Genomic DNA, 63,583 nt, shown 5'->3' with positions numbered 1-63,583 from the left:
ACACTCTGATTAACTTTAAAAAAGCTACACAAATTACAAATATGTCTCAGTTATATTTCTTTTTGAGGAAATCTTAGGTTGAAAATAGTTGTGGAATTTGTTTAAAAAAAAAAATTAGCTGGATTGCTCCAAATTTCCCAGCGTGAATTTATGCCACTTCAGTAAAAGTTGTATTTAGTTTAAGGCTTTTTACGCATCTTTATCAAGGTACCAACAAATGTAGAGCACTGCACTATAACTACAAAGTGCATAACTGCAAATCATACAAGCACAAAGAACATTAGAGTCCCTTTCTATTATGAGTACAAAGATAATTTTAGTGGCAAATAGCTGTGATTTATGAATTACATAAAGCACAGCTATTCACCCCACCACCACCACACAGACACACACACACACACACACACACACACACACACACACACACACACACACACACACCTACTGCTGGCTCCAGATCAGGTTTAACACAATTTATCACATATTTATCTTCTGTCTGCTCCCGTACAAACTTGTAACGTGAGGACTTAGATGTCATTGTTGGCAATTTATTGTTTCCATTACTATTTCATAAATTTTGCATTGAAAGCAATTTGTTTCTTGAAATTACAAGAAACAAATTGCTGGAGAGACAAGATTACCGTTGCATTTTCCCTAATTACAAATATAAAATACATGACATTTTACTGCACACAATAATCACTGACAGGAAAGGTGATCCAAGCTTAGATTAAACACATAATGTTGCTTTTCATTCAAAATGCGCGTTTGAATGTGTACTGAACTCCGAACATGATCCTGCAGCTTTACTGCCTCTGCTTACTTTTGATGGAAACATCAGTGACGTAGGTTGGATTCATCAATCAGTGCGCAGGCCGACTTGACAGGCACATGTTGGGGCGGTACTTTTACCTTTTCTGTTCCTACCACATTACAAGCTGCATTGGACATCTTCCTGTGGGCGCACGATCCGATTACGCGGCTCAGACGCCGACAGACATCGGCCAGCGAATCTGCTGAGATGACTTAAAACACAAACTCACCAGACGTAGAATTGGAGAAAGGTTTCGACTCCCTTTCTGCAAAATGAAATCCATGAAGCTGGAGAAATAAAAAAGAAAAAAAGTCCGATCCGTGATGCGCGCAGAGCTGGATTTCTTGCCATCCAAGTGATTATATAAAGAAAAAATAATCTGATCCCTGCTCTACTCTTTATCTCCGTCTTTTCTTAACCACCCTCTCTAACTCCACGCCGCATTATTTGAAACCACATATTACAGCTCTTGTTGGGGGTTCTTTATAAACACTTTATGGTGTATAATAGTTAGGACGGAGAGAAGGCTATTAATGGAGTCTCCGGTGGCTTCAGAGCCCCTCCCCTTCACCAGAAGCCTCGCTAAAAAGGTGTAACGAATCGATCTGCAGCCTCCTTTGTCCCAGTAAAGAGGTCAATGAAAATGTACACAATGTTTTTTTTTTTTTTTGTTGTTGTATTTTTACTGTGAGGCAGAGCAGCTCTAAACAGCTCTTGAAAACTTTTGAAACTTGAGCGCAAAAGGAGAAAAGTTGTGGGATTTTTTTGGAAAAAAACTTGAAAAATGTTGCATGCTGGTAAAAGTAAGCTTTCAAGCATGCTTGTGTGTCGGGACTATGACGCCATTAATCATTTAGATCGTATTAGGTTACAAATAATCCTTGTTAACATTATACAATGGGTTAAAATGAGGTTTTACACTGTAAAAATGAATTTATGTTTTTAAAATTTAACCCATTAAAATTATTTAAATTCAAACAGTTTGACAATATGTAAATTCTGACAACATTTGCTAAATTATAACCTATACATTTTACTTAGGATTTAGTTTATAATTAGAATTTTATACAGTTTACAGCATAAAACGGTAAAGCTGATATGTTCATACTGGTTGTATTACGAATCAGTATATCAACTTAGTAAAAGTTATACTCTGTACTGAAACTTGTCGGTGGAAAGGCTGTTGTATTAGAGCAAGAATTTAAGTTTGTATCCAACTCTAACTAGTTTAGCGATAGCAATAATTTTAAAGTCAAACTTGCTAGCAAGCTGAGGTAGTCATTGCGAATTATTTGTATATCTTAGCTGTGGTTGTCAGGAACAAACATTAGTATCCCACCTTGCTAGAATAGGTTCAAAAAGTGTGTTACTATTTCAGTAACGTTTTATGCCTTAATCAGAAACTGGTTCTTATATATTTTTTTTTAACATGTAATTGTACTCCAAAACAGGCTTAACATAAAGTCAGAAATTAACTAATTTTGTTGAATATGTATCTTTTAGTTGTTAAGCTTAAGTTGTTTCTGCTCAGAAATGTTGATTAACATCTACCTGTCAGAATCAAGTTTAAACTGGGTTTTTGTGGCCCTTCCTATTATTTCTTCAGAATGCAGACTATAAAAAGGAATTTTAAAGTTAATAAATATTTACCATTAAAATGATGAGTATTATTCTTTGGAGTTGTTAGGTTTAAAAAACACATTTAAAAATTTTTTGAATTTAAACTGAATTATCTTTTTTATTTTATTTTAAAATCCTTCCAATATATGTTTATTAGAATTTACCTTTTAATGTTTATTCGGTCAACTGTCCTTCTTATTCTATGTGTGGCATCCAGAACTGTAAGGCTGATTTGTTTTATAGAGCTTCTATTATAAAGCAAAATATCAGTTGAGTAAAAGTTTATTTGTAATGTAGTATATTTTTTGTCTCTTAAAATAGGAGTACACACCAGATAAGCAAACATATCTAACTAAATACTTAGAATTTAACTAATTTGGTTTAGTAAATACACCAGTAAAATTTAATTCAGTTTTATAAGTGCATATTCACAACAGTTGTCATCTTAAGGGACTTTACAACCAGATCCAATTCATTTACAGTTTAATAGAATTCATTTCAGTCCAAATACAGTTAGGATCATTTTAGTTCATCACAACAGAACCAAATCACATAGTTATACTCATATCCAATACCACACTCTACAATATAGAGTCCTAGTTCCAACTGGTAATTGTTATAAAGAGGTATCTATCTAAGGAAGTCCAGCTGATTGAGTCCCTGACTTTGCCACAATTACTCATCCTGAGTAAACATGTGGTGACAGTGGAAAGGAACCACTTCCTGTGAACCATTGGGATCCTCTAGCAGAACCAGGCTTAGTACGAGCGGCCAACTGCTGTGTCCGACTAGATGATGACAAGACGAGAAGCAATACAGGAAAAATCACAGAGGTGCTGAACCAGGAGCTGTTTCTTTTTGTTAAAGACAAAGAGAATACACAACGTTAACTGCAGCAAAAGTGGCTTCATGAAGTAGATTTTAAAAACTGGTTGGAATTTACATATTTTTGAAGTGTTTTTTAGCTGTTAAATTTATGCATAATTTCCATTTAGAAACCAAGATTAAAATCTAAGCAAATGAAACTGCAGTATTATTGGATAAATTCTAAAAGTTTGTTTTTATTAGAGCAGAAATTTTATATGTGGTTATAGTTCAGATTAGAAGAATATCAGCTGATTTACTTTGAGGTGCACTTTGCTAAAGCAACACAAAGTGCTTAAATAGGATAAAAGCAGAAGACAATAAAACTGGGTTATAGAGGTGGGGTGGGGGTGTGGGGGAAGATAAAAAAATGTATTTAACATAAATGTTGGTTTGAAGGACCAAAGAAACAACTGTGTTACTGATGGCGAGGAGATACGATGGGCAGACATAATTCTGAGCATGGATTAAGAACCCTATATAAAGTAAAATTAACCATCAAAACAACTGGTGTTAAAGTAAACTAATTATCTGTAAAGCTAAAATAATAGAGTTAAATTGAAAGTGCTTTAACTACATATCTATAATTAACTTAAAAATAGGTTAAACTATGAATAAGTCATAACATTAATACCCTAATGAAGAGGAATGACCCCAAATCACTATAAAAAAACTTTTTGTTTTTTTTCTGGCACCTCTTATTCTTTTGTCTGAATGCGGGTTCCAAAGGTGCGCCCATGGTCTCTCTTATACGCGCACATCAGGGACGCACCTCTCCTCAACCCTGCTGAGGAAAAAGGAGAGCCATCCCTCCTTACAATAATTAGAGTTGCAGATTGACAGGTGGGCTCTGACTGTCAGGGTGACGCTTGTCGAAGGGGTGGAGTAAAAGAAGGAGAAGGGGCCCGGAAAGGCAGCTGGATGTGTCTTGTCTGTCAGTAGAGAGCCGTCTGAAGGCGATATGCGCACATTTTTCCCCTTTCTGCATGCGGGAGGGCGCTCCTTGTTGTTATTTTTTAGTCGAAGTGCGTTAGATGTAATAAAACAGCAGGAAGCAACAAGAAGAACAGGCCTGCTTCTTTCCCTATGAGTTTCTGAGAAATTCCAAGCGTCCGTGTTTTGACAATCGGACGGTGTTATGTGAGTATTTCATTCTCCAGGTGGGGGCGGGAGTGAGGAGAGGGGAGGAAAACAGGGGAGGGGGTGGCGGGGGGGGGGGGGAGGGGGGGGTATCGGCACTCTCAGCACTCGCGTTTGACTGACTGACATATACACCCCTGTCCGCTTTACCCGTGTCACTCTTTCCCCCCCTGATCTGCTTTTCCGATTTTCCTCTTCGCAGCGGAGCTTTGGAGAGCGTGGAGCTGCGGCTGAAACCTGGTCGGGACCGGAGAGAGACGCCACACCAGACCCGCAGTTCGGACGCCTATCCTCCGACAAGGCGGTGCGATGTGCTTCCTCATCGGAGCGGCGCGGTAGTCTGAGCCCGGAGCGCGTTTATTCGGATGGAAGCGCGGCTGATCTGAGATCTGCATAGAGCTCTTTCCACCGGGTTTCCCACCCCATCAGCCCTGCCTGGAGTTTTTCCTCATCGGACGAAGTTAACAATTTCTCCTCAAAATCGTCCGAATACACGAAAAAGGCGCACAGATTTAGAAACTCTTCACCCTACGAGGGGATCTACACTTTTAAATAAAATCACATTCGTTCGCTTCCAGCTCTGCCCGTTGTTTTGATCTCTGCATGAACAGTCAAGCGGAAAATCCTGCAGCAGCATGCCGAGGAGAAAGCAGCAAGCACCGCGGCGGTCAGCAGGTAAACCCTGGCTTTACAAACACATGCACACACCCAGAAATCTGCCCGGATAGTTTTCTTCACAGCACTTCATGCAGAACTTCTACGTTCTTCTAAGTTTCCTATAATAAACTTTATTTCTCAGAACTTCCAAATCCACGCAGTTAACTTTTCTAGTTCAAGTTCTGAAAAAAAAACAAAAAAAAAAAAAACAACCCTAATATGTTTCATGTGCCAGTAGGTACAGCGGGAGGGAAAAAAAAGGCAAAGAATGAAAAGTCGCGTATGTACTTCCAGCTTGTGTTCCGCTCTGGGATTGCCATCCTTGATTTGATGTTTGATTGATCGCCTGTCATGCTACTTTCCTTTGATCTATTCATTCCTGATAAACATCAGTAAATCATTCACCACGCAGAGACACGCATGCGGTTAGACTCTGTGGATTAAAAAAGCCGTTTTGTGTGCGAGGAGGGGATAACTTTTTAACCTCCCCACCAAGGAAGCAAAAAAAAAGACAAATTGAAAGAAAAGTTCTCATGCGGGATAGTTGGCGAATAAACATCTAAGAAGGGAGGTGGAGATGGGAGGGAGCTGGGAGGAGGGGGTTAGGGTACTGGGGCGTAGCGAGATCACAGGGAGATGATCCTCAGACGCTGCAGGGTCACTCCAATGTCTTCAGCTAAAATCGGGAAAAAAAGAAATGGCAAAAATGTTCAAAATAGCGCAGATTTCCTTTGCAGTTTAGTGCAGGAAACTTGAAAGGGTTGCAACAAACGGATAGATCAATTCCATACCAACAATATATGCAATTCTTTAAGTTTTAGTTGAAAATGTTCCGAATAAGGACAACTCATGCTGATTAGCTCTGTTATTTTTTCTAATCGCTTGACGTCATAAGAAGCTAATAGTTGCATAGTTACCAATGTGTGTTTTCAGCATGTCGCGAGACAGAATCCCCTGCCGCGACAGATGCGAGCGCGTGATTGACTGACATGCGTTTCCACAGCGACCAGAGAGAGAGCAGCGCCCTTTGAAGTTTCACGCCGTAATGACCAAAGCTGAATAAAACAGCTGCAGAATGTTAAGCAGCTATAGGCGGTGGAAATGTGAGGTTAAGCAGACTTAATCAAGGTTGTGTCGGAGCAGACTTTGAACTCTGTGTGGCTGTAGTTTCTAATTGACGCAAAGCTTCGGGGATGGATGGATGGATGGAGAGGAAGAAACGAGTTGCGTTTGTTTTCCTTTATGTTTTTTAGCCTCCGTCTGAGGTGGCCTCATTTTAAGTTTAACCTTTTTTATTATAATCTTAATGTTCTTTATCCCAACTTGGCATGCTTTGGATACACATTTTGGATGATATAAAAAAACATATGCAATCAGAATTAATGTTTTGCAGTGCATTAGCTCAGATTTGTCTCTAATACTAAATGTTGCATATGCACCTCAGTGAGGGAGAGAGCTTCTCAATAGGCCTTTGTATGCCATTTCAAATGGGCTCTGTTTCATCAGTCACAGTGATGATTTTTTTTTTAGACCCGTAATGGCGCCGTACCCTATCTACTTTATGGCCAGTGACAATACATCAGTGTTCCCTCGCTTGGAACCGCGTTACTGCATCTGTTAGTTTTGGCAGATGGATGCAGAGCCCTGCAATCTGAGCTGCAGAGACGTTTTTATTCCATTGCTGCAGTCATTTGTTGTCATTTCCAGGAGGTTTTGTCTCCTTTTTTTCATTGTTGATGTGTTCCAGGAGTAATTAGTGACATAAACGGTGCTGTAATGTGACAAAACTGGAGATTACAGTCTCAACATTAACATCAAACCTGTGACTCCGTTGCTATCATTTCAAGTCAACTTGTGCTAAAATGATTTTAAGATTTACATCACATTAACATTTCACCACCAGTTTGATAACTGAATACATTCCGATACATTCTCCCTCCTGCGGAATAGATCATGGTTCTAAATGCTTCTTTTGGTTATGATCTCACATGTTTTGCTATGTTCCGATGTTTAAAGTTGCATCAACAATTCACAGAACAATATACAGCAGATTTTAAAACTTTCCTTAAGCCTTGTTGAATAAAAACTGGATATTGCAGTTTTGTGTTTACATATGCATTACAGCAGGTTTGATCAGTAGTTACAGGAGTTTAATTAGCAGATGGGAGAACACACACATAAAAGCCATAACTCGGAACAGAGGTTGCTGTTAGAAAATGAAAACCACTGCATGTCTTGCTCGCGTCCTAGTATGCCAACTGCAGTATCTTAAATCAAAACCTGACACTCGGAGTAATGAATCTGTCAACTAATCATTCAACACGTCACTGTGATTATGGTATTGAGCCATGTTGAGTGTGTTCCATGAGATTTAAAAAGGGGTTTAGCATTAAAAAAGAAAAAAAAAAAAAAAAACTTCTGCTGAACGTTTAACAGTGCTGTCTGAGAAAAAGTCTGACCGCGGCAGGATGGTCTGGGCACTCAGACTTTCCGCTTTCTTCTGATAGATCAGCTGCACTTATAGGCATGGGCTGGAGTGAGATTCTCAGTCTGAGTAAAAATACAATTTTTACCAATACCAAACAAAACAAAAAATTATAAATGATCTGATTCCTTCCATTCACAACATGAAAGTAATACTTTGTTGCTACTGCCGCTGAAATAATTTTCAATGCAGTTAAAACAATGTAATCTGTATCATCTGCTTCTATTTTTCTTTTTTACATAACATATTTATTGCTCATGCACAAAGCAGATACATTTTTCTCTCAATTTTGTTGTACTGTTACAAACATTATGATTCTGGGTGGGGATCCTTTTGTTTCTAAGGTATGTGAAGGAAAAGTGTTGTAGCCTTCGTTCAGCAAGCTGACCAGCAGTATGCAGCAACAGGTGGGGTAACCCATTTCTGCACTGTTCTTTCATTTCCTAGAACGACTTTAAACCATATTAGGGGTGATGGAAAATGTTAGCAATTGTGTAACTGGTATATCTTGACACAGGTAATCCTAATAATACTCTTCTGTACTGAAGTTGTTACTGAGAGAACAAGCCTCAAAGGTTAGCTGTTTTCAGTATTAATGAGGTGTTAAAAGTGAAGTGTAAGCAGCAATTTAGAAAAAGCATTTTTCCTGGCATCTCATTAAAAGACTTTAAACTATAAGAATAGTATAAAAGGAAATTTGAGCAGGTTAGAGACTGTAACTGCTTGAAACTTTGATATAATTTGATGCTGGTAACCACCCTAAGCTTGTAGCTTATTAATTATGGTAGCTTATTAATGAGGACAAAGCTTCCCTTGTTCACTATCATGACACTGATGTTCAGTCACTGGTCTGGTTTGACTGAACATAATTTTACAAAGAACACTGATAACAATCATTCTGTGCTAGATTTAACACAATGATCAACAAAAATGTCCTCTGTAGCTGAAATCTACCGTGCAGTTTTTGTCTTAGTTATACTCAGCAGCTGCATCCTTCTCCTGGTGATCTGCCTCCAACGGCACATCGAAAAGGAGTCTCTTAATTACGACTCACGGGGTGGGGCCTCCCTTTATCCTGACGGCATCATTAGCCCAGGTCGCTAATTATCCAGGTAGCTGGCAGATCAGTGACGGGTCCACAGATTACTGCTGACAAATTCTGCTTGGTGTCAAGTCTGCAAGCTGCCTTGATGAAATCAACTCTGCTTCTCTAGTTTTTTTTTCTCTCCTGTGTAAACAGCAGAAGTTGCTCACCATGTCACTTGACATTTAGTATGTCTGCTTTAGCAGTCAGGCAGCAAAGGTAGGTCTTAATAGTTTGCAAAGGATGCAGCCTTAATTCTTTTTCTTTTGCTTTGTGTGACAGGAAAAGGAGCAAATTTCTTCATCCAACTGTATATATAAATTTTGTCGTGGTTATTTGCTATTGTGTTGGCTTGGCAGACGCTTAGCTCACAGCACCTGTCGGGTAGGAAGCGAGCGCGAAATGCGAAGTTGGTTTTATCGGCATTGGTTTTGATAAAGATTTTAATGACATTTGTCAGGATGAGAAGCAGCAGCTGTGAGGCAAGAAATATTATTTGAACTTAAAAGTCTGTGAACAACAGAGCATGTTTGTGTGAGTGTGTGTGTGTAATATTCAGATTCAGCGATACGGTAGAGTAAAAAGTGCCATTAACAGTTGACATTGACTGAAGGAGTCAGTGGATGTATTTGCTTTTCCATACACTCTGCTAGTTTTCATTTGCATGTGCCGTCTGAGGCAGGAGGCCTTGAGGAAATCAAAGACGTGCACTAATCTGCACACATACACACACACATGACTCCACTTTCTCTGTCCTCGCCGTCGTGGAGGTTAAGTCACAAATGAAGATCGATGACTGCTCTTATGGAAAAGAGAGGGTCGAGCTAAAAAAATATGTGGGAATTAGACGCGCCTGAAGAGTGAAGACATAGGGGCGTTCTGTGCTGCAGGCAAGAGGTAAAACTATCCCCAACCTTAATGAACTTCAGTGGAAGCAGGAAAAACCTGGACTTTCACTCGACTTCAAATAAAGGAGATTCGACTGAAAAAGACATGAAATCAAGGTTATTTTTAGAGAGCTAAAACTCACCAGCTTCCTCTGCCTTTAATCAAACTTTTTCAGCATCTTTGTAGTATATCTGATTATATCTGGAGCTGCATTTGATCTGCAATGATATCTGGAAGACATTTCCAATCTGCTGCACGGTAAAGAAAATGTATGGTTAAGACCTAGAATAATGGCAGAAACACAATATAACTCACATTACTATTGCATTGGAAGGTCAGACCACCTAGTGACCACACAGGGGCCTAAACACACACAATGAAAAGTCCTGTGTGAATGAAGCAATAAACAGTTGATTGAGAAGATAATGAATCTGATAAATCTAGTATTCAAGTTACATGATAAAACAGCCTTGACCAAAAGTAACATGGTTTCAAGGTATGGATACAACAGTTTAAAGCAAAAATGTACAATTCACATCAGTCATAGCTTACTAAATGTAGTCCCAAAACAGCATCACTCAAATAGGGGTGATGCTCTTTCAGTTTCTGTACCAGGACTGTCTGTCATCATTGCGATTGAAAATATTTCCAAACAGCTGAATCTTTCTTTTTTGTGAGGAAGAGAATTGAGTGGGTCAGTCAGCAAATCCACATCAACTCCAGTACCCATGTTGTCTCCAACTAGAACTGATTTTGACAAAATTTCACAATTTCACCTAATAAACTACAAAAACTTAGAAGAAATCGTACACCAACTAAGCTCTTCTTCTTGCTGTCTCGATGTTTTACCCACAGCTTTCCTTAAGAAAGCTTTGCCTGTCATAACATCTGATTTAACACAAATAATAAAAACATCCCTTTTGTCAGGTGTTTTCCCCCAGGCCCTGAAAACAGCAATTATCAAACCTCTATTGAAAAAGAGCAACTTGGACAAGCTGCTACTACAGAACTACAGGCCTATATCAAACCTCCCCTTCATCAGTAAGATTATTGAAAAAGCTGTGATTCAGCAGTTAAACAACTTCCTAACAACGACCAACCACTTCGATGTCTTCCAGTCAGGCTTCCTGCTCACCACAATACAGAGACTGCTCTTGTCATGGTGTTCAATGACATCCGTATAAATGCAGACTGTGGAAGAACCACAGTGCTGGTATTGGACCTTAGTGCAGCATTCGACACTGTTGATCACTCCATTTTATTAGAGCGCCTGGAAAACTGGGTCGGCCTTTCTGGTACAGCACTCAACTGGTTTAAATCCTACTTGAAGGACAGGGACTTTTTTGTGTCAGTAGGTAACTTTACATCAGAGACCACAAAAATCACATGTGGCGTTCCCCAAGGGTCCATCTTAGGGCCCCTTCTATTCAATATCTACATGCTCCACTAACTCAGATTTTAATAAACAACAACGTAAGTTATCACAACTATGCAGAGGACACACAGCTATACGTCACGATGTCACCAGGTGACCATGTACCCATTCAAGTGCTGGGTAAATGCTTAGAAGAAATCTCTTGTCTGCTATCAAATTCTTTAAAAACCATATATTGCTACATTTTTCTCCCATATTTCATTTAGGAGTTGAAAAGTTATTTTGCAAAGTTACTAAAATATCAGTAATCATTTTACTGACTTCAATAATATGGCAGTTGTTTGTCTTACTTGTGTTAGGAAAATTAGACTCTATGGCATTTCAGTCCTTTCCAACACCTCCAAAGGAATGTGACAAAGGCAGAGCTGCAAGTTTTAACTTTCAGAAACACACACAGCTGAATTTGGTTTTGAAGCATACATGGTCTGCACAATTTGTCAGATTAGTGTTTCTCCATGCACAGAAAGCACCAAAACATCATAATTGTAGTGAAGATATTGAAGTTTGTCAGTACGGCACAAGAAAAACATAAAAATAGAAATAAAAGTATGCACCCAGACAAGACCTTAAGTAATATCGAGATGAGGGTGAGAAAAACTTCTTTTTCATTACTCTCTGTATTGTGTTTGTCCTTGAACAACTGATGCTGTGAACCACATGAACAGTATCATTGTTTCCTACGATCACATTAGTCTAAAACCAACATTCTCTGTATATTTTCATGTTTTCTTTGTCTTGTCTCTTATTGGATTTGGTTGAATTTTTAGCAGTTTTTTCCTTAATTATGCTCAACATTGCTGAGTTCCTCTCAGTGTTCAGCCTGCTGGGCTAAAAGGATGCCCTCTGATCCACAGACAGATCAGTGAAAACAGCATTTTCCTGTGACTGAGTTGTGCGACGCCGCTTGGCCTTGAAGTTGTGTTGCTGCTGTTGAGCAGCCCTGAACATCTGGCATGCAGCAGGGTGGGTGAAAGCGGGTGTGGGTGAGGTGGAGAGCACAACAGAGGGGTTGTGAAGAAAAAGGTATTAAAAGTGACAGATGAACATGACTCTGGGAGACGTTTGCCTGCAGCAGCTGTGACTGCTGCCGTTCTTCTGACAGGTGTCAATTAAGAATTACTGCAAAAGCCCCATAGTCATTTTCCCCCCCTGCCCAGCTGTCTGTCTGTGTGCCTTTTTGGAGAAATAGCACTTTACCCTTGTCACTGCATTAGCACCTCGCCAACGTCACCCCAGAAAATAAGTGCATGGCGGGCATTCTAATCAATATCCGGCGTATTAGCAATTATTTTGCCCATTGATTTATGCCGGGCCAGCGACTCCAAACGTGTTCTTATTAGCTGCTGATTTTATGTGCCTGTGCTGCCGCTGCAAGACATGCAGCACACTCACTTGCTCTGCTGTTGCCAGGTAGTTTAACCTTATAGGTAAAGCCAAGTACACGAGTAGGGACACACAATGACAATTAAGACCTTGAAACTGTGTCAGAATTTCTCCAGATAATAGAGTGTAACAGTTGTGTTTGAATGCACCAATTGCTTGGCCAGGGACTGACTGATCTGGCACCTAAAAGTAGCAATATTTATTTTTCAGTCCTTGAACCCAACGTAGGAAGGTTGCTAGATCAAGCTAACATAAGTGCATCTTTGGTGTGGAAGTTTCTTCTGAGTAAAAAAGACTCTTTGTAACGTATTTTAGGTACTTTTAAAGTTATTTCAGTTGGCTGCTAAAATAAATCTTTCTATTAAGGTATGTGTTCTGGGGACTTTAATGAACAGGCATTACATTTTAATTTAACTTCTTATACAATATCTGTTGGTTCTACCATATGATGCAGTTTTATGTGGTGAAAATGTAGGAAAGAGCCAAGAAAGATACTCAATTGAGGTTTATTTGAATTTCTCTGTGTGTCATAATGTGGACCAAGAAATCTTTCTAATGTAGGGCTGTTTATAGGTTTTGTAGTTAAATTCAAAAGTCAACCAGAAATAAGCAACAAGCCTACATAAATTACAGTTTTTACATGAGGAATCTGTCAAACTGAAATCTGTAGGTGAACTGGAACCGGCCTAAGCTGCAATCAGTGCAAATTTTTCCAAAACAAAATTAAATTTATTATGTTGGTCGTCTTATTTGTTCTAAACATCAATACTGAACAGCTAGGGTATCCGAAAGCTCAGCTGGATAAGCTGGTACCCTGTGGGATTAAGTCCCAACCTGTAGCTCTGTGACCTCAAGATGTCATGTTTCTCTCAGGCCTTGACAAGTTTATCTACTGTAAAAATAAGGGCAAAGGCCCAAGTTTGAGAAGAGCTGGAGGGAAAAGAAGAATACAGGCACTGGAACCGAGATCATTTTCTTTAGAATAGTAAACCAAAAGGGTGGTAAAGTTATTTATTTGTTTCAAATTGATGAGTGTGTGTTTTTCAGCTTCATCTTGATGTTTGATGGACAATGTAGAGGGAAGGCCTTATACATATTTACTTGCATATCTCTTACACTTTATTTTCATTGAACAGCAATTATTTTCCTATGTTGTTTTTGAAATCATCTTGTACTGTCTCATATAATGGAAAATATATGAAAAATAAAAAGTAAATGCAAAACAGAGCCTTAGACTAAATCGAATATGTAATCCTAAAGGGCTTACTGACTAACAATGTCTAGTAGGAGCTCACAGTTTACACAAGTACTATTTTGGTACATGTTGGTACGGAAGCAAAGAAGAAGAAATGAAAAGTCAAATGCAAAAACGAAAATAACCCTGGCAAAAAAATAAACCAATCTTACTAGAAGGAGGACTTAATGTACCAGGCTGTGTACAGATGGACAGGTTTTTGTGTAATGTGATGTTTTCTTTAAAGTTAAAAGAATTTCAGAAGTTTTCACCTAGTTTGTACCAAACGGCGTCAAAAAGAACATACGAAACAGACAAGTCTGTTGTTTCTTATGAGAATAAAAATTTTTAAAGAACTTGTAATTTCCAGAAAATAAACGGCTATATAGAACTGAATAACTTCCATTGTTAAATTACAAAATAAATACCTCTATTTTCTATACCCTCTTAATCCTTGCAGGGTCACAGGGGGGACTGGCTAGTGGCTATCTCCAGTGGTCATTTGGGCAAGAGGTGGGTACAGCCTGACCAGGTCACCAGTTCTTCATAGGTCTGCACAGAGACACATGACAAACAGCCATGCAAATGTCCACAATCATACTTAAGGGCAATTTGTTAAAGTGACCAATTAACCTAAAATGTATGTCACTGGACTCTGACAAGGCCATGGAGAACTTATGCAGGGAAATGGAAACTCAATGCAGAAAGGCTCCAGAAGGGTTTAAAACCCAGGATGTTCTTTCTGCAAGGTAACAGTGACAACAACTGGGCCATGGAATACATTATTGACACTCGATGGCATATTTAAACACCCAGTGGCATTTATTAAGTGTCTGGTGGTCCCTGGTGCAATAGCATCTGAGTTCGAGGAAATACAGTAAATACACAAATAACTATAAAGTGTTCTATTATATGACCGCTTGGCCATTCCTGTATTAATTTGGTGCGGAGTGCTTTAGATAGTAACTTAATCCACTCATTTTGCAATTTTTTCTCTTTTGGCAATTAACAAAGAGCAACTATAACACAAGTGCGAGCCCTTTTCAAAATTAGAGTGTTGATCGATTGTTGAGTGACATCTATAGTTTGACATTTCTTTACTAAGACATGTACTCATTTGCACAGGAAATCACAATACAATGATGAGAAGAGCTGTGATGTAGAGCTTTATTTTCATGCACATCTAGTAATTAGTTTCCCCATGATTCCACAGATAACTCTGTTCTTGTTTTTATTGAATAGCAACTGATAAAACCTAGCCAAAGCACATCCATCAGTAAAAAGACTGTGGAATTTCCCTTTCCTGAAGCCAGTGTTTAACTGATAAAGTGGTCCAAGAAGTAATAAAAAGTTATTTTTTTAGACACTAGTTTACAACAGATAAGCCATCTGGGATTGGATACAGTTAACAGATAACACTCTGTCCTTGAGAGTGGATGACAAGGAAGGTTATGCAGGAGTCCGGTGTAGTGCCATCTCGCCACTTTTTACCTCTTTATCTCTGTCTCATCCTACTCCCACCGACTCTCTTCCTTGCTGCTCGTATTTTAGGGATTACTAACCTCCTCTCTTTCCCTCTCTCTCTCCCTACCCAGTAAGCCCTCTCTCATCTTCCTATCTGTCATCAATCTCTATCTTACTGACTCAATTCTGCTCCAGCCGGCTCATACTTTCTTTCATCTTCCTCCCCGTCTCTCAGCCTCATCTATCGTTCTCTCGCCGGATGCTCAAGAGGCAGTGAACTGGCTACGACAACATGAACTCAACATCTGAAAAGGAGACTGTAATACTCTCCTCTTTCAGGCCCGCCGGCCTTGTTCTCAGCTTCCAAGAAGCCTCTTTTTTTTCTTCCTCAAATAGTACGATTTCCAGCAGCCTCCTGTAGTCACACTTCTGAGTAGTGACAATCCAAAAGGTTACAAAGCAGTAAAGTCCTGTGCCATGTTCTTTGAAGTCCAAACACATGACTGTCACATATTTTTCCAGAGCTGTTTCCTGTCCCATTAAACAGACAGTTTATCCGTACGGCATGTTGCACGGAATACAAATCAAAGCACACTTTGTTAGCAGGGCTCTTTGCAGTTTTGCTTGGGGGTTAAGCATGGTGTCATCAGCCGCAGTTCACCTCTTGATGGGCAGCTGAAAGGGGGATATAATGTTTTGGAATCCCACTCAGTTCAACAACACCACATGTTGCCCCAGAAAATTCCTCTAAAATCTTTTGAGAGCCGCCGTGCTGTCTCAGATCCTGACAGTCGCGGGGGGTGTAAGCCCAGCTTCGTCTCTTTAAGTCGTCTGGCTCTGGAAGAGCAGCGGGGGGCCTCTGTAACACCCACCTCTCTCAGTGGGTCTTTCTTTGTCACTCTGTCCCTTACTGTCTCACTGGCTGGATGTCTGTTTCTGATCACCTGTCCTTGCTTGTGTGAGGACTCAAATGGTCGCCTGGTATCTATTTCTGGTCCTTCTGCCTCTCACCTCTTCCGTCACAAAGGTCCCTGATGGCAGAGCTGCCACAACGTCAAGCACTGAATGATGTCTGTTGCTGCATCACCACTAAAAGCTGATGGAAATGCAATCAAATAAATAATGTGATGTCCATTGAAGGTAGTGCTAGATAATTGCATAGCAAGTTTACAAGGTGCTGTCAGAACATACTTGCTTAACATGCAGTTTATGTTATACATTTTATGGGAAACCCTTTAAATGTTCACATCACTAAACATAACTTTGATCTTTCAGTAACCAAAAAGTCAGAAAGCCAGCGGTTGTTTTTTTGTACCGTTAAACTAATGAGAAGATATGTTGTGAGGAGCCCTCTGCTTGATTTCATGCACCTCAGTCTTATTAATTTATTGCATTCAGTAAAAACAAATTGCCACTGGTATGAACCAGCATGACATTCTCATGCTATGATAATAGCTAAATCAACTGATTTTAGCATTATTCCGATTGCAATCACATCTCTAGGTGGTGTTATTTCCGTCCTGAAGCATGTTGAATATTTGAAACATTAGAAAATTAATAGGTTATTTAGTCCTATTAATAAAAGTATCTTAATTCAATTTACTAATATGTTTTACAACTTCTGCTACAACTACATCTGGGAACAATGATCAAGTAATGAAAAAATTATTTTGTTGTTTCAAACTAATAACTAATAAACAAATATAAATAAACACAGCTAAACTGCAAATAATTTTAAGTGTGTGGTTATGTTGTACTGACAGGGCAGTGAAACATATTTGATCCCTTAAAGATATCTCTTGATTCTGATTTTTTGCCAACGGCTCATCAAACAAATACTGAGTAGGCCTACTGTTTAACCTGTAGTGTCAAGAAATAACTCTAAAAGAACCTGTAGGAGGTAGACTCAATGTTCTCAAACAAAGTAAACTTAGTCAGGACTGGCATACCCAAATTACTCCAAGAACACATCAGTGATTTTGAAACCCTAATTTTTTCAAACTTTGGTTTACCTTGAAAAAGCAACACTTTGCTGCCATGGAGAGTTAGAGCCTTCTTTGTTCAAACAGAACTGCTTTAAAATTCTCGAAGCCCAAAACAAGCAATGCAATGTAAGCTGGACTGAAAGACATTAGTTAGTAAACTTCTTTTAAGAAACCATCAAATGCACAACAACTGCACATGTCAATGCCCAGAGTGGAGAATGTTAATGTCTAAGTTTTATTTTTTACAATTTAGACAGGTTTTGACTAAAGATTATTGCAAAACAAAATTCTACTGTCAATAACCTTTTGGCAGAATTTAGAAGCAGCAAGTGTATTATAAGCCTGATACATTAAATATTTTAGCATTTTTTATTAAAAAAAAATATTAGCAGCATAAACATTAGAATTGTATTGCAAAATGTTCACCCTAAATGACAGAACAACAAGTCAACATCATTTTCAACACAGTTCTTTTCAAAAGAAGAGATACATTCTTGCAGCTTCTTGAGGTTTCCTAGACAAAGACCATGTTTTTCTTACATGTACTCACCAAGAAAGCAGATGTCGGGTGGATTTGTCTGTGCTGTGCTTTGTTTGTTAAATATATAATTTTATCAGCGTGAGAAACAGGAGCTGAGATTAGTTTCTCACCCAGTGCACTCTGACAAACCTGAAAGCTTTCCTTAAACAACTCAACTTGCTGTAAAATGTTATGTTAATGTTAATTAATATAAAATCTGACGTTGGTGGGGGGATGGTAGAGATGTGTTTTTTAACTGAGCTCTTTGTGTACATCGGGAATGTTTAATTAAACTTTGTCAAACTAAACAAGATCAATGGGCTGAATTGCTTGTGCTGATTAACATCACGTTCATCAAGTTCAGTCAATTAGCCCATCACCTCGTTAGATTTTCTGCTCCTCTCTCTGTTTAGACTTCGCCAGACAGCCAGAGATGAGCTGCAAGCAGCGAGGAATTCACCGAATTAAGGTCCCTCAGCTACCTGCTCTATTTGCTCTGTAGTTCAAAAACTGCGGCAGTACAAGTGTGTACAGTTATGAATATTTTATAGGCCGTGTTGTTAAAGTAGCATTGACTTTTGCTGACATTATAGTTTTAAAGAAAACAACTTTTTCACCTGGTGTTTTGAAGGCGTGATTCCCAAATGATGTGTGTGAGTGTATGTCCACATGGGCATGAAATATTTAATAGACATTTTCAGAAGAGAAAAAAATACTTGAAAGTAATTGAAAGTAATCGTTCTATAGAGTGCATTATGCACTTGAGGAATCTCCATTGCCTCAGACAGCCTCAACACTGAGGGAGCAATGCTGCAAAGATACATGCTCTGTGGACAGTAGTTTAAATGACTGGTCTACAGAGAAAGGATGGGGCCTAATGCTCCTTACCTCTTACTGAGGAGGAGGAGAGAAAAGGAGAGTCCAGGGAAACGTTTTGCATTTCTGACAGTTTTGTTTTTGTTCTGTGTTTTTTGTCATTTCCTTATGTGTCCGCAGGACTTATATGGACAACAGACCACAAGATCTCTCTTAAAGAACAATCAGGGGACAGAAAATGTTTCCAGAAACATTAAATGGACAGATAGTGTATGGATTAGCTAACAAATATACTTACTTATATACTTAAATCAGAAACATTCATTTTTCGGCATTTCAGCTAAATACAACAACGTTACACATATTGGGATGTGACTGTTGTGCATGAAAATAGATATCGTTTCATTTATAGCAATTTTCAAAACCAGGGTTACAAATGCACTACATACCGAGAAATATGAAGATTAAAAAACAACGATAAAATGTGAAAGGTAGATAGATAGAAAAACAATGAAAAAAGGGTACCAAGTAGCACTAGCCATTCTGACTCAGAGGAAGACTCTACCACAATATTGGAAATTCCCAATGCTTCACTCTAAAACAGGAGTGTCCAAAATACAGCCCAAGGGCCATTTGCAGCCCTCGGAATTTTGTGTGGTTTCATGTGACTTTGTGTGGCCCCTGATGGTACATTGGGTAGTTGATGCTGAAATCTTTAGGACAAGATTTATACTGACAAATTATATTTTTTTTTCCAGATGGAAACTGTTGTGTACAACAGAAACTATAAAACCTTTTATTACTTATGGTTTTTGCTTTCATTTTAGTAAGTAGTACAGTTAACATACAGAAGGTAAGTTTTCACAGAGGAAAGCAGCATCCCAGTAGTACAATAGTTTTGTAACTAAGAAGGATTTTTTATTAACACCTGAATTTAACGACAAGTCAGTTTAGAGACATAAAACATTGCATGTTATGAGAACAGGACCAATCATTAACAGTCAGGGCCTTGGCTGATATCGAAACAGAGAATGTCACAATAGTGAAGATGTGATTATATAAATTTCAATGTAAATTTATAAGTACTAACAAAGTACCAACAAAGGGTTTATTTTAGATTTTTTTTTTTTTTTTTATTCTTTAGAGAAAATGGCAAAAAAGAATTGAAGCATGCAGTTGTGAAATCATTGTTGTCCACTGGCAACATGTAAAGCCATTTTCTGACTTGAAAAGAGGAACACAGATTTTAAATGGCATATTATCCTTATTTATACCATTCTGAGGAGTGGCTAAGAAAAATTGGCCTATGTATAACAATATCTTTATACTCCTGGTAAACAAAAGGTCATGGATGACTGATTAAAAGTTTCTACACAATTTGATTGCCTTAAAAAGTGAATATCTATTTTCTGAGAGGGTTTAAGGGTGCAAAAAAAAAAAAAGCAAGAGTGGCCATGTGAACAACAACTCATGCTAAGGTTTTATATATACAGCTATATACAGTTCCCAAGTGCCACAGTAAATTTGTGGCGGCCTATCTCATGTAAATTATAGTGACTGAAATTATAAAAATAATTCTTAAAATACTGGACACTGTACAATAAATTATACAGTCTGGATATCTGGTCAGGTATCCAGTCTGCAGTCAGGTGCTCAACAGCCACTCATAGCTTCCACAGTTCTGATTTTTTTTTTTACCAAAAATATTTCCTGGCAACCAAATTTATCTGTCTTGCTAGCAAGGAAAAGTGTAGCAGGCAAGCTGATCTGCAGTGTTTAGCAATTGGTGGGGGGAGCACTGCCTTACTTCAGCTAGGAAAAAACTCAGACCCCTCTGACACTCTCTCTGGGATCTCATTAAAATAACTTTAAATTGTATGAGTGGTATAACTGAAAATTGTAAGGGATTCAACCCTGTAACTGTTTCAAACCTCAGTTTAAAACCCCACCTATGCCTTGTAAAATAGCTTTTTACAGTTTTTTTAATACACCTGTCCTGCTTCGTCCTGACAGTTTTGATGTTTTGAGGAGGTTTGAACTAGTCAAGGTTAGTCATGGAGTTCCCCAGGGTTCTATATTAAGACCAATATTGTTTGTTTTGTACATGCGTCTTTTTTATATTAAAAACAAATTGTGTACATTCCGTTGTTGACTTTGTTGATGTTTACTTCTAAGCACCGGGAGAAAACATAAAATGGCTGAGAAAAAAATAGTAAATGACTGTATATTAAAATGTTGATAATATCACCTATAAGAATAACGTTGTATTTTAGCATTTTTAAATTATCTTTGGTGTGGATAGACATAGGTGTTTTAAATGGAGTAAACCTAATTCTAGCCTGTGCCCTCACACAGTAGACTCACTCACAATTGTAAATAAAAATATGGATCCATTCACTGGTTATTTGGTGATTGATTATGTACGGAGAAACTGAGTGTCTACAAGACCGAGGCCAGAGAGCCAGTCAGGACCAAGCAAAGTACCATTGTGCCTGTGCAAGGAAAATAAACTGTAGAAGGATGGTGTATAAGAGGGTGGAAGAAAAGAGGAGAAAAGGAGACTGACAACAGACAAAAAAGAACCAAGGAGCCAAGGGGAGGGAGAAATGAGGGAGTGGAAAAAGAGGAAGCAAAGCAACAGAGGAGTGAAAGAGAAATGACTTGAGGGGTTGAGGGATGGAGAGAGAGGTGAATGAAGCGGGAGTGAAAAGTATCAGGGCAATGAGGAAGAGAAAACAGAGTGAAAGCAGTTGGAAAGCTGAGGAGAGAGAGAGCAAAGGAGGGGAGGATGTCACCCATGGCTGCCACTCATCACTCACAGCTTAATGACGCCATTTTTTTCTTCTCCCTTCTCTCGTTTCTTCTTCGTGGGAGAGGGGGGAGGAGAGGTGGGAGTTCGGCCCGCACCCAATCAAACGGGGTCGAATAGAGTTCACAACCTCCAGGTGGGACCGTCCTCTACCAGGAAAACGTTTGTGTATGTGTGCTGTATCTGGGTGGAAAAAAAAGGAAAATTCTCTGGGACAGGAGGTAAATTTTAAAAGAGATCTAAGGGCATATTAAAAATATGAGTATTGCAGTTAAGATGAAATAAAGGATCCGGATTAACATCTGAGCAAAATGCATTGTAATTATTTGAGTTAATAAATATCTCCATGGCTGACAATTCTTTAAGCTTTGTTTTTTTCTCAGATTTGTCAGTAGCAATGGGCCAGTTACTGGTATCAAAGTACACTAGGGTTTTAAACAGCAACACAACCACAAATGTTTTCCATGATATAATTTCTATGGCTTAAAGTACTTCTTGTATTTATTGAAACATATAGCTGTAAAGCATGACAAAGCTACAAACAGCAGAAACAATTCTCAAGATTGTTTTGATAGCATTTATTTGAGCCAACTAAAACGATGGTTGGTTTAATCTTTGAAGTAACTCTTGTTAAATGTATTTTGTTAAGAGGTCTGAACTAAGCAATGCTTAGTAACATTAGTCTTGGTTTTCCTCAAGGTTTTGAATAAGGAACAATAATGTTTGCTTTATACATTCTTCTATTTTCTAATCATATTAAAAAGACAAAGCCATGTGTTTCCTTTGTTGGACTGATGATACTTAGCTGTGGTCATCCATAAAGCTGAAAAAAACGTCATTTCTTATAGACGTGGTTGCTTGGATAGCTTAATTTTCTGTTTTTTAAAATTCACAAAGGCAGAAAAAGCTTTGAGCCTGTAACCAGTAGCAACGTATATAAACTGCAAATATTTTCAGTAACACCCTTCATTTGATTTAATGTTCTTTTAATGAGATAGCAGAGAAGTGAAAAACTAAGGAGACCTTCTTTAAGGTTTAAGGAGGCCTTCCCCTACTTGTTGATTTATACAACTTCTCAGGTGCCTGAAAAAAAGAGGGACATACCTTTTCTTTGCTTTAAGTAAGACAAATTTGACTTTATATATATATTAAAGTTTTGTCTGAATACTGTAAAACTGATATCTTTACTCTAGGTTATCAAACGGTGAGAAAAAATATTTATTTGTGGGCATATATTCTTGCACAAGAACTTCTAGCTGTCTGGTTGCTTCTTGCTTGATTTTATGCAGCTGCATGACTGTTTAGCTCCTCTTGTCCTCTCAGTCATTCGCGTTCTGGGAAGCATCAGCCGTTTGAAACTCAAATGCCAGGATTTCTTTTCTCCTTACTCTCCTCCTCGCACCAAATTTGGGGAACAGCTGGGCCGGTCATGACGATGATTTGTCTCCCTCCACCCGTCCGCATGACAGGTTGAGAGCACACACGCAAGATGTACGCACTTTCGAAGACGCAGACAATAACTATTAGGCACAAACACACACACACTCAATTAAACATCCTCTCTGTATCGCAGACAGACAGGCACAAACACACGAGTACACACTTGCACAGACATAAAAGTAGACACCAGAAATAAGAGGCTGTTTTTTCAGGGTGCTGCCAAAACATTCAGATTTCCTCTAGCCCGAGAGGCCATACATCAGCTTGGGGCCTCCCAGCCCGGATGGCAAGGGCTGACAGGAATGACATGTGTCATTTATCACACGGGGGGCGCCAGGCCTCAGGAAGAGAACAGACTGCCTCGTGACAAAGCCCTCCACAAGCTCTCCTCCACTCACAACAAGGCAAGTTTGTCATGGGACAGACACTGACAAATCTACGGAGATGGAATACACATGGATACACGCTGACACAACACGAGAGGAGAGGAAACACACATTGGGAGGTGCTCACCCAGGAATCACACTTTATATCCAAGCTGCCTTGTGGTTGATAAAAATAGGCAGTTTGCTGTGTTTAAGAAATGCAGATATGTTCTTAATGTATGTTCATGTTATAAGACTATAAATTGATCTAAATTGAGCACCAAACCAAAATATATTACAAACATTTGCGCTGAAAAAATAAACTACACAAGAGACTTTAGATTTTAAAAGTCTTTGAAGTCTGTTTTTTGCAACATTATAAAGTTCCCTCTGCGAAGAAGAAGAAAAGAAAACATACTTTTGGGAGTTATCCAAATTATGTACCATTTATTTCTCACAAACTTATTTTCTAAAATGTAGACTATCAAGAATAACAAGTACAACATTACCATGTATTGGGCTGGAAGTTAAAATGATGATTCCTCATTATTGTTGGGAAGTTAAGCTAGAAATATTATAAAAGTAGGGCTTGAAAACAATACTCTTATTCAGAAAGGCTCCAAAAAAGACAATGGACAAAACAAGCAGGAGAATGAAAAAAAGAATGACTTATATGAATTAGTTATTTAAATGTATGTTTTTTAGTCATGAACAGCAAGAGCACAAACTCTGTTAAAACGTTTGTGGCGAAATCACTGAAACTGCTCTTTTGTGTAGACAGGTGATATAAATGTGCATGATTGCCACCTAACAGGCTGAAGGGAGAAACTACAGATTCTTGAGTCAGACCAAAAAAAAAAAAGCATTTGTATGACTTGAAATCAGAAATCATATCAAACATTAGTTTGAAAAATTAATGGGCTTGGGGGGTTAAACCGCGGATTTATAAGTTGAACTCTGTGGTGCAGTTTACAGAAATAATTGTGAAAGAGTGTGGTTTGAAAATACAAAAAGTCTCAGCAGTGAGTTTTATTTTATAAAACATTTCAAAATGGTGCATCAAAGACATGATGAGTGAAAAATATAGCAATTATGACCATGCACAATAGAGGGAACGAACAGGGTTAATTGCAGATTTATCCAAATTTGCACCATTTCTGACTTGTGAACAACATGGACAGACATAGTTTACCAATATTTTTTTAATGTAAATAATGGATTAAAAAGTATTATCACCACCTATTTGTCTGGATGGTGAACCTATAGATTACTGAGTTAAACATTGTTGCTGCTAACAAAAATAATCTATGAAAGTGTGACTTTAAAACAGAAAACCTAGAAACTTTGGAGTCAATGTTACAAATCAGTTTTAGTCATTTTAATGTGCTGGGAAAGGGTCTCAAAATGCTGGTACGCACACATATTCTCATGTTTCCTCTTGTTACTGGAACTGTTTGATCTTTTTTTCCAGTTGCAGATCAGCCTCTCTTAATGAAACGTCATTTATGCCATAATGAGCTCCATTTCTAACCTGTACCCATGCTACTTCACACACACAGTACTATTTTTCTTCTTCATTACTTGTGCCTGATCTTCATTCTTTCCGTCCCTCTGCCGTGATCCCCCTCTTTGAGCAGCCGGCTCATTTCTCTTCATAAGCCTAATTTATTTTCTCTGCCAGATGTAACCTGACAGCCATCAGTCTCTCTCCCACTGACATACACACACATGACCTCCCGACATAAAGACAAATACACAAGCATGCACAAACACACACCACTCGCGTCTCACTTTTTATTCATTTACCTCTCTATTAGACACACACACACACGCAGCCCTTATTACCTCACACTGTTCTGAGGTAAGCTCTGCAGTCACATACCCTCTGTTTTACCCCTGTCCTCCTTCTCCTCCTCCTCCCCTCCAAAAAACCCTCCCATTAACATTACTGAAGATAGATGTGTCTTCATAGCGGAGATTGATTGCGGATATAGAGTTATGGTGCCATTTATGTGCGCGAGTATGTGTGTGTTAATGCTAGATGGAGGGCACTTTGGGAGGCAGTGTTGGGAGCTGAAATGTGAGGGAGGCAGGCTTTTCTCTCATTTCCAGAACCTTCCAGCCGTTCGTTGTCTGTCCGCAGTCTGATATTGTGCTCTGTTGAAGGATTGCTTCCTCCCTTCCTGCCTCACTTCATAACCATTGTACAGAGATACTCTCTCTAGCTCTCTCTCTCTATCACATACACACACAAACACACAATTAGGCTGAGATGTCTACTGATTCAAGTCCACTTTAAGAGCCCACTTTATTATTTACTGACTCTCTCCAGGGACCCTATTTCTTGCCCTCCTCTTTGCTGCTATTTTGTGTCACTTTATTGCCATGGTAATCAGAAATAAGTAGAAACTCCACCTCAGCCTTCATACGCTAACCTTCGGTCTGGTTCAGCATATTCTTTTAATTCTATTTTTTTATTTTTTTGTCACCCCCCTGTGCTATTTATCATGCTTAAATCCTAAGCAAGTACTGAAATGAAACAGTGCAACTTTGTTTAATGGAGCACCAAACTTTGGCTTTAACTCGTCGCCAGAGTGAGTGTAATGAAAAAGAAAATGTGGCGATGTATAAAGGATAATGGCTTTGATGGGGCACAATTGCAGGAACTTTCCCTGGTGAGACACGCAGCTAAAAGCACTAAGATGTTTAGGGATGTTTGCTTGTCCCGAGCATCATCAAGCCTGGAGGGTTTGCAGTTCTAATTAATTTCCCAGAAGTGGCTTTATTGTTTCTAAAGCTGTTATTTCTTTGTCTGTCTTTGTTGCACGTTGGCAGTGGGATTGGAGACAGGTCCCTGAGGTCTGGTTCTCACAAAGTCGAATGGGTTATTACATTTTGGCTTGTGGGCTGATTGAGTTGTTTAGGATTGGCACACAAAAGGCAACGTTATAGACAAACTGCTAAAAGATTTTATCAAAATAATATGCGGGGGTGTAGGTAATACAGGTATAATACATAAATTGCTAGTTGTAACACAATGAAATGTTTGAAGAAGCTAAATTATACTCCTCCAATGTTAAAACTGGAAATCTACGTTTTTGTGGGGCACTTACGATTTCTTATTTATTTGGCTCTTGAAACAGTTTCAGGCCAGAGTTTGTCACATTCAGGGGGATTTCCTTTCAGGGACACAGTAAAGTCACTGTTTTCACTTGCGTCAACTTAATTGCCACAGTGCGAACCCACTTGATAAAACAATAATGTAGGGCCCTATGATTTCCTCCCAGTGGAAAACCCCAAAAATTCTAAGAATTTAACAAATAAATTGGTATCCAAAATAAAGCACAGATCTTTGTAAAAGAAAACCCAAATCCCCATATTTTTTTTTTAAATTGCACAAACTAAAACCCTAATTTAGTAAAGAACTGAAACATTTGCACCTGCTAAATTTGCACAAACCAATGTTTGCATTTCCGTCTAATTCATAAAGCCCCCGCAGTTGGTATTTTTCTCAAATTTGGCCGCAAAGAAAATTGTCTCTCATTGTTTGCCCACATTTAAGCGATTATGTTTGCTGTTTTGCCTGAAAAAAACACCCGTATTTATATAAACTTGTGTTAATTAGAGGCAGAGTATAAAAAGCATCTAGTTTTCTAGGACTAGCGCTGTTTGCCACAAACAGTTAGCAAAGAATCTGAGCACCTTTATTAGGGCCTGCCATAGCAATGAATCAAGGCAGACAAATCCATCGCAAATATGCTGCTCTTTTAAGCTCTTCAAGGTTCTACCCTTAGACCTAATGCTCACTGGTTTTACAATGTTCTACACAGTTGCACATTCAGTACCAACACCTTTGATACTCCACTGAGGGAGATGTAAAACAGACTCTAGGGAAGGAGGACAAAAAAAATTGTCTGAGTCAAAGAAAATACATCAGCATCTGGATGTGCTTTTCTGATGACAAAACTGGCAAAGTAATATTTGCCATAATAATATCTCATTCAAGTATGGGTCCAATTGCATCACCACTTAAAAACGCTGCTACTGATCCAAATCTCACTCATCATCATTCCTAAAGATCATTACAAACTGTATAAAATTAGTTAACCCAGGCTGGCCTTTATACAAATAAATAAATATATTTTAAAGGGCTCTCTGAAGGGAACAGATCCACAAGATGTCTTCCCTTCTATGCTTCTTTTAGGAGGCAGTAAATCCCATCTCTACCAGTGATTAAGGTTATCATTGTATGATAACCTTAAGAAAAACTACCCCTGTTTACGCTATCATGGTATTAACACAATAAAATAAAACAAAAATATACACAGACTTATTTTACTAAAATATTTAACATAGAGCCACTTACTTTGGTAGTAGTTTTTAAATGTTTGCTGCACAGAGCAAAGTTTCTTTATGCTATTTTGCTCTTTGTAGACAACAGTGGTATAAGAGTACAATGTAAGCTGTTTAATTATTGAAGCCTTCTGCTCAAGTAGCTAGCCTTCAGTCTGATGCTTAACAGACATGTTGCTAGTGGGGTGTGAACTATAATTTTAAAACCCCATTTCTTTAAGAGCAATAGGTGGAGCTTCTCTGAAATTATGGCTGTGTTTTTGCAACTATATTTCCATCCACACTTTCTTGTAAGCAATGGTAAAGTGCACACGCCTTCACTCAACCAGCTGAGCGGGAGTGCGCAACAACAGGTGGGGGGGAGGGTGGAGGGGGTTGCTGTGTTATTGTTTTACTCTGTACTCTATACAGCCAGAGAAAACTCATCTTTGCTCTCTCATTAAAATGAGTTTAAACTGAAGGAACATTATGACGGTTTTGACACTCTTTAAAACCTTGGTTTACTTTGATACCGATAATTTGCCCATGCTTATTTGAATAACAATTAGACATTATTATGGACATTCATATATTTCCACTGTTGCACGATAAACCATACCAATGCACTGTTCAGATTCTGATCATTGCATCACATTCAAGCAACACAAACAGATGTTTCTCTTATTTTTACTTATAAGTAAAAAGGCTAGCCAATCACAATAAAGATTAAGATTTTAAGAAAACAAAAAAAACTTCATGGTTTCCCCATGCTTTATTACTCCAAGAGAAAACAATTGGCAAGCACTTAATCTAGCAATGATCAGTGCTGTAACAGACAGTCCTCGCCCCATTAGTCCGTCTCTTGCATGTTTATTGCTTCCCAATCTTTTCCATCTTTTCTTAAGAACCAAATTCCTCATGAAGATGAGCAGATGAGAATCGTGCATTGCCACTTTCTGTTACTGAGGCAGTAGGGTGTCTCCTTACTGGTGAGAGTAAAGGATCACATTCATGTAAGAGTGTGTTTATGTGTGTTTTTTCTTCTTTTCCCGTGTGTCTCGGTTGCTTTTCAATGTTTTGTTCCTCAGCAGTGTACAAAGTGGATGGCCTTTGTGAATTGAGGGGAGGGCTGACAGTGCAGAGAACGTTGATTGATGGCTTATTGTGAAACTGGGCTCCGCTAGACCAAACTGGTTAGGTTTTGACCCCGTTTTGGCCCCTTGCCCTCTTGGTTTCTTGTCCTGGCTTTCTTTTTTCCTCTTCATTTTCTTGTATCTAACAGTCCTGAGTCTGTCATTTTCTCACCACAAACAAATATGTTTTTTTGGTTGTTTTTTTTTGCTGCACTAAACTCATTGATATTGCTGATATTCTTTGCCTGACGTTTCCTTTCTTCCTACCTCTGCCCACTATTTGTTTGTCAGAGATCCTCCAGGATAGATTTGGTCGCACGAGTGATTCAAATATGACTCATTTTACTGCCCTTATTCATGCCTTTACTTTCATAAACATTTTCCTCTTAACTAGTTATAACCTGCAGGAGAATCACAAAATCCCCCTACATTTTCTAATTTTAAATGATGCACACCAGTTCAGACCGTTTCAACTCATTTACTTTTTAGTGGTTTTCCACACTGCAATGATTTCCCTGCCTCTCTTCAACACACAGCCACAGTGATTTATGGTAATTATCCATCTTTGGGGTCATCCATCAAGTGGTTGTTGCTACGCGATGAGAGCAGCTGTTGTTTAGTCGGGGTGGGGGAGCTCCACTGTCGGGGTTAATGCAGGTGAATTCAAAAGACAGCCTCAATGCAGAAAGCATGAAACTGTTATTTTGTTAGCGCCTCAGATTTATGGGACATTTATTATACTTATACTTAAACTAAACAGATTTATAGTTCTGCAATCTCCTTTCTCAATTAGGCAGAGATACAGCTGGTGGTTGATTTCTGCAGGTGAAGACCACCACACCAACGCCAGTTAATCCCCAGGGAACTCACATTGAGATAGTGGATTCTTAAAAGTACCTGGGTGTCCACCTGACCAGTAAACTCTACTGGGACTGCTGGGGAGACTGAGGTCTTTTGGAGTGCTGGGGGTGCTACTGAAGACCTTTTGAGGAGCGCCTCGGCACTCCAATAGACCTTTTTTGACTCTGTGGTGGCATGAGTCATCTTCTGTGGTGTAGTGTGTTGGAGCAGGATCTTATCTAAAGGTGCAAGGAAGCAGTTAGATAAGCTCATCAGGAAGATCCAAGATGCCTCTCGACCCAGTACAGGTGGTGGGAGACAGAAAAATACTAACATCACCTGCTGGACAATGTCTCCCACCCCATGCATGAAGCTGTTGCAGAAGTGGAGAGCACTTTCAGTGACAGACTGCTGTATCCAAGGTTCACAAAGCAGCATTATCGCAAATCCTTCTTCACAGCAGCTGTTAGCAGCTTTATAACCATCACTGGTCCCAACAAACTCATTAAGTGTTTACACCTCTGCTGTTATTTGCACAGTTTTTCAATTTCTTGTAAATTGTCTGTTGCTGTTTTTAAACGCCAAAAAATACATGCACATATTGTAATTTTTTTATTATCCTACTTAGTTGCAAATTTGAATCTGACTATGCTATTTTTAATAACTGCACAGTATTTTTTTCTATGCTGTAAATTTGTCATTACTGTACCATTACTCTTTTATTCCAACTTTTTGATTTTATATTTTTACCATGGTGTGAATCTGCATGCTTCGACTTGCCTGTCACCTTGCTTGCTTGTATACCTGAATTTCCCCACTGAGGGACAATAAAGGTTATTTCTATTCTGTTCTATTCTATACAGTACCTTACAAAAGTATTTTATTTTGACCTTTTGTTACACTACAACCACAAACCTAAGTGAGTTTTGGTTGGGTGTTTATGTGATACATTAACAAGTTTTTTTACTCTGTAATTTCTACAAATAAAATCTGAGAAAGATCAGAGAGAAAGCTCTGGAGAAGTTTATAGCAGAGTTAGATTTTAAAACAGTAGCCCAAAACTTCAAAACATTTGTTCAGTTCATCTTCAGAAAATGGAAAGAGTAATTCTGGAGGAGTTGCAGAGATCCACAGCTCCGGTGGAAAAATCTGTTGACCCGACAACTATCGGTCCTTTATGGTTGAGTGGCAAGAAGAAAGCTATTGTTGAAAACACGTAAAAAACACACATTAAAAGTTGGCCAGAAACCATGTAGAGGACACTTGTAGAAGTAGGGCAGATAATCACCTTTCATCTAAACAACATCCCCAAAACTAAAACATACAATCAGTGTTAACATGTAACAGTTTAGGCCAGTTTAGACTGTGTTAGGATGGCCTAGTCAAAGTACAGAGGTAATCAAATTGAGAATTCTTGGCAGGAATTGCTGTTCAAAAACATTCTCCTTCAATCTGACTGAGCTCATTTTTATTTTTCAAAAAAATTACAACAAGAATTTTTGTCTGTATATGTGCAAAACTAGTAAAGACATGCCACAAATGATTCCCAGCTGTAATAGTGGTTCTACACAGTATTGCCTCTAGGGGGCAAAAAAAAGTTTTTGTTTTGTTTTTGCCAAAAGCTTTTTAAAATCAGATATCCTTTTAGCTCAATTTCACAGTTATGCACTGCTTTTCGTGGGTCTGTTACATTAAATCGCAGTATAAAATATTCAAGTTAGCGGATGTAACATAGAAAAGTGTGGAAAGCTCCAAGGGGTATGAATACTTTAGCAAGGAGCTGGATACTTTGTCCATAGCTTCACTAGATTTATAGTTACCAGAGATGTGTAAGACAAACTAAAAATTAAGACAATATAAACTAAACCCTGGAGCTTGTTTATAATAGAAAAACATTAGATATGGTGAAGAATCTGTTCAACAAATGGTATCTGCCTACGCTGAGTCACTGCTTGGCATAGGTTGCATAAACCACACTCACATCATCGTTAATTAGCAGCAGTAATGATTTATCCATACTTTTGCCTGGAAAGCGAACCAGATGGTTTAAAAAATGTCTGTACAGCACCAGAGCAATGTTCGGGGGGGTTTGGCAGGAGAGCTGAGCAGAAAGGGCTGGAATCTGTTGCACCAATGATCTAACGGCTGTTGTTTCATCTCAGAACAAGTGGGCACTGACAGTTCAGGGAGAAGGTGATTTATAGACCGCAGATACTGTCATGGGGCGTCAAAACTGGCTGGCAATTCAAGGTGGAAGAGGAGAATTAGTTCATTTCATCCCTGATTTAGTCTTTTTGTGTCTTTATAATTCTATATAATTAATGAAGGTAATCCAGGGGGAATTCTGAGATGTCAGAATGATTTAAAAATGCTTTTAGCAAAATCTGCTCTCATAATTGCAAAGTTTTTTTGAGGAGTTTTATTTGTAGCTGATAATCTTGCAGCAGCGATGATGAACATAAACCCATACAGACACATAAAAAATTATGTCTCAGATAGACAAGGAGAGTAGGTTCTCGAGCCAAAAGTGGTACAGCAACCCACAGACCTCTCATAAAAGAGACTGATGAGATTGAAACAGCATAAATGCATAGGACAATGCCAAGTTCACCTAACACATCCTCACACCTTTAAGTATCATTTTTCAGAGCACAGCATGGTGAAAAACAATATCTGCTTTCAGCACATATATACAATTAAGGCCAAATTTATTCATACCTTTGATGCTTATTTAAGATTATTATATTCAAACATTTTTTTTTTGCTATGAAATTGGACTCAGAAGACAACAGGCTATGACAAATTTCAAGGAGTAACCAAGATTTTTTTTTTTTTTATTTAAGTTTAAAAATGGTATATCAAAAATAAAACCATTCTTATGCGCTTTTTCCATGTTTCCCCTGTTATTTTGATGATTCATCTTTGGTGATGCGCTTCAAGTCTTTTAGACTGGAAGGCCTCCTTGCCAACACCCTAATGTATGTCTCCCGCCAGAAATTCTCTATCAGATTCAAGTTGGAACTCTTTAAATCAGAGGACATATTGGTAAAATAAATAAAAAACTTTATACCTAAATCTGCCAGGGATACAAAAAATTGTGGGCCTAACTGTAGATACTTTTTTTTTCACAGGACTTGCTAGCAGTCTGGAACTGTATTTGTTATGCTTTTTTTTTTTTTTACTTTGGTTTACCTTGTGTACGATGAGGCTTAGATACCTATCGTACTCTGTGAGATTTAGGATAATGTCATGCTTCGTGGTAGAGAGACCCCAATCAACCGGCCGATTTTCTCTTTGATCAGCTCTTAACTGTGATTGGCAGTTCAAATGCTGAAAAATCAGATTTCCTTTTTCTGTTTAATATATGCATCAAAACTAAGAACTCCAATCATTTTCTTTCTATAAAAGCATCAAACAACAGCATGTACTTTCATGCACTTTGCTTGAGTTCAGTAAAAATCAGATAAAGGTTAGACATATTTTGTTTGCCTGTCCAAGGTGTACCTGCCCACGCCCATAGACTGCTGGAGATAGGCACCAGCTTTTCCATGACCCACTATGGAAGAAACGGTAGAAAATGACTGACTGACAAAGAACCTTCAGCACATTTATCTTCTGTGTTGTAGCCCCCCTCCAAAAAAAAAATCAGTTGAAGTTAGAATCAGCAGGTTAGACATCAAAGTAAAATGGAAACTGGTATCTGCCAGAAAACGAAGATGATCTTGGCAAACTAAGTCTTAAAACAATTTTGTTTCCTATGTTTTTTAAGGATTCAGTGAATCAACCTACAGAAAGCATTTGGGACATCAAATTAGACAGTTTGACCGGCAAGTATGTTGAAGTTTGTCGACAATTAAGTGGCCAAAACGACCTTAAATACACTTAAATTTGATAATATCAATGGCGGCATTATAATGCTCCTCCAACACAGGGTTAACTAAATTAAAGCTAATTAAAGCTATTATAACACTATCCGAATGTTCCACTTAAAGCAAGCAAAGTATTTTCAAATGTTTCCAAACATGTATATGACATTGTATTTACGCCTGCATGAATTCTTACAGTATGATAACCTTGACTAAAAGTATCTTAATTTTATTGGCTCACTGTTTTTAAACAGAAATTTAACATGATCTAATTACTAATTATATTTTAAGAAGAAAAGCAAAAATTATTCCTGCTGCTGCAAAAAATGCATAACATAAATCATTACAGGTATAATACCATACAGTTATTATTTTGATATGTAGACTTTTTGGTTGGGAGCAACAGTGGGCAGTTACTCTAAAGTAAGCTTTTACATGTCTGGTCAAAGAAGCTGTGGAATAAATAATGGCTGCACCAATGCAGCTCTGAAATGTGTTGGAATGCCGCAAATAAAACATGCCCTGCAAGAGCTTTTATTGTGACATTTTCTTCATTTGAGGTATTTTGCAGATTTCATCTAAAATTTTTAGACACTTGGTGCAGAAAACATTCAACTAAATTGACAGGTAGCAAATCTAGCTGAGGACAGGCTGTTGGTCTGTGAAGTCCAAAGAGTGTCAGATCCTATGAAACCACAAACACAAGTTCTGCACTGAAAAGCGAAGCAAGAATGAACAGAATGAAGGGGAGAGTGGGGAGGAGACAGATATTGCCTGACATACTAAGCATTACCATAATTGGCTTTTCTACATGATAGGACAGAGGAAATAATAATGTCATTTTATTTACAGCCTTTTCTCTACCCGAACACGCACACACTCATGCACACCGCACAGGTCAATGACACACACTGATCAGGCCTGTCCAAAGCCATCAGAGGTGAGTGGCAGGGAATGGAGGGACCGGTGACAAAGCGAAACGGCAGAGAGAAATAAGACTGCCATGTCGGAGCTACCTCTTTGAAGGGCCACTAAACGCTGTGAGGGAGCCTCGTCCGCCGCCCCTCTGCAGAGGCAAGCGCCGGGCACGCAGGGTAAATCAGCAGGGTGAAGGCTGCTGGAATTGGACATTAGCACTGCAAATGAGAGTCGGGATTGCCCTCTTCTCTGAGACAACATGAATAAATGAGAAAGGCTTAAAGGGAATAGCATGTGTGTTGTGCGTGTGTACTAAAGTGAAAAGAGAGGGATGGGATGCTGGGTTAAGGTGGTCAGTGCCATGTCATGGTCAAGTTATACTGTATGTTGAAAACAGGAAGATGTCCTCAGTAAACATTTAATAATTATTATAGTGCTTATACTTACCTATACTATGTTGTAATATCAGGTCTTGCTTGGAGGATGACTGAAATGTAACAATTTTCAACTTAAATAGTGCAGATCTGGTACTCAAAAATCCATTTTTTAACTACACACAAAGGCATCATTGCAAAGCCAATACTTTACACTTGCACTAAGCACATATTCGGGCACAGAACATTTTACTGCTTTATTGAAATGTAGACTGAGATTTTAGTGAAAATACTACAGCAGAAACGTAACAGTTTACAAGAAAATTTATATTTTGATCTCAAAGTCATATTTAAAACACAAAAGAAACAATTATTGATACCAGTGCTAAAAATTTTCAGCAGTAATAACGTTAATTATTAACATTGTGACAATTTTATATACATTTGTTTATTATTTTGGATTTGATAGTTTTAAATGAAATATCAAATAAATGCCAGTTATATTTATTAAGTGTGCTTATTGCATAGAATATTAATACTTTTCCGATCTGCTCTTTGTGTAGTAATCCAGTTATAACAAGTTTATATTAGGGTGTTAATTTGTTCGGCTGCTCAGGTAGCCAGACTGTAGTCAGCTGCTCAACAGGCATGAGACGGGTAGCTTGCCAAATCTAATTTTAAAATAGCGTTGCCTTTATCAAAGTTTAGTTTTCACACAATGACTGTCCTTGTTTTTCCAAACAGCTAAATTTAAGAGAGAAGTGTAGTAGCCTTCTATTAACCGGCTCACTGGCAGTGCTCAGCAAAAGGGAGGGCCAGCACTGTATTTTTCTATGTCCCAAACAGCTAGGATAAACTCCAATCAGTCCAGCATTTTCTTCTGACAACTCATTGAATGTACTTTTAACCACAGAAGCGTCATGACAAAAAAATTGTTGTGGTTTTGAAACAGGAAATAGGTAAAACCGGCAAATCTTGATACAAAAACATAAACCACAGCTAGTTCCATTTTGACAAGCAATACAAACAGCTACAAATGGATAGTCATAAACACATTTTTTGTAGTTGTATCTTTAAAGCTGTCAAGAGCATCGTTATAATACAATGAATGATTTACCTATCTAACAAATGTCACTTTTAGAGATTTTTTACTGATCAAAAATATTTTGTAGTGTAATTTGCTGTAAGTCAAGAGCTTGAGGACCTGGTGTAACGGTTTATATAGGAGATAAAAACTGCCACCGCTGCATCTCTGGGATCCTAATAAGTCCGTAGTTCACTCTTTCTAGCATATTTTGTTCTGATTTTGTTTCTTGCTCTGTTCAGCTTGACATTTGCACATGCATGCAAAGACCTAACAGATTTCTTCCTTTGGCGTGAAATGAATTTTTTGGGAAGAAGGCTTGCATGTGTGCATGTGCATGTGTGCGTATGTCACTGGGGTTGGGAGGAAGGGGGAGGGGCTGTCCTGCTGTGGTGTCACCTGTCTGCCGATGGAAATCCTGGACTCTCTGGGCACAACAATAGTGACAGGCTCCTCTCCAGACACAGATGGCTACGCTTTCCCCCCACCAGCCACATTGCAGCTCTGCTTGCACCTGACACACCATGACACTTAGGATACACACAAACACATCCAATGCACACCCACAACTGATCGGCCACACCTGTGGTGTGCTCTTGGAAACTTGAACTCCCATTGAGGAGATGTAATTGTTGTCATGATTTTATATACTTCATATTTTTGAGCGGTTTAACTTGATTCCATTAGATTTTTTATGTCAGATAAACCGACACACACACACCTCTTGTTCGTAAGCCTGAACACATCTTTCTTCCTCCCTTTTGAGAACTTCTCTTTCGCCTATCCTCCCTGACAACACAAAGTGGGCTTATGCTTTTGACTGACAACCACAACAGACACTTTTCTCTCTTCCCCCCCCATCCTTCCCCTCCAGCCTCCTGTTTTAATCCTCTCCCCATTCCGCTCTCCCTCCTTCTCTTTGCTTCCTCTTTTGTTCTGAATGACGCTCGAAAGCGCCGTGTCAGCATCTTTTCCATCTCTGATTGCCTTATTAGCCGCCGGTGGCACCCGCAGCTTTTCTGACACAGATGGTAAAGGAAGAGGAGGAGGAGTGGGCTTGAGCATGGGTGAAGAGGGAAAAAATGGCTGACTTGTGTTTGTTGTTGTTACTTTCTCCCCCACTTCCTTCCCTCCCATCGCTTTTCTGGCTTGTTTGTGTGGACACTGACACCTTGGGCTGACACTTACATACTCCTGACACTGATGCCTGTCAGGGTAACATACAGAGGATGGCTAGAGAAGAGTCGACTTTAGTGTTGGTGAGCTGGCCTTGTGTGTGTGTTTGTTCTGCTGTCTCTCACTGTTTTGTGTTTACTCATCCTCCTTTGACTTTGCATTCATTTTAATATAGTGGGTTGCATATTAATGGACGAGAATGAGACAAGCTGAAAGAGTTACAACTGCTTAGGCTAAATATGAAAAGATTGGAATTTATAGACTATATTTTGCAGTCCTCTCTTGATGTGTTACCAAGCGGGAGTGCAAATGTATTTGTGTTGCAACATTTATACACAAAGTGGTTCAAAGTGCTTTTAAGGTAAACAGAGCAAATGTGTAGTAAGTAAAATACACAAAAAACAAACACATTAGTAGTAAACGTAAAAGTTAAGCATCAAATTAAAAGAACGATGTCTTCCTGCACATCTTAGGTTTTCAGGCAGTTTGTTTCAGAGCAGAGGAGCATAGGAACTAAGCACTGCCTCCCCTTGTTTAGTTCTTGTCTTGGTAGTGAGCTTGATTAGTTACAAACTAAATAGATGTTTTAAAATTACTCCTCAGTACATAACAACTCCTAGGTTTCCCGCAAGCTTTGTGGTTTTTAGCCTCTTTGAGTCTAGTTGAGACCTTATCTTAAACTTTACACTGTTGGAAACACAAACGATGTATTTTGTCTGTTTTGCATCATGAAGTTGTGTGTAAGTATGGTAAATGATGTAATAAAACTTGAGCAAGGGGGGACAGATAGATTTTTAATTAAAGTTGCCCAACAAACGAGCCTTGAGGAATCCCACATCCCACACTGTTTGTTTAGCACTGGATCACACAATCACATCAAGTTCAAGTTTATTAATCAGCACGCCATGATCAGTTATGTAAAACATAGCCCTGAGATCAAAGAGTACCAAAACAGAAGCCTCAATACATTTTTCTGTAAATTGTCAAGATCTAAAAAATCTTCAAGAACATACCTTTATAGTGCCTTGTCTGTTTATTAAGTTTACTCCTTCACTATAGGTTCACATACAGGATCGCCACTCACACAACACTCAGAAATTACAGAAGTAGGGATGTGAACAACTGTCTGAAATAACAATATATGCCATTTGCCAACATGGCTTGTGTCATTTCTGTTGAGGGACCCATTTTCTGAGGATACACAGGCATAAACCAGGTGGTTGATTTATTGCTGTTGAGACAAAACATCAATTATCATAGCAAAGGTACACTGTAATTTTGAGGAGAATAGTGGTACTGATGTTTTTTCTCATACACAGCCAGGTGTGATCTCAAGTTTGTTTCCCAGAAGTTAGGGCACTTCACAACCATCAGGCATTATGTCCATTCTGATCATAGGATAGAGCGTTACATTAGTTTGAAGCTGACAGCACATCTGCTTACTCACTGCAGACTGATTCTGGCATGTTAGACAAGCATCATATGAAGGATGGGTTAAAGAAACTTTTTTGCGTTTTTAACCCGTTAATTTGCCTATCTGTGTCAAGTAGCCTCCAAGAGCTTATGAACTTTCTATTTACATTTTGTAACACAGGTCATCTTAAACATATTTTAACACAGTTAAATTTTTAGAGTGTATAGGCATCTGCTCTTATAAAATTGTATAACTTGGCAATGTGAGCACACAGGGAGCACAGGCGGTAACAACATGTCTTCTTATGTCCACTGGCAGTTCCCTAACATCACGCTGTGAGGACTTCCACAGCCGATGCCAAGTCAACTCCAGCCAAGCGTGGCTTGGCAAGACCGATACTGCTGGCATTTCATTCCACAATTTCTAACTTGTTAATACATAGTATGTGGAAATTTCAATAAATCATTGAAGTCAGAAACATATTAACAATAGAAAAAATAGACTTCCCCACTAAGTTGTTTTAGCATTTCCATTTCTTGTGAAATTAAATATTCTAAGTTTCATAAAAAATGCAAAATTCTTGTTCTTGCTTATTATCCACAGTAGAAAACCTCTTACATCAGTGACAAATTACTTTCTTTAAAGTAGAACAATTACAGGTCCTTCTCAAAATATTAGCATATTGTGATAAAGTTCATTATTTTCCATAATGTAATGATGAAAATTTAACATTCATATATTTTAGATTCATTGCACACAAACTGAAAAATTTCAGGTCTTTTATTGTCTTAATACGGATGATTTTGGCATACAGCTCATGAAAACACAAAATTCCTATCTCACAAAATTAGCATATCATTAAAAGGATCTCTAAACGAGCTATGAACCTAATCATCTGAATCAACGAGTTAACTCTAAACACCTGCAAAAGATTCCTGAGGTCTTTAAAACTCCCAGCCTGGTTCATCACTCAAAACCCCCAATCATGGGTAAGACTGCCAACCTGACTGCTGTCCAGAAGGCCACTATTGACACCCTCAAGCAAGAGGGTAAGACACAGAAAGAAATTTCTGAACGAATAGGCTGTTCCCAGAGTCCTGTATCAAGGCACCTCAGTGGGAAGTCTGTGGGAAGGAAAAAGTGTGGCAGAAAACGCTGCACAACGAGAAGAGGTGACCGGACCCTGAGGAAGATTGTGGAGAAGAGCCGATTCCAGACCTTGGGGGACCTGCAGAAGCAGTGGACTGAGTCTGGAGTAGAAACATCCAGAGCCACCGTGCACAGGCGTGTGCAGGAAATGGGCTACAGGTGCCGCATTCCCCAGGTCAAGCCACTTTTGAACCAGAAACAGCGGCAGAAGCGCCTGACCTGGGCTACAGAGAAGCAGCACTGGACTGTTGCTCAGTGGTCCAAAGTACTTTTTTCGGATGAAAGCAAATTCTGCATGTCATTCGGAAATCAAGGTGCCAGAGTCTGGAGGAAGACTGGGGAGAAGGAAATGCCAAAATGCCAGAAGTCCAGTGTCAAGTACCCACAGTCAGTGATGGTCTGGGGTGCCGTGTCAGCTGCTGGTGTTGGTCCACTGTGTTTTATCAAGGGCAGGGTCAATGCAGCTAGCTATCAGGAGATTTTGGAGCACTTCATGCTTCCATTTGCTGAAAAGCTTTATGGAGATGAAGATTTCCTTTTTCAGCACGACCTGGCACCTGCTCACAGTGCCAAAACCACTGGTAAATGGTTTAATGACCATGGTATCACTGTGCTCAATTGGCCTGCCAACTCTCCTGACCTGAACCCCATAGAGAATCTGTGGGATATTGTGAAGAGAACGTTGAGAGACTCAAGACCCTACACTCTGGATGAGCTAAAGGCCGTTATCGAAGCATCCTGGGCCTCCATAAGACCTCAGCAGTGCCACAAGCTGATTGCCTCCATGCCACGCCGCATTGAAGCAGTCATTTCTGCAAAAGGATTCCCGACCAAGTATTTAGTGCATAACAGTACATGATTATTTGAAGGTTGACATTTTTTGTATTAAAAACACTTTTTTTTTATTGGTCGGATGAAATATGCTAATTTTGTGAGAGGAATTTTGGGTTTTTATGAGCTGTATGCCACAATCATCCGTATTAAGACAATAAAAGACCTGAAATATTTCAGTTAGTGTGCAATGAATCTAAAATATATGAATGTTAAATTTTCATCATGACATTATGGAAAATAATGAACTTTATCACAATATGCTAATATTTTGAGAAGGACCTGTATGCTATTTGCTGTTTTGCAAAAACATAGGATACATTATTCTTGTATTTTATCTGCTCAGACAAATTTAATAACTAAAATAGCTGCCTTGTTTTTTGTCTTTTTCTTTTTTTTAAACCAACCTACTCCCCCTTTATATCTGTTCTTTATCCCAGCTGAGTAAAATTTTGTAAGTACTATACAACATTTCAGTTAGGCAGTGGAGGGAAAAGGATCATCTGTCATTGTCAGGTTGTAGATGTGTGTAACTTTGTTATTGCAAACCTTTTTCCTGTGAATAGACTAATGACAAAATAATTTTTAGGATTATTGCCTCCACCACCCATATTTAGTACTCAGTTTGCTCTTGTTTGTCACTTATATTAAAGTACACACAGATTAGTTTCTAATGTCACTCTTTCCTCTTATTTGTTTTCCAGCTTATGGATCTGAAGATGAGTTTAAAACAGGGAAGACTGATGAAGAAGAGCACCTCCTGGACGATGGCCTTTCCCTTGATGGTCAAGATGCAGACTTTCTCTTTAACGATGATGAGGACCCAAGAGAGCATTATAGCTGTCAGAATTCCCCACTCAGCAATGGCACTAATCAAGATGCTGGATATGCTTCCCCACTCAGTACCACCAGTGATCAACTGGTGGACCTTAAGACCACCACTTCCTCCTCTAGTGATCAGGAAAACCCAGAGGAAAAGCTTGGGGAAAGTACAGAGTCAATGAATGGCCTCACTCTTCAGGACAGTCTGACAAAAATGAAAGCCGTCTATGCAAACTTGATTTCAGATGCCTCCTGGTCTAGCATTGCTCTGGATGTGCTTAAAAGTAAACAAGGGAACAATTTGGCAGCTAGCAATGGTTGTGGTAGCAATGACAAAGGCAGCAGTGGGTTCCTGAATAGTCACAGTTCAAGCAACAGCCATGGCAAGAGCAGATGTAGCGGTTATGATACTCCTGTCTCTAATCACATAAACAGCAGCAGCACAACTGCAAGAACAGTCTTGAGCAACAGCAACGCTGGCATCAGCTCTGCAAACACTGGAGGATTAGCCTATGACTGGCATCAGGCAGCTTTAGCTAAAACTCTTCAGCAAAATCCATACCAACTCCTCCCTGAGCCCAGCCTCTTCAGCACCGTGCAGCTTTACAGGCAGAACAACAAACTGTATGGGCCAGTCTTTACTGGGGCCAGCAAGTTTCGGTGTAAGGACTGTAGTGCCGCCTATGACACCTTGGTTGGTCTGACTGTACACATGAATGAGACTGGACACTACCGTGATGACAACAAAGATCCAGAGGATGATCGAAGCAAGAAGTGGTCCAAGCCCCGCAAGCGTTCTTTGTTGGAGATGGAAGGCAAAGAAGATGCCCAGAAAGTTCTAAAATGCATGTATTGTGGCCACTCTTTTGAATCCTTGCAAGATCTTAGTGTTCACATGATTAAAACAAAACACTATCAGAAAGTGCCTCTAAAAGAACCAATGCCAGCCCTCACATCCAAACTGGTGCCCCCGACCAAAAAAAGAGCTTTTCAGGATTTGATGTCCCCAAGCTCACCCGAGTCAGTGTCTTCGGGCATATTCCTTGGAGACTCTCCAAAAGACCAAAAAGCAGCTAATCCGTACGTCACTCCTAACAATCGATATGGTTACCAAAATGGTGCCAGTTATACGTGGCAGTTTGAGGCACGAAAGGCACAAATACTCAAATGCATGGAATGTGGTAGCTCCCATGACACATTGCAACAGCTGACAGCCCACATGATGGTAACAGGACACTTTCTAAAAGTTACAAATTCTGCCTCTAAGAAGGGCAAACAGTTAGTTTTAGATCCAGTTATTGAGGAGAAAATTCAGTCAATTCCTTTGCCTCCTACCACGACACGTCTCCCAGCACCCAATGGTAAGCCGCAGCCTGACTCCCTATTGCAGCCCTGCAGCCCCGAAGAGAAAAACGAGAACAAGAGAGATGATGAGATAGAGAAAGAGAAGGTAGAAGTAATAGAACCAGAGAAAAGAATTAAAGAGGAAAATGAAGACTCAATTGAAAAGCCAGATAAGCCTGTGAAGACCAGATCCTACCAGTACCTTACAGAAGAAGACTTAGAAGAAACACCTAAAGGTGGCCTAGACATCTTAAAGTCTTTGGAGAATACAGTATCAAGTGCAATCAGCAAGGCCCAAACAGGAGCACCAACATGGGGTGGTTACCCCAGCATTCATGCTGCCTATCAGCTCCATGGGTCCCTGAAGTCTACTTTGCCCTCCTGTGCACCAGTTCAACCTTTGTTCAGTAGTTACAGTTTGAAGGTTATGTCCTCTGATATGGGTTCTCTGATTCATTCACCAAATAGTCCATCTCCACCTCTTAGCCACAAAAGTAATGTGCTGGCTATGGAGGAGCTTGTGGAAAAAATGACAAGGAGTAGTTCTACACATGATGAAAAAGAGGAAAAAAACCCTGAGAGTAAGTCTATGTCTGCAAAGTCACCATTGCAAAATCCCAAGGCCAATGCAGAAAATCTGTCCAAAGTAGTGCAAGGCTCTACAGTTGAGATTTCTAATGTTCTAAAGGGTAAAGAAGAGCCAACTGAGCCTAAAACAGAAATAAAGATAAAAACTGAGGGTGACTCACCACAAAAAACAGGTAGCAATGGCTGCAGCAGCCTCAGCATCATCACCGATCATTTGTCTGAGCAGCCTCTTGTCAGCCCTCTCAGTGCTTTGCAGTCTGTCATGAATAACCATTTGGGGAAAGCTGCAAAAATTCCCAGACCCTCTGTGGACCCATTTGCAATGCTTTATAAGATGAGCAGCTATGCCCATAGTAAACAAGCAGAGCCAGCGAGTCAACATCATAATGATGACAATGATCAGCCCATTGACTTAACAAAATCCAAAACCAGCAGCAATGTCAGTTCAGCTATAGCTAGTTCAACACCAAACAACAGCAACACAAACATTGTTAAAGCATCTTTTAGAAATTTCTCCCAATCATCATCGTCGCCTCTTCGAGAGAATGCTTTAATGGATATTTCAGACATGGTTAAAAATCTCACTGGCCGTTTAACGCCAAAGTCTACAACACCATCCTCTATATCAGAGAAATCAGACATGGACGGCTTTACTTTTGAGGACAGTATGGAGGAGCTGTCTCCCATCCAAAGAAGAAAAGGACGACAGTCAAACTGGAATCCCCAGCACCTCCTGATTCTCCAGGCCCAGTTTGCCTCCAGTCTTCTGGAGACTCCTGAAGGAAAATTCGTCATTAGTGACTTGGGACCACAAGAGCGAGTTCACATATGTAAATTTACTGGTCTCTCCATGACCACTATCTCACATTGGCTGGCCAATGTAAAATACCAGTTGAAGAGGACAGGCGGAACAAAGTTCCTCAAAAATATTGACTCTGGCCAACCTCTGTTTTTGTGTAGCGACTGTGCTTCCCAGTTCAGGACTCCCTTGTCCTACATTAACCATTTAGAGTCCCACCTGGGATTCACCTTAAAGGACCTCTCCAAGCTTTCCGTAGACTTACTTGAGCAGCAGGCAGTGAGCAGAATTGAGGACAAGACGTTTACGTCTTCTGGACTTATTGAAGATGACACTGGCTCAGCGTATCAGTGCAAACTGTGCAACCGGACATTTGTGAGCAAACATGCAATCAAATTGCACCTTTGTAAAACCCATGGAAAGTCGCCGGAGGACCATCTCATCTTTGTGAAAGAGCTCGAAAAGTTAGATAAACAGTGAAATCGGTGAAAGCTTGACAGATTAGTGTTGCACTATAACTCTTAAGTCTCAATCTGTCAACACAGGTAGTGCCACAACTGTTTTAACACAAACATGAGCTTTAACACCTTATATTCTAATTATTCAGTGTGTTTTGAATGAAAAGAGCACCCATTTAAGTAGCTCTAATACAGATTGTAAAGGTTGCATTTTAATTTGATACAATTCTACAGATTGGTGCAACAGACATGGCACTATATAGTCATTGACTGATTGTTGCTTCATCAATGCACTGCATTTTATCTGAGCCTTTAGCAGTAGTCTATCTGTTGTTTTGAAACTGATCTATGCTTTTGTGTTCATCACTGTTTCTGAATAATTGTTTTAGAATGAATATATTTCATCCTACCTTGCATATTATTTATGAAGCTGTGCATGTTTTCATGTGAAGCAATGAGTATATTAGGTCTGGCTACATTTCAGTCGTAATGGCTTAACAGATGTCCCTGTTTTACAAAGTTTGGAAACTGCTAGTCATTTAAAGTCAGATGGGTAAAAGATGGTGTTCTGAAATGTTTCTGCACTTTCAGTGAGTGTAAAACAGAAGAAAATTTTGATTGGACAAAAGAAAATTGATTAAAAAAAGATCAAGTTTAATTTTAGGGTACTTAACCAAACTATAATGGTGTTTATTTTTTACCATTATACCAGAAAATATTGCAGACATCTGTTTTTTCCTCAAGTTAAAAAACCTGTTTTCTTTTAACATGTACAGTACTTGCTAAGTAGCCCACAAATTTTATCATGAAGGAGCTAAACTTGTAAAGTTAATAATGTTGAAAACTTAATGTATAAATAATTTTAAAAAAATCATGTATGTTGGCATATCTTGCTACTTACAAGTTCAATATTATTTGTACTGTGTGCATTTTTACAGTGTTATTTTCTAGATCAATTTGGGTTTGGGGGGGTGTAAAGCTGCAGAATATTGTTGGACCAAAATTGCCCCTTTTTCAGTGAATTGTAGGTCCCTCAATGTGGTTTATATGAAATTAAATTAACGGCATCTGATGTGATGCCAATAACTGTATATATGCTTGAAAGGATTGCTCTTAAGAGTTCCAGGTTTTTCTCATGACCAGTTATTCTAAATGGCATCCTTTTATCCTTAGTTGTAAAATAAATGTCATGTCCTGGAATAAACTACAGAGTGCTGTGATTTTTCAAATAATATGACAATCAAGTAAATGTAAGAAAGGCTTTGATTTCTGCTTTTCGTTGGCCACAGTGAACCATTGACCATCACTGTTTAACATTATCTTCCGTTACACCAACTCCTTAAATTGCCTCATTCAGTATCAATTGTCCCTTTTGTGCACATGTCCAAATCACCTGAGCCATGGCTCTTGAATTTTGTTTTCAAACCAGTCTATTTTGTTCATTTTCAATGCAAATCTCAACAACTCCACCTGTATACCTCTTAGTCCAACACAGGCTGTCTGTATTCATTTTATTCCTATACCCTCCAGAGCATACCTCAGACTTTCCAAAGTCCCTTACTTGTTGTCACTACTGTAGCTACAAATCACGATGCTTTCGGCAAACACCTCAGTCCATGGCAAATCTTGCCTGACCTTATGTGTCAGCCTGATACAACGTCAACCACACTTCGTGGCAGACACACTTTACAACTGTCTCGCTGTCCTCATACATATCCTGCGTCCTCACATGCTTGTCTGCCACACCACAAAGACACAGAGCGGCTCCTGGTCTTCTGTATAATTCTCCACCAACACTCACAAAGCACTAGTTATAGCAACTCTCTACCATATCATCAGAACAGAGCTCGTCAACTTTATCTATACAGCTCTACACATCCACCTTCTTGAAAATATGTTCCAGCACATATCTTCTCTCTTCTATTGGCATGAGTCAATTATCCGTATCAAGATATACTAAGGCTTTAAAAAGTTACACTTTCAAAACTGCTTAAATTTTCTATCATGCCATTGATGAAGTTTAAAATACATTTAGCAAGATCTCAGAGAAGGACCACAATGGAGCTTTTTTTGTTCAACTCTCTTACCGGTTTTGGCAAATTGCATGTTCCTCTTGTTTACATGAAAAAAAGTTGGGTGTTTGGAATGTTGTGGCATGAAAACTAAAGGAGCTGCACCATTACCTGTATTACGGTAATTGATTTTGGAAGTACAGTTGTCATGCTTAAAGACTATAGTGGAATTTGTGTTTGGCTGCAGACTGCAGGCTAGCTAACTGACTTCATATCCTGGCTGGCTAATCAACCAGCTAATATCAGTTTATTGGATCCCCATAGCAGTGTGTTAACTAGAAAGCAGAAAGCTGGACATGTTCATTTGAAAACTTGGTGTGTGCCCTAAAGCTCAGGTTTGAAAATTGATCACACTGTATGATAGGGCAATTTGCAAAGGGCTTTTACAATAAACAGCTAATCTGCATTAATAACAAGTAAGCACATGTGAAAACTACAGAAATTGCTTTCTGCCATCTTTATACAAGATGAATCAAACTTCATGGAACCTGTTTTGTCATGAAATACTTACACCTACACCTATACCTCAATATGTAGCTGTAAGAAAAATATTTTAAATCATTTCAAACATACACAAAAAGGATGACTGATGTTAAACAGTAAATGTTAACACACTCATCTGTGTTTGTCCTCAGCATGTGTTCTTATATATCACATTCCAAATAACATTAAATTAATGTCAGTGACAACAATATTAAGATATATATTGCACTAATCAGTGCAATATATTGTTTTAGCAGTTGCAATGCAATAATTATTGCATTTCTGTTTTAAATAAAACCAATTTGAATTTGTTGTGATTATTAATGTGAAAATACTATTTAATATTTAATATTAATATTTTAATATTTTATCAAATAATATTTTGGTCTGTTAAGGGTTGTCCTGTGAATAACAGCCCAGTAAGGCGATGGTATTAGGACAAAATAGAAAGGTGTGAGACGAGCTCTGACGTTATTGAACAGCATAAACTCTGCACATATATGGAATGAATTCACACAATTTCTTAAAATACAAGAATTTATTAACAAAAATAAGTCAACTCAAAGTCAAACATATTTCAATCAACAAACTCTTTACTATGCTAAAACAATCCAACTAAACTACCAAGCAGAATTAAAGAATAACGAAGATTAATGGGCTATGTACAATATAAACAAGTTGATCAAAGATGATTGAAAATCATGACCAAAAAGAATGATGCAACATTACCATACAATGTTTATGTTTGAGAACCAAGGATTATCTTGAAGAATCTGGAAGTGAAGTTAAATTAGTCTTGGGAACAACTTAGGCAATAATCAGCAAACGTTTAGTCAACCATTCACAATGCAAGATCAGATAAAATATTTTAATAAAATAATGTTTTAAAGAATGATCTGCTGAATAAAACCAACCTTCTGGATGACCATTTCTCAACGGTGTCTAATTAGCTGCCTTTGTTTATTAAAATAATATTTGAAGAAATATTATTAAGGGAGTATTTTGGAAACGAGCCCAATCTTACTGGAGAAATGGGGCTTAATGGTGTTTACTTAGTTATCAAATCTACTAAATGATGTTTAGGGACTATTATTTACTGGATTGAAGACTAAACATTTCTGGGTAAATATTATTTAGCACCGGAATCAAACACCCACCTTTAAAAATACCGTTAATAAAAGGGTTAAAATGCATAAGCGCGGACGGCGCGTTAATAGCAATCTTGTGTGTTTAAAATCACCCTTCAAGTAAAGTTTGACTTAACTTAAAAACACACAACCACAGAACACAAACAGGGCACGTGTGTTGCAGATAGTCTGCTAGCACTAGGATAGCCAAGTTTCACACTAAATGGAAGATGAAGATTGACCCGTGCTCTTATTTTGGGTGTGTTGGGAGTGGTAGAGATTACTCTGTACATTATATTTTTATTGAGGTAATGTCCTTGCTGCAGAAATCATGGTTCCAGTCTAACTTAAGTCGAACTGCTGCATTTCACAGCGCTGTGGAAATATTAAAGCAATATCTTGAGACAGCAACCGGGAAGTTTTAGTTACAAAGTTAGTGACCTGAATCCCATAGATAATTTGTGGGCAGAGCTGAAATGGTGTGGGCAAGAAAGGTGGCCTGCAAACCTGACTCAGTTAAACAAGTTATGTCAGGAGGAATGGGCCAAAAAAAACTTGAAAAGTATAATGAAACTTCTCTTCAAAATATTAAATAAATGCATGTAAACTTCAAATTTGAAGAAAGTTAAAATAAATTCTCAAGTTTCATTATTAATGTTGCTCATCCTAACTGACCTAAAAATTGAAAGAGTTGGTCCGATTTCATTACAGAAATTAAGGACGTTATGTCTATTTTTATGCAATGTGTGAAAATATCTGGATTCAAGTATATGCTGATTAAATTCACTCTGTGGTCAGTTTTTAGTCAAATTATGCAAACAGCAGTAAACTGTAGTACAATATTGACTAACATACCCAACTATTTCTGTTTTTTTAATCATTAATAACTGTATATTCTAAATCATCTTTCTTTAGACATTTTAATGCTCCAGAGTTCAGCTTGATGGTCACTGACTAAAAAGCCAAGTGTTTTCTTTCACCACATGACTGGTATGACACATATTCAGTATTTAATGAGGTGAGGTTTTTAAATTTAAGCTTGTGTGTGAGGAATTTAGAATAAAACATAATCCCCCATCAGAAGAGAAAGAATAAAATTATTATTAATTTTTTTTATTTAAGTTTTGGCTTTATAGTTTACCACAGAGCTGAGCTTTATAGTTCAGCTAGTGAGACACCTGATAAAAGAGGCCATGACATGTTTCCACTGAAGGTATTTAAGTCGACATGTTCCCACCCCACGCAGCTCTTAAACACTACCCTGAGGCATTTTTCTCAAGAAACAATGGAGTTCTAGTGCCTTGCGGCATGCTTTTTGTGTCTGGAGCAGAATGGGAAGCTGCAGCCAGAGATACAGAACAATGTGTCACTTATGTATAATACTCATAAATATAACTCAGGGGAAACAAGGATAACTTAAAAAAATAGACATCTTGATTAATAAATATTTTACATCTAAAACATTTTATCACTCTTAAAGATTTTAAAATTATTCGCAGGCAACATTTTTCGTCGTATTACTTCAGTTTTTGTAGCATATTTCAGTGAAAAGTGAAACATCTAGTTTGTCAAATTATGACTCAGTGGTTGCTTAAAATGTAAATCAACTCCTGTAGTTTCAGCACTTTGCAAAAACTATTCAAACAACTCTGACATTTCAACATCTTTTTAAACTTTTTTACAAAAACAAAAATCTGAAAATTAAGCCCCATTTGCCCCAATACCCCCAAATAAATTCCAGTGTAACCAATTGACCTCAGAGGTCATTTAATTAGTAAATAGAGTCCACCTGTGTGTTGTAATTTGATCTCACTATTAATCCAGTTGTTCTGTGAAGTCCTCAGAGGTTTGTTTGAGAGAATTAGTAAACAAACAGCATCATGAAGACCAAGGAACACATCAGACAGGTCAAGGATAAAGCTGTAAAAAAGTTTAAAGCAGGGTTAGGTTATAAAGCAATATTTTAAGCTTTGAACATCTCACAGTGAACTTTTCAATTCATCATCTGAAAATGGAAATACATTTTCCATTTTCAAACATGGCTGCCCACCTAAAGTGAATCAGAATCAGAATCAGAAAAGCTTTATTGCCAAGTACGTTTTTGGACATACAAGGAATTTGTTTTGGCGTAGTCGGTGCAATACAGTACAAATTAAACAGTATAAACATATCTACAATATAATATAAATATATGTGCACAGTTTTAAGTGAGTGAGAGTAAATATAGAGCAGTATAAGATGCAAGAGCAGTACAACAGTGCAGGTGATCATTGTGCAAGTAAAGCAGGAGTCCAAGCTGAGCGTTAATGTAACACATAGAGTTACAGGTTACAGGTGTCCTGTCAGCAAAAAAAAGGGGGGGGTGTGGGGGAAAGGGACAGTGTCAGGGTGGTTTCCGGGCTTTGTTAACCAGGCTGGTGGCAGATGGGAAAAAACTGTTCTTGTGGCGTGAGGTTTTGGTCCGGATGGACCGCAGCCTCCTGCCAGAGGGGAGAGTCTCAAAGAGTCTGTGACCGGGGTGGGAGGGATCAGCCAGAATCTTCCCTGCCCGCTTCAGGGTCCTGGAGGTGTACAGTTCCTGGAGCGACAGTAGACTGCAGCCAATCACCTTCTCAGCAGACCGAATGACACGCTGAATGACACGCTGCAGCCTGTTGGTGTACAGGGAGAAGAGCAGAGGAGAGAGAACACAGCCTTGGGGGGAACCGGTGCTGATGGTCAGGGAGTCAGAGACGTGCTTCCCCAGCCTCACGCGCTGCTTCCAGTCAGACAGGAAGTCAGTGATCCACCTGCAGGTGGAGTCGGGCACACTCAGCTGGGAGAGCTTCTCCTGTAGCAGAACTGGGACGATGGTGTTGAAGGCAGAGCTGAAATCCACAAACAGGATCCTGGCGTAGGTTCCTGTGGAGTCCAGGTGCCGGAGGATGAAGTGAAGGGCTAGGTTGACTGCATCATCTACAGACCTGTTGGCTCTGTAGGCAAACTGCAGGGGGTCAAGGAGGGGGTCGGTGATGTATTTTAGGTGTGAGAGCACAAGGCGCTCAAAGGACTTCATCACCACAGAGGTCAGGGCGACGGGTCTGAAGTCATTAAGCCCTGTGGTCCTTGGCTTCTTGGGAACAGGGACGATGGTGGAGGACTTGAAGCAGGCTGGCACATGACATGTCTCCAGTGAGGTGTTAAAAATGTCTGTGAAGACTGGAGACAGCTGATCAGCGCAGTGCTTCAGGCTGGCTGGTGAGACAGAATCCGGACCAGCAGCTTTCCGGGGGTTCTGTCTCCTGAAGAGTTTGTTGACGTCCCTCTCCTGGATGGAAAGAGCCGTCCTCGGCGTGGGTAGGGGGCTGGTGGGGGGGAACTTCAGGGTGGGGGTTGGAGGTGCCAAGGCCCCTCTTGAGGTTGGAGAGATGGGGGTGGTGGATTGTGGCTGCAGCTGTTGGGGGGCGTCGTGGGAGATGGTTGCAGGACTGTCCCTTTGTCTTTCAAAGCGGCAGTAGAACTCGTTCAGGTCGTTGGCGAGGCGTCGGTCGTTGATGGAGTGGGGGGCTTTCGGCTTGTAGTTGGTGATTTGCTTGAGCCCTTTCCAGACAGATGCAGAGTCGTTGGCTGAGAACTGGATTTGGAGCTTCTCAGAGTACAGTCGTTTGGCCTCTTTCACTGCCTCGCCAAACTTGTACTTTGCCTCTCTGTATATGTCTTTGTCCCCACTCCTGAAGGCCTTTTCCTTATCCAGTCTTAACCTTCTGAGTTTAGCTGTGAACCAGGGTTTGTCGTTGTTGTAACTCACCCTGGTGCATGATGGTACACAGCTGTCCTCACAGAAGCTGATGTAGGAAGTCACAGCCTCTGTGTACTCGTCCAGACTGTTGGTAGTAGTCCTGAACACATCCCAGTCTGTACAGCCTAAACACGCCTGGAGATTCTCCACAGCCTCACTGCTCCACTTCCTTGTCGTCCTCACAACAGGTTTGCAGAGCTTTAGTTTCTGCCTGTATGCAGGAATCAGGTGGACCATGATGTGGTCGGATTGGCCCAGTGCAGCACGTGGGACGGCGTGATAAGCGTCTCTGATGGTGGTGTAACAGTAGCAAGGAAAGCTTTATTTACAGAAACTTGCAGGATGTCCATGGTAAATGTGGGGGAGCTGCAGAGGTCTACAGCTGAGGTGGGTAAATCTGTTGACAGAACAGCCATTCGGGATACACTCTTTAAAAAGAATCATTTTTGGATTAAAGCCGTAAGATGTTCTAGATGCAATTTGCCACAGGCCATGGGGACACAGCAAACATTTTGGAGAAGGTTCTCGAGTAGGGACAATCTTCATAAGGCAGCTGTAATTGCAAAGAAAAGTTCTAGAAAAGTTCTAGAAAATAGTAACTCAGGATGGCTGAATACAAATGCACGCCAGACTTCTTAGCTTTCCAATTGTAAAAAATTTCAATTATGCCACTTCACAATTATACACTACTTTGTCTTGATCCATCACACGAAATCCCAATACAATACAAAGACGTTTGTGAAGTAACAGGACAAAATTAGTTTTTTAAGGGTTATGATTACTTTTGCAATGCATTTTATGACACCAATCTAAATAGCTCTGCTTTGGCATGATCCATTGAGTTTTAAAACAGTTAACATGGCTCCTACTGCTATCAGATTGGGAGTTTAGCAAGTTGATTTTATTGTACTGTCATGGTAAAACAAGAACACCCTCATGACTTTTGGCATAGAAATGATCTCTAGCAGGTTTTAAAGGGGACATATGCAAAATCCACTTTTTTATCCCTTAAATACATTTTGTTGTGTACTTGAAGTCTGTAGGAGTGCAGAAAAGTTAAATTTAATCTTTCCAAGTGCTGCGTAGATATCTTTCTATTCTGTTTGGGTCATATTTTTCATTCTGTTCAGTTTTTTCTATACTCTGTTATGTTGTTTTGAATTGTTATGTCACTGTATCTGCTGCAGAACAGCTAAACAAGGTCATGAACATCCGCCATTTTTAATTTCTCGCTGCAATTTTGTAGTCCAAGCTCAAGTATGATGAAGTTGCAAGTGGATCTGCCTAAATGTTCAGTTGTTGGGTATATTAAACCACACAACTCATGACACCCTCCCCCAGGATCATAAAGTGCCTGGTTTAATTTTAGTTTTTATGGAAATGTACCCACATCAGTGGAGAAATTCCTCTTTGTCTGTGTGAAACACTTAATGGATGAGTTTTTCAGCAACCTCCGCCAGTATCACGAAGTATTTGCCGAAATACTTCATCTGATTAAGGGGTCAGTTCCTCTGTCTATGGAAACAACGGAGTAAAAAAAGCAGTAAACTGCAAATACCGCTAAAATGACAACAAACCTTATGTCATTGTGTTGATATGATTACCTGGCCATTGTTTTGATAGCAGTAACAGCGTGCTTGCTTTTAGCTCCTTGAGGACATAAACAGTTTTTCGGTGTTTTTGCCATCTTTGTCTTGTTTCAGCACCGCTAGATAATTGTATCTCTGCTATCGAAGTACAAAAAACTGTCGAACTGGGTGGAGTGGAACGTTCTTTGACCTGGAAGGGGCGGGGTGTGAAGTGGCTCCGCACCAAAACAAGTTGCTCTCAGAACAGGGGTACCTCAGAACAGGGGTAAAAAAGGGGCCTGTGGAGCTCCAATAACAAGGAATTCAGATCAAAACATTGCAGTTCCACTTTAAATGGTAAATGGCCTGCACTTTTATCAAGTCCCCACAGACCCCAAAGCCATTTTGGGGGCATACACTACAATCAGTCATTGACCCATTCATACACACATTCACACACTGGCAGTGGTGAGCTGCATTGTAGCCACAGCTGCCCTGGGGCAGACTGACAGAAGCGAGGCTGCCATACATCGGCGCCAAGTCCTTTGACCACCATCAGCAGGCAACGTGGGTGTAGTGTCTTGACCCAGGACACAAACAACGACTGAGATGGACAGGGCAGGGATTCTAACCGGCAACCCACCGTTTACGGGATGAACTCCTACCACCTGAGCCACAGTCGCCCCACAACTGAGTGAATTAAGTGTGAAAAGGACAGATTTAAAAGGGTGATGTGTCCCCTTCAATTAATGTTTACCTACAAAATTGCACAAAACACTATATGTCTAAATTAACCCTACAATAAAGGGTTTACTTTGTCTTTAATATGACTGTGGATTAGTCACACATCTTTCCATCATTCTGTCGTAAAAGGGGTTAATCTTTTGACTCACCATCAAAGTTCATTTTAGACCTTTAAATAACAATTGACAAAATCGATACAATTTCAAGTTGGCCTTGCTTTGAGATTATCACTCATTGATTAAAAAAAGAATGGAAAGTCACAGCTTTTAAATATTACTTTCATGCCCCTTTATGTCGCTACTAAAGCACTTCTGGTATGTGCAACACAGATTTGACGTGCATTCACAGAGCAACCACAGAATTAAGAACCACTAACTGATAGAGGGCAATTTTCAGGTGACAAATCAACATGCATTTTCACATCCACATGACCTCACTTTGACACTTCCCACACACTAAGCAGGTTTGTAGATCCACTATACTGCATATTTTAAAATGTCACCTGCCTTTACACACGCATGAACTTTAATGACACCCCATTGTTAATACAAGGAATTTAGTATTTCATGTTTTTAGTATTGCTGTTTTTTAATTGTCATTGCAACCTTGTGTATCTTTTGTGAAGCATTTTATGTTGCCTTCATTGTATATGTAAAGTGCTTTATAAATAAAGAGTGATTTAATGACTGATAACATAAGTGTATAATCTGTAGACTCAGCGTAGTGGTACAGAGTTCAGACAATGGCTTTTCTAAAGCCCGCTTAGGACCCCGAAAATTTCAGAATTGATCACAGGCCAGTCACTGAGATTATTACGGATAAAGGAACATTATGCATGCCGAGGCAGAAAATCCATTTAATTGTTGGGGAGACAATAAACAGAGATTTCTCAAGAGCAATTTTTGGTGTGCTCAGCAATGGTACAGGTAAATATAATGTTGCAAAATGTACAAATGGAACCTTATTAGTACCGTATACAGTATACTGAATAATTGGTAATTAAACTGGTTGAAATGGCATAGCCAACCTTTATTTGAGAATCATATTAATAGTAATATTAATTATTACAATTCACCAATGGAAAAAACGCACATCAGCAGAAGTTAATTATTACCTTCTGAATAAGAATTAGCATATTTCTGATCAAGAAATTTTTGCTGAGCCCCTCCCTCCCACATTTTACACAGCAATGTAATGCAACTGATGCAATAAATTGAACAAAATGCGGTCTAATTTCAAATGTTAATGTGTATCATTGTATTAAGAAGTGGAAATTAATAAAATGTGTGACATATCTTTTGTTTTAAGTACCTGCTTACTGGAGGACAGCTGTTTGTGCTTGACAGTCACAGCTCCTCTGCTCCTCAGATGACACTGACTGCTGTGTCTGTTTCCAGGTGCTGCTCTTGGTGCAACAGACCAAAGCCTTTTACCAACAATGGTGGTGGGGGAGGTATAAATGCATCTTGTTTTTCCTAGATGAATGACAGATTTCCTTATTTGCAAGAAATCAAAACTCTGGGGCCACTTAGATTCAAACCATCTGCCATTGTTGTAGTTACCTATGGACGGTGCTGCATCTGTGCAGAGCTGAATGTAATCAGGATTAGCAATTAAATGGTTATACAAGAAAGACATGCTGTTCCAAGAGGACAGAAAGACACATTTTGCGTGAGTCATCAAGGACAAGCTGGCCATAAGCAGATCGGATGAAAATATATTGAAATGAAAGATTTTCTCTGAGGAATGACTCCAATGTCATAATTGAACTGGCCGAGAAGCGTTAGCAACTTTTGTTTGGAACACCTGTCAGTGAGCAAGAAGTTTGAAAGGATTTAGATTAAGAAAGTGATTGATTGTATTTTTTTCCAGATTAAAGGATCCTTTGAAAGAAGAAATGTCAAGAGTAATGCCCATAAACCCTATTGACATGCATCAACTATTAGTTTATTCTTCAAATAGAGTGATGCCAAGGTCTGGGAAAGCTTTAGGCAGAGCACAGAGCTCCACAGAAATGTGGAGAAGAGGACGGTGTGGTCACAATCAGGAATTCGCCGATGACAGGGATGATGATTGTACATGCAGTGGCTGGATGCGAAGGAGTGCCACAAAGACTACATGACAGAATAAGCAGCAAATATATGGAAGCACCATTTGGAGTTAAGACTACCCCAGTATGTGACATAATCAAAATGTTGCAAGCGGCCTGCAGCCTGGGCATAGAAGAGGATGTGGCATTGGGTAAAGGCAGTGCCTCTGAAGCGGGTTATGTTGAAAATGATGAAAAGTTCAAGAAAGTAATTGAGTTCTGGCCTACAGTTAGATCTGGATAGACATAGCAAATAGTATCCCTGAAATGTAAAAATGCCAGAGCAAGTTCGGTAGGAGTGAAAACAGCAACCAAATGGGTGACTTATCTGCATGAATGCTGCCATTCCATGATGGCATTGCAGATGACAGCCTCAGTACTTCGCTCTCTTGTACTTTGTGTGTGTTTATTCTGGTCTCTACCACCATTCTGTAGTCAGTTCCACTAGAGCAGAACTCCTGAACATCAGACAGTCCTCTCTAGGCATTTTCTCTCCATTCTTTCTCCATTTTTCATCGATCACTGAGATCTTGGTTGACAGAGCAGTGGCTCTCTATGGGATGTGCTAGAGAAGCAGATGAAGAACAAAGCAGACATGCTCCTGAAGCTTCGGCAACGAGGACTCCACACGCCTTTGCCCTCAATGTCTGACTCTAAAGCTCCCCGTGCACCAACCATTCAGCTTGTTTGCAATTCCCTGGTCTGACTGAAATTAATGAGAGCTGGCTGAAGGAGCTGGCCTACATCTACATAATTACCAGTAAAAATTTGTTGGCATAAAGCGGAAAATACAGTGGCATGGTGGTGAATTCACAAAGGTGGTTGGCGAAGTGGACCTGCAGTGGTGGCGGTGTAAGGATTGTTGCAATGAGAAAACGCATTTAGGAATGGGGATGGAAGGCGGAAGGTATTGATCATTAGAAGTGGAGGAGTAAGTCCTAGAACTATAGGCAGATTTGGATGAACAGGAGTCATTTCCACAAAGCCGGGCGTACCGGAATCCAGAATCAATGCGGACTCAGAGTGGACGTCTGCCAGACACATCTGTGTACGCATATGGGGTTTCATACAATAAACTGCTTGGTGGAAAAACGTCTCCACAACGAACTGTTTTAAATGCGACACACTGCTCAGTGCAACAAGTCGTGAGGACATGCAGTGTCACTGCCACTCTCTGCACCGCACAGGTGTATTCTCCTTCTTTATCCCTAGTCTAGTTGAAGGCCCTTATTTACCACCTTCTTTTCTTTTGGTTTTTCCAAAGCTACAAGGCAAATTAGCTTTTCCCACTAGTCCAATGGCACCATGGCAGAAAGTGTGGGAAATGTTGGAATTTGTCATCAGAAATGTAGGACATTGGTATGCTCAACTGTCAAAGCTCAAATGTCGTTGTACAGTCCATGCGAAGTCCGCGCCACTCACAGTATGCCTGACTCTGTGGGAGCCCAAAGATATGATGGCTGAGGCTCTTGAGAGGTTTAAACGATTCATGGAGCATGAAAAGGAGCAGGTATCATTTTAACTTGTATGGCAGAAGAAAGAGCAAAGAAAAGGAGGGACGTTGGAAAGGATGCATGTTCACAGGGATTTCGTGAAGGCTGCAAAGACAGGGATGAAATAATGGGGTAGTTGAGGTGAGAAAGCTCAGACACGACGTTGTTGACGGTGTGTGGTGGAGAAGGCCTAGAGGCGCAATGCTGCCTGTGGGATCAGATAGATTGGCTTTCACATCTAAGAAAGCAACTGCCATGGGTCTTTAGCCTTTATTATGAACGAGAGCTGGCCTCTGATTGAGGCTGAGTTGGAGATATTTTGTTGCATGACTGAAAGTGAGGATTGTAGATCAAACAGTGCAGACGCTTATGGCAAGAAACCTTCCTGATCACAAGAAGGGCTAATTGAGTTGATCAGGTCGTCTGAAAAGGAGGGATTGAGCTAATTAGCAAGATCGCCATCCATGGTGAATATGAGTCAAAACTTATATTTAGACTGAGAGAAGCACAGTAGTTTGTCTGTTGAAAGAATGTGATGGACCGTGAAGGATGGGTGGATATAACTGGATATAACTAGACTGCTGGGTAATTGGAGGTGTGGTTGAGGCGTGGCCCTGCTCCTGAACCTGAATTAACATTTTAACTTCATATGTTGGAGAAATAAGAAAATAAAAATTTAATGTTGTTAGTTTCAGTTCCTCTAAAAAAATTTGGAATCTGCCTAACTTGAAATGATCTTATTAGAGCTGTTCAAAGTAAAAAAATCGGAACCGGCCTACAACATTTGATGCATAATAATAGTGAAGTTGATTGTTTTTTTTGTGTGTTTCAGATTTTGATTTGAATAATTATAGTAAGGGATTTTATGCTCCAATGTTTTTAACAGAACAACTCCTGCACTGTTTCCACATCCACATCAGTCAGTTAGCACATTTATTAGCATGTTGCAAATAAACAGCACAGGCATATTGCTTCATAAACGAGCTCTAAAACAAGTCATCTTGTCACAACAGACACTAAAGCGCCACATATGACTGCAGCAGACAGTCAGTCTTTTGTTTGTTCTTGCATGACTCTTGTTTGTGTTAGAAAATAAATAAATAACCAAAATAAATTGGCTCTGTGTTATCAGCATTATGAGACGTACAGAGACTTTCAAGACAGCGGCACAAATCTGATGTTAAAACAAAAGGCTGTTTATGACAAGAGGCGTCGTGGCGCAGCCTGTTATCCATTTATAATAATCAACGTGGAGGGTTTGGGGTTACGGTAAGCTGTTCTGGTATTGAGTAGAAACATCTGTACCTCCATGTATAACGTGTCAGAGAGAAGCCGGTGTTGGTGTAGGCAGTGTTTAAATCATTGTGACACACACGCATCCTGTACACTGATGTCAACAGCAAGGATTCAGTGAATTAACCTCTTCCTCTCTGCTTTTGGGGCCATATTTCTGCTGATTATGTTGTTCAACAACACTTTTTATGAAATATGCATAATACAAGGACGAGAAAAAGTCCTGTTCTGAGTGAATAAACTGGAGGTTCAGAGAAGGAAGCAGATAGTGGAGCCATACAGTAAATGGTTTTATTGTAGTACTAAAAGCATAGGTGATGCTCTAAATATTAAAATGGTGAAGAAGAAAAAAAGTTTAGAGATGAAGCAAATAAGGTGTATCTGTTGAGATATTTGCTAAGGTTTGAACTGGTCATTCTGATTTTGTTCAAATTAAATTCGTCTTTAAAAGCTAAATTGTACAGCATAATAAAGAAAACAATTTTCTTTTCTCATTTTCAAAGTTGAGTTGAGACTTTGTGTTCATAGTAAAACATTTACAAGATAAAAAAATAATTTAAAAAAGTTTACTTATTCCCTTAAATGATAGCTTTATCTGTAGACAGACAGACAGACAGACAGACAGACAGACAGACAGACTTATAAAAATAGTTGCACATGATGAAAACATTGTTAATCTGGTTATTAAGTAAAATTTACCCTGTTAAAATATCAGTTTGCTGTGCTCCTAACTATTGAAGGAAAGGAAAAACATAAAAGGCAGGCTAAAGTTTGCCAGATAGGACAAAGACCAGGACCTCTAAAGTAAGTCCAAACTTATTTGGACACCAGAACACAGGACCTCTTTGACATTAACTATTTCAGCTAAAGAACCTAATACCAACTGTGAAGCACAGAGCTGGAAGTGTCATGTCTTGAAATGCATTGAAAGAATAGAAACCACCATGAATACGACAGTGTATTTGAGGGTGCTTGAGGAAAATGTTAGACCTTCTGAAAATAAAATAAAAGCTGAACTGGACCATACGAAATAACATTGACCCAAAAGATATCTTTAAATCCTCCAATGACCACTTTTGAATTAAGAAATGGGAAGTCCTGCAATGGGTGAGTCAAAGCCCAGATCTTGATCTCACTGAGATGCTGTGGGGTGACTTAGAACTGGCTGTACATGCAGGAAACCTCTCAAACATCTCACAGCTGAAAGCAAGGAGTGGGGCAAGTTGTCCTCAACAATCTTTATGTAGCAGTATAAAAATGTATCTACTGAGCTCCCTTTGCCGTCTGGCTTTCTCTTGGTGATCCCATCGCATACCTCACTTCCAGGACTGAGCTTGCTTGGTGTACGGAGCAACAGACTGCCTCTTTGGGCTAGGTGCATATTGGGTTAACTTCGCTGTGGTGAACACCAGTTTGCTGTTTCCTTCTCCTTCCTTCTCTGTGCGCGTGTGTGAACCCTCGTTTACCAGCAGGTACCATGCAACATCTCAACGAGCTGCTTCTTGGCCAAAGCTGTTCTGTCCTTTGAAGTGCTGCTGACTCAAGACGCAGATAGTTTGTCTGCAGACACGTGTTGTCTCCATGATATTTACCCGCTGCTTTCATAGGAGTCTGGCTACTTGTGAATTCGATATGGTTATCTACCCACATAGCTGATCAGTGCGCTATTTTTAAAGTGAGGTTCTTCTTTTTTTTTGTAATGAGGGCCTGTGTTTATAGTGGGTTAGATTGCTTCATTTATTTTCTTGATTTTATGTTTGCAGCCCATTTAATTCCCATATTTGAGATGTTTTGTATGTAGTTTATAAATTTGTTTGTGCTAACATTTATTCTTTTCCTGTCTTGTTATAAATTGGGCAATTATTATTTAGGATATTTTGAGTTGCTGTATTGCAGTCTACCTATAATGTACATTTTATTTTGTAATATTCGGTTGTTAGTGATGAAACCCTATAAATTGTTTTAATTTATTCTCAGTTGCTGAGGGCCGGTGGTGGGGCTGGGGTTTTCGTGGTGGAGTCCTCCTCTTCTGTAAGCGGTGTTTTTCCGGATTTGGAGTTGTTTCACTGAGTGTCTGGGTGCCTTAAGGTTTTTTGTTTTTTTCTGTTTGGTGGATGCTTTCCACTCCCACTAGCTCTTCTTCAAGCAGTAACCTCAACTCCTGACTAGGTATCCTTTTATTATTTCCCTTTTGGTATGAATGTATTTTTCTATTGAGGTATTTTTATTCATTGTTTAATAAATTTTGTTGTTTTAAAACTTGGATCCATTTCTCTAATGTTATGAGAATAATAAACCTGTGTGCCTTCAGAAAGGGGAAATAATACGCTTGTTGTTGTGTTTTCTCAAAACAAAACTAAAGCAATATGATTATTGAGCGCTGAATTCTCCGGTCATCCGTCAAGCAGAGAAACAGTTGTTTCTGTTCATCCCTAGTTTTGTCTTTTGTCAAAAAAGAACTTTTATCTCTATATTACGTTGACAGTAAGAAAGTTTATACTCTTTTTAACACTTTAAAGCTGAATGATTAAAACCTTAAAATTGACAGAAATGTTTTAATAAATTCATTTGAAACTTAGTAAAACAGAATGATGTCGCGTTCAGGCATGTTGCTTATTCATGAAGAACTTTTGACTTTATGCACATTTTTGGACATTTTTAACCATAAAATGGCCGATCAGTGATCTTTCCAGCTACTTGTGGTTTATTCTCTTCAAGAACTCTTGTTGTCAAGTTTTTTAAAGTGTTTCACCTTTTGTGTAAATCTAACCTATCATTTCATCACAAATGAATGCCAACAGAAGTTGAAATGTCGATCAGAGCCGAGGTGTCGGATTAATTTCTTCCTGCTGCACGCATTCTGACAGTGAGACAATGTAACACCTTAAGTTTTTTTTTTTTTTTAAGTAGAACTCAGTGGCAGTTTTCTAGAGAAGCTGAAGGTTTAAAACCTCCCGAGACGTCTCATCACGGACAGAGGGTTGAGAATCCGATTGCTTGTTGACACTTTCGTCCCTGTTGAGATCTGCGAGCAGTCAAAGGCGTCTTGTAAAGTGTTGTGTTACCTGTCAGGAGAAGAGCCTTGTTTCGAAAGATACAGGCGCCATAATTCATCAGGTCGAGGCAGAAGCTCTTGAAGAATGGAGAAGTGACAGAGTGGATTCTTTTGAGAATAATGACGACTTCCATCCTTTTGAATGGATGGAGCGTCTTTTAGGATCTATCAAAGCCTTCCTCTCGGCCCACAGGTGTGAGGTGCCACAGTTTTGTCAAACTATCTTTTAAAAAATTGAGACGTTTAAAGTGAGTCTCAAAAGTGTCCACACTTCGGCTAACATGGCAGTATTTTTAATGGTATAAAAGTAAATAATTTTCAATATATAATGTGACATTGATCAATCCTGTAAAATATTACTAAAAAACTACCTCCCTTTTTGGAGGGAATTATATAAATATTTGGGGCTTCTGCCGATAAGGTCCTATTTTCCGATTAACATTTTGCTAAAATGACTCAATGCTATCAATGTCATAATTTCAATTTGATGGTGGACCAGAGGTGCAGGACGAGCAGAGACAGTGGATCTGGCGTGCGGGGAGACAGAGGGGCAGGTGAACCTTATTAGGGAGGGACAAGAACATGAGGAGTCAGACAAGACAAACTGTAAAAAAAAAACAAGGAAACCAGAACACAGATCTGAGAGTAAAACTAATAGAACAGAACCTAGAACAACTAACAAATAAGGTACCAGAAACAAGGACTGAAGAAATGTCACACTAGTAACAGAAAACACCTGACTAAACGTAAACCAATACCAAACCAAAAACACACACTGTGACAAGTAACCCTTTTTAGTAAGTTTTATTGAATTTGTTTTACATTTTGCATCATTGCCTGGTATAGTCATTTGCCTCTGGCCAATAAAATTAAACCTAGTATTCTGGGTAAAGTGGCAAAGTGGTAAAGTGAGATTTCAGGGAGGACTCAGGCTCAGGTCTGGACTTTTATAACAGCCAGATACTGAGGAAGGAAACCTCTGTCATGTTATGTTCTAATCATCCTCTCATTTTGCCTAAAGAAGTTGGCCTGCAGTGAAGACTAAGAAAGTTTTTTTGCAGCTGTTGTGTTTTTCTTTTTGCCAATGCATAAGCTTTTGTATAAAATGTGATTTTCTTAACTGTGCTTATTTAAGGGCCACTTATGCTCAACGTTATGTATGCAGACATGAATGGGGCCTCCTGTCTACTATCTGCATTCGTTTAATTTCATTTTGGTATCATTACATAGTTTGCTTTACCCAAACACTACAAATGAAGCAACACCACTGGTAATCACGGGGGTAGTGTGGCGTTGTACATCTCACGTGCAATCAGTGTAAAGAGTGAAGAAGAGGACTGCAGAAATGGTGGAACTTCTCCATCCACATGCCGTGATGTATTCAATGGTTGCACAGGCCACCAATAATATAGAACCTCGGTGTATTAACACCTTCCACTTTTGGTCCATTTTAAACGGACCAGACTTTTCCCCCTGTGGTCCGGACTTTGTGCAGGTGTGAATACACTCAAGGGAACCCTCGTGCAGAGCAAACAACTGGACCGAGACCCACTTGTTTACGTGGTCTCGGTCAGCTCCTAAACAAACTCTGGTGTGGTTCGCCACTGGTGTAAATACGAACGGGCCCCCATCTGACCCAACAACAGAAAATATATGTCTCTTTAGACATAACCCACCTTAGCAGTGAATGTTATTCTAAAATCTTACCTGAACCGCGCTCTGTTGTTTAGCTATACTGTTGCCTGCGTGT

General features: G+C 39.3%; 1 protein-coding gene and 1 long non-coding RNA gene across 2 annotated transcripts; one reads left to right on the top strand and one right to left on the bottom strand.

Annotated features, from left to right (window-relative positions):
* Positions 1 to 2,900: 2,900 nt before the first annotated feature.
* LOC124879295 lies at positions 2,901 to 4,132 on the bottom strand. Its single transcript, XR_007040993.1, has 2 exons — positions 3,994 to 4,132; positions 2,901 to 3,288 (listed from the first exon to the last, which is right to left on the bottom strand). It is a non-coding gene; the product is annotated as an uncharacterized LOC124879295 (long non-coding RNA).
* On the top strand, positions 4,003 to 45,335 carry LOC124879293 (teashirt homolog 1-like). Its single transcript, XM_047383770.1, has 3 exons — positions 4,003 to 4,438; positions 4,641 to 5,113; positions 40,825 to 45,335. Exons 2-3 carry the CDS (start codon positions 5,074 to 5,076, stop codon positions 44,151 to 44,153), a joined length of 3,369 nt encoding a protein of 1,122 aa, XP_047239726.1. The 5' UTR covers positions 4,003 to 4,438; positions 4,641 to 5,073; the 3' UTR covers positions 44,154 to 45,335.
* The last annotated feature ends 18,248 nt before the right edge of the window (positions 45,336 to 63,583 follow it).

Source organism: Girardinichthys multiradiatus, chromosome 13 (assembly GCF_021462225.1).
Source record: "Girardinichthys multiradiatus isolate DD_20200921_A chromosome 13, DD_fGirMul_XY1, whole genome shotgun sequence".
NCBI lineage: Eukaryota > Metazoa > Chordata > Actinopteri > Cyprinodontiformes > Goodeidae > Girardinichthys > Girardinichthys multiradiatus.
The sequence above is the reverse complement of the archived record's forward strand: the minus strand, read 5'-3'. Positions and strand labels throughout refer to the sequence as shown.

Coding starts and splice junctions, on each gene's coding strand:
- LOC124879293 (XM_047383770.1), top strand. CDS start 5,074: ATGCCGAGGAGAAAGCAGCAAGCACCGCGGCGGTCAGCAG. Junction 5,114..40,824: donor AGCACCGCGGCGGTCAGCAG/GTAAACCCTGGC, acceptor TTTGTTTTCCAG/CTTATGGATCTGAAGATGAG.